This window comes from Zea mays, chromosome 1 (genome assembly GCF_902167145.1).
Source record: "Zea mays cultivar B73 chromosome 1, Zm-B73-REFERENCE-NAM-5.0, whole genome shotgun sequence".
NCBI lineage: Eukaryota > Viridiplantae > Streptophyta > Magnoliopsida > Poales > Poaceae > Zea > Zea mays.
Genome location: NC_050096.1, coordinates 127,621,855 through 127,693,943, shown reverse-complemented (window position 1 = coordinate 127,693,943; position 72,089 = coordinate 127,621,855). Strand labels below are relative to the sequence as shown.

Below are 72,089 nucleotides of genomic sequence, written 5' to 3'. Positions count from 1 at the left end.
AGGAGACCTACTCTTAGGAACAAAAAACAAAACTATTTTTGTAGGTATCTATACACTTGAATGTTTGTTCTTATGAAATTTGTCTGATTTGGATCTTTGATTGATTGTGATGAGTTGTGGAGTAATGTCCATAATTACATCTGCATATACACATAGGTATAAAAAAATATTTATAAAATAACTAGACAACCTAGATTATCCCCATTGGAATATATCTAGCTTAAGAGATTTATCTTATCCTAAAAGATCTCATTCTAACCAATTCATCTTATCTTAATAAGATTCTCTCTTATCTTAATAGATTCATCTTATCTTAAAAAGATTTTATCTCATCTTAATAGATCTAACTAATCTCAAAAGATTCTATTTCATCTTATCCTAATAAGCATACTTATCCACCCTAGTTTAACAACCATGATCTAATGCAAATTAATTAGATCTTATCTAGTCAAACTAGTCACACCAATCTAACCAAGATCATATCTAATCTAATGTGGGTTACTTAAACATGTTAGTTAATAGTGGTGAAAAAGATTAGACCCTACCCCTATAACACATATTTACCCTAAATTGGTGCCCTAGACCAACTTGGCCATACACAAACAACCTAAGTATTCTTGATAGGTTGCTTAATCTTTCTATTTCAAAACGAGATTCTAACCTATCCAACATGTTCATGATGGTCGTCCATTCCAACCCAACATCAAACCAGATTTCAACCTACCCCACATAAAGCCTGCCCTACCCACAGCTGTTTTAACCAAGACACCAAGGCAAAGAAGATCAACCTCATCAAGGAAAGGATAAGCATCAACTCAAGTCTTCGAAGATCAAGTTGAATCGCCAGCGGAATCAAGGTCCACAATTCCGGATGAAGTTTTTCCTTATTATACCCTTGCCACAACCCCTACTTGCCGTAATCGTACCTCATCTGACCTAATAGATGGCTAGACATACAATATCCATGTGTTCCAAATCGTCTACTAACCGTTATGTAAAAACTTGAACAAAACTTTGATTTCCAAAACCCAAATGAGAAACTAAAATTCTAGACCAAACTTATTGTATCCCTTTTCTTACAAATCTCGTGGACGAGATTCTTTTTAAGGGGGGGTAGGATTTGTAATACCCAACTTGTAAGAGATCATATAAAAGGAAAAAAATATATTTCCTTTATGTATATGTGTATATTGTATCTACTTATCATCACCTGGGAAAACCTCACTTAAACAAATAAACAATTAATAAAAGACACCTAAACAACCTATGCATCATATTGGATTCATTTGTCTGTGCATTTAATACCAGCAATATTAATAAAAATGTATTATTATCCAAAATTTGAAGTTGACCTAAGTTACATTTAGGAATTTGGAACATAACATAGAGAAGGAGAAGAAAGAGAAAGAATATAGAAATATATATATATAATATGTATCTTCAAAGTCAGTATTTTAATGGCACAATATAAACCTAAGTATAAAATGGTCACAAGAATGGAATTTAAATTTTAAATGAGTTTGAAATTGAAAATGAAGAAAAGAAGGTGGGAAAATAAAAAGAAAAAGGTCAACATGCTGTTTGGGCCGGTTCCTAACCAATTCGGCCCACTACCCATGCTCTCCCTGCCAGCCCATCGCCACCGCGCCCGGACTCACTGGCGCGTGGGGCCCACATGTCGGTTTCCCGGGCAACTACGTACTCACCCGTGCGCGCTCATTTGTATCACTGTCAAGCCGGGCCCGTACGTCAGCCAGGGCGCCTCACTCTTCCTTTCCCCGCATGGCTTACAGGTGGGACCTGCCTGTCATCTCTATCTCTTCCCCCTTCTTCGCTGTGTCTGTTTCGTATCCACGTCAACAACCCGAGCGCCATACGCGGCTTACTTCCTTGCTTCGCGCGAGTTAGGCCACGACCCCGACTCCGTGGGCTCGGCGGATAAAAGCCGAGCGCACGCGCTCCTTCTCCCCTATCCCCTCTGTTAGCCCGATTTCTCATCGCCACCAGAACGCCGCCGCGCGCCGTGTGAGGGGATTCGGTCCGCCGTCGTCGACCGGTCGATTTCTCAGCGATAGGACCGAAGTCTGGGGTGCGGGAGCTACGCCTGGTGCGGTGGGTCACGGCTGTAACCTTGCATTGGCGCATCGCGCGGCGAACTTCGGGGAATTCCTCGCCGTGGCCGAAGACTCACGGTCGGACCGCCTAACGCCGTGGGCAGAGCTTCTTCGCGGGTGATTCTCGGTAAGCAATCCACCAAGAGCTTCGTGCTTATGCTCGCTTCGTGTAGCTATTTCGGTAGGGACAATTCGAGCTTTGGCGCAGTAGGAATTGCTCGCCGGAGACCTTAGCGCGGCCGTGGGGGGGATTTGGTGGGTTCTCGCCGCCGGCGGGCGTTTTGTGTGAGGCACGTAGCACGCTGGCCGTTGATTCGATCAGGGAGGGCGTATATTAGACCGAAGGGTATCGTTTCGTAAAATAGAATCTCGGTCGTTGGATGGTCGACGTGTGGGCGAGATCGGGTCGTGCGCATAATTGATCGCAGCCCTTGATCACGGATCCGACGAACCAGATCACGTACCGATTCATTAAAGGCTAGATCTAATCCTAAGCGTTGAACTCAGATCCAACGGTCAGAAACCCTAGATACCCCTTCGGCCCGGTAAAACTGCAAATAAGCCCTCGGGAAGCTCAGAAACCAACCCGCCGTCCTGGGGGCATTATTCACTGAGTCTAGGATAATTTACTAGTGAGCCCCTGCTGTTTTCTGTTATTGAGGCCCAATCCAGAGAGCATTGAAAATCAGAAATTAATATCAGAAATCAATTTTTAGTGCACAAATAAATCTAGAAACTTGTTTAATTTGTAGAAAATTCAGGTGAAGTCCAAATTAATCCATTCCAATTCCTATAATTTTGTAATATTATTGATTATCATTTAGTACCACTGTTTTGACATGAAAGCCACATTAAAATTTATATCCTAATTAATCTTGTACAAAACACATAGAATCTTTGGAAATCCATAACTTAAAATCTATAACTCCGAAATTAATAATTCTTGTTCCTGTGATCTTATTTTAATATGTAGATTATTAATATATATTTTTACTTATGTTTGGTGTAATGTTAATTTTGCCTATACAATGTTTGTTTGTATTGCTACGACTAGCGTGAGGTCACGAGTCACCTGAAGATCATCCTGGTACCTGGAATCTCAAGTCTCAGGCAAGTTGTGCCCTTGATCACTTCTTTTACCCACTCATGTTCTAATTAATCATAATGATCTGCATAGGTTAATTTTGATGGGACCTAATAGGTTACCCTAGTTTGTTTATCCTGAATACCTTGTTTACCCCTGAATCACTTGGGTAGTTCTGCTACTGCTTTATATGGTTTTGGGTTAATATTTCATTATATCTATGTTCCAATTATGTTGTTATTTTATTTATGTTCATGACAAGATCATTAAATGTTAATTGGAACATAGAGCTTAACTTGAGAAACACGTGCCACCACAAGGGTTTATGGACGCCCTTGACTGATTAATTAGGAAAGCTAGTGGAGGACTACCTTACCCGAAAGGGGCAAGGGCAGTAGGGGAGTGGTCAGTGTAGGGAGGCCCTCGGGAGGATTTTGCTGCGATGGCGGTCCTGCAAGGGATTCCTGCATTGGAGCTTCCTATAAACTGTAGCGGGTTTTCTGAAGCTAGTGGAACTTTGTAAAGGCCTCGTAGTGTTACCCTGCCTCGCCTCCTCGGTAGAGGTGTATGGGAAGTCGCGATCCCTTGGCAGATGGGTAACATGACTTGTGGGTAAAGGGTACCACCTCTGCAGAGTGTAAAACTGGTATACTAGCCGAGCTCACGGTCATGAGCAGCTCAGGACTCTCTGATGATTAAATTATGGAACTTAAACTCAATTTGTCATATGCATTGCATCGCAGGTGAGGTTGTTACTTTTGTTCTACTACTTAATTGGGTTGGTATTTACTTACACTTAGTAACTGCTAATAAAATTTTGATCAACTTTAAAAGCAATGCTCAGCACTAACCATCCTCTTTGGTAAGCCTTACACTTCACGTGAGCTCCCGCCTTTGGCGAGTTCATGCACATTATTCCCCACAACTTGTTGAGCGATGAACGTATGTGAGCTCACTCTTGCTGTCTCACCCCCCACAGGTCAAGAACAGGTACCGCAGGATGAGGCGCTTGAAGGATGCTGCGATGTGTTCGTGAGAGGTCTAGGCCGTCGTCTCCCAGTCAACTTTGGGTTGCTGGACCGTTGTCTCCTTATAATGTAATTATTTATTTATTTTGTATAGAACTCCTGTTATGTAGTAAAGATGTGACATTCGATCCTGTGCCATGAATCATCATATGTGTGAGACTTGGTCCCAGCACACCCGGTGATTATGTTCGCGCCCGGGTTTTGGACCCCTAAAATCCGGGTGTGACACACGAGTCGTGATACCCATTCTGCCCGGAGATCATGACTCCCCATTGATCACTACCAAGGTGACTGTGACACCCCAGTGTCACCTAGGGTTTCTCTCAAGTGCTAACCCAAGAATTAACATTTCATGTGAACCAAATTGATCATGAAGCATCAAATTAACTTAAGAAGAAAAGGTCTACTAAGTGTATATCTAAAGAATCATGTTCCAAACAAATAAGATTTTCAAAAAGAGAAATTTTTTTGAAACCCTAACACCAACCCTAATCAAGCTATCTAGTAGAAATAAAGAAAAGGGGTAAAAGACCATGAAAAATATAAAATCATGGCTTAGGCCAATTATAAACATTGAAATATACTAAATAAGCTACAATAAAGATTATGGAAGCTTGGCCAAAATAGTTTAATAAAAACTCCAAACTAGCTTTTCAAGTTAGGGTTCAATAGGGATTTCTCAAATTCAGATTTCTGAATTTCAGCCCTTGAGCCAAAGACCGAGCGTGTTCACCTTGATCCCTAGCTCAAATCCTAATGACCCCATTGACAAAAATGTGCCTAACTAACCTCTCTACCTCATATCAGAAGATGGCATCGAGACACGTGCCTTGGACACGTCAAACCCAGGATCTTCTCTCTGTGCGCGGCAGTGAGACAAACCCGATTTCTCCCCTCTCTATCTCTTGATCCAGTCAGCAAAACCTGCAAGCCTCCACACACAAGCGACAAAGGAATGTCAGGGGAAGAGATCTCTCAACGGGATCATGGCCATAATCTCAAAGTTATGGAGCCAATCCGCGTTGAACTCGACCTCTCTCAGCGCTGCCTCATGCTCGACGCCGTGCCAGGCGCCAGAGCGTGCACTGACGTTCGCCCGCGCACGCCCCGAGCACTTGTCAGAGCCTCGCCCTCGGCCGTGCCCGCCCACGCCTATAAAGCCTTCCCGGGCGCGCCTCACCTCACCCCGTGCTCACCTTCACCGGCCAGACGCCCCTCCTTAGCTCCGACGAGCTCTCTTCCGCCCGCCATTGCCACCCGAGCCTCGACCACCGTGGCCAGCCCACCCCGGTCACTTCCAAGCCACGCCAGTCGCTCGGTTAGGTTCACCAATAGCTCGTGAAGCTTCCCAAGCTCTCGGACCTGGCAGAACTTCACCGGAGAACCAAGATCATCCTCGCCGGACTTCGGCCGCCCGCCTGCGCGCGTAGACTGAGCAACCCGGCCGGACTCCTCGCCGCCGACGAGCTCCCCCTCCTGCGCACGTGGACCGGCCGACTCCGACCATCCCCGACGGCGACCCGCACATCGCCGTGACCCTCAGGACCTCCCCTACACCCTCGGCCACCTCACCGGAGCAGTCTCGCCACCGGTAAGCCCCTCCTCCCTTTCCTCCGCCGCGGGACTGTTTAATTTGGGGGAAGGACCTCGGGTTAGGTTTAGAGGAACCCCAGGGGGTTTTCTGAACTGTCAGTGACTCATTTGAATAGTAATCCAAGGACTAGTCTGTAAGGAAATTTGAAAACACCCGCCAGGGACCCCGATGCAAAGTCGTTTCCCATTTAATCATTTTTGTTTAATCTTTTAAATGAACAGAGAACTTAGGAAATTCATAACTTGAGAAATACTTAATCAAAAATTGTCAAACCAATTTTGCTTGATTTTAAATATTATGGACTACCAATTAAAAATACTAAACCCCATGCTTTTTGTTTTAAATTTTAGAGTTTGGAATTAAATACAGAAACTAACCAAACCTTATTAAATTAAAGAAAATTAGTTATGCTTCTGCTCTGAACCTAAGAAAATTTGTAGATGTTCAAACCCCAATTAAACACTATTTAAAAATAGTAGGAACCCCAGTATTGAAAATTTAAGTAGGGATATCTATTAAAAGCCATTTTGCCCAAAATTTAGGAAAATCAGAAAGACATTAGAAAATAATGAACAGTGAGTGCAATTATTTTTCATAGCCTACTTAAGTAACAGAGAACCTAGGAAAAATAAAGGGACCACTAGTTCAGAACAGAATCAAAGTGAAATGTTTTATTTAGCATTATTCCAACTAGAAAACAATTATTGGAATTATAAAAACAAATCCAAAATTATTAATAAAAATCCAGTGAACTTGTAACCACTAGAACCCCACTACAAAAATGGTAACCACTCCAACCCATCATTTTAAGTAGGGTAAACAAATAGAATTTGATAATTAGTCATATTTCAATTAAATCGTGAGCAACCCAAAAATGGTGCAATAATGGGCAAATAAAATTTTGCTAGATCAATAATGAGATAGGCCACCAGAGAAAAATGCAAAACCCAATTGGAAGCTGCAAAATAATACCCATTGCCATACTTCATGAAAAAGGCCATTTAATCCAAATAAATTCCTACCACCCTTCCCTTAAGCAAAAAGATGCCAAACTTCAGAATGATTGCTCTTGCACAAAGAAGAAGCTAGAAAAAATCAGAAATCTGTTTTTTGATATTTTTCAAATATAGTGGTAGTAGAAAGCACCCCTTTGGCTATAAACTTGAAAAAATCATAGCAAAATAATTAATAAGTATTAATGGCTAGAAATTTGTGCAAAGTCATGTTATAACATCTAAATGCCAGAAAAAATATGTCTTAAAGAATAACTCACTATTAAAAAGGAGATGTAGTTCAAAACAACCCCTCTGCCCTAATAATTGGTAATTTTATATAGAAAGAACTATTCACTTTTCGAACTCCAACTTTTTAGACAGATAATTATACACCAGTAACAAGCCACTGTAATTTTTACAGAATTTTTGGAAACTTATTAAGACAACTTGTAGTTCAAACCCACCTTAAAAACATAAAAGAAATAAAGGGAAAGAAATGAAAGATAAACCTCGCCCCAATAAGTTCAACAAGAAATCTTGACAAATTCTTACTAAGGCTTTAAAAAGAATTAAGTGGAACACCAAGATGGACTTACCACTTAGTTTAACTGAGTGTAATCTAAAATACTAAGTATACCACCAAAAATCTTTAATAGCAAGATTAAACTCTATCTGATTTATGTGGATCTTTCACCATCAAAGTTAATTGCTAAAGCACATATCATATCATGCATGTATCTTACTCATTGCATTCATTAGATTGTAATCTCGCTGACGAAGAGTACGTGCTCATCCCCGACAAAGGAACTGTCCAAGAGGAAGACCAAGAGCAAGCTCCCGAGGCTGCCATCGAGGATCTCCCCTCAGCCCCAGCTATTGAAGGCAAGCCCCGGTTTTATGCATGACCGTATTTATATATGCTACTTTACTACACTTAATGCTTGTAGGATTGTATTGTGCACTTAAGTGTAGGAGTTGCTTGAAACCTCTAGTTGCATGAACTTAGGATTCCTTTTTGAGATGGATACTAGTATGCTAGGTCGAGTAGCTGCTTTGCTAATCAGGATCTCGGTAGAAGTCTAGTGATTTTTCTAGCACTCGCACGAGGTCAGGAATTGATTGTATTCATCTTGATAACGGGATCTATGTAGTCTATGGACTTGGATCCAGGTTGGATGCCTTGTCCATGAGACGGGAAAAAGGAATTAAGGATTAATGTGTGGATACCTGAGTCAAGCTTTTGAACGTACTAAGCACATGTCGGGAAATATGGTAACCGATAAACCTAGTACCTGAGTGAAGCCGGGCGCAGACTTTATCCCTCACGCGACCTGAGACTGGGTCTCCCATGCTTGCTATGGTGGGTACAAGTGCGGTCACTGCGCGGCGGCAGCCGGGGTCAGTGGAGCATTGTATGCCAAGGCGGTGAGGCCTGGACGCGAACGGGGAATCAATGGGGACGGGTGACATGTGTGGGGTTGGAGTACCCTGACATGTCGTGTGTTTAGGTTTACCTTGCAAGGATAAAAACTCGATTCGAATCGTCTGCTTCTCGCAGCTAATGAGACTGCTTGACCCCTTGTACTACACTGAGTAAGAAGTGGAATGAGGTTACATGAGATAATTTGTTGATTGAACTAAATGCTTGTTATCATGTATGCTTAGAAGGAACAAACTTAGCTAAGATAATGATGCTAGAATTTGAAATGCTAAAAATTGATTTTAGAAACAGCTAGTGCTTTTGGCAAACCAAACCCCTCAGCCAAACAGTTGAATAGTATAGAGGTAGAGGAGTAGTTTCCTCACACCGGGTAAGTCTAGCTGAGTATCAGTATACTCAGCCTTGCTTGTGGCATAATTTTTGCAGGCACGCTTCAGGATATGGTTGATGGTGTGACTTGGCCTACCACCCTGCCACCGGGTTGGACGGTCGAGTGGGATGCTGCTCCGGCAGGAGAGGAGCACGAGGAGTAGTGGGCTAGGCCTTGCCCATTTCCTCGCTATCGACGACATCGATTGTCCACTGCATCTTATTTATGAACTCTTACCAGCAACTTGAAAAACTTCGATCTATGTAATAATTCAGTACTTAAATTTGAGGTTTTCCTGTTTTATTGTATTCCTTCTGTGACTCACCTTCGAGTGAGATTGTGGTATTTGATCCTAGTTAAGTGGCTTTATCAGACTAGATCTGAGGGACTGACGGGTTATTCCGATTTAAGTGTGTTGCGGCCCTTGTGGCGTGACTTAGGCACTTAAGCTGGAATAATTCGGGCGGTTCCGCCATAGTGACCTGGCAGGGTCTCACTACGTAGCCTTTACAAAGACTACCCTGGTGCATAGCTGCTTGTTAGGTTTCGCCAGTCGTACAAATGCAGTACACCTCCCCAAGGTGGGTGACTAACAAAACCAAATCGAATGAACCTGTGCACCCCCCTTGGCAGAGCAAGCACTACGCCCCAGCCCCCATTGACGGCCCTCCGGCAAAGCCAACTACACCCCCAGGTTCATCTAATTATTTAGCTAAGGGCGTCCCATTCCACCCTCATGGTTGCACTGTTATCCCGGGTGGTCACTCAACGAACAGGTCCTTACGGAGAGGTACTCAGGAAAATGTCCTGAGTCCCCTAAAATATTCACATCATGTTCATTGATTAAGTTAAAGCAATAGCATAACGCTAACCATGATATCCCAAAAGGTAAACAAGGATAAGGTAAATACAGACTAGTCAATCCTTAGGTTTCCATAAAGTAATGCGGGACGATGAATTATAAAGTAAGTAGGACATAATAGGTAAGAGGACACTTGCCTTCACCAGGTTGTTGCTCAGGAAGATCTTCAGCAACACACTCAGGAACCACATGCTGTTCGTCGTCTAAATAAAGCGACCATACATTCAATACATTTGGAAAATGACAAATGAACAGCACACCAATCATGTACAAACAATGGAACACGTCTCAAAAGGAAAAGTATAAACTCAAGAGGGAGTTTAGGTTATAAGGTGAACTAATCACATTTAGTAGTTTGTTATTCTCTAAGTATTGTCTATCTCCATGATTACATAATCTGATTCTACTCCTTTTAATGGGACATAAAAGTTAAACCAGGGATAAATCCTTATACTACATATTATTAATCTCACAAGGTTAAATATCCATTTACCACTAGGGTTTCCTTTTTATTTATCTTATTAAACAAATAAATATTTACATAAATTAACCTATAGCCTAGGCATAAAATTAGAATACACAAACTGTAACACCCCATTGACCAAGACACAATGGATGTCACCAAAACACTTTCTCCCAAATGGTTATGTATAAAAAAGATGAAGATAGAAAGGAAAAATTCGGCAGCACCTCCCTTGAAAGTTGCATAACGAGGAATCCACAGTGTTTAAACATTATGCAAGAGAAAGGTAATCCACAGTGTATAATCATGATGCAAGAGAAAAATAAACATTCAGGACAAAATTAATTCAGCTAACCAAAAATACGACCACGATAAAGACTAGAACATATTAGACCACTGGCACACACTATTTCAAAATAACCAACATCCTTGACCCGAAGCCCCTGATTAAAAATCATTACTAAGCAGTGGTAAAGTTGTTTAGTGGTGTAGTGATCGTGCTACTACTTCCCTCCTTTCCCCAGGCAAGGTTCAAGTGCCTGCATCAAACAATGCAAGAGTGAGATGACATATCTCAGCAAGTAAAATAATCAAGCAACAATTGGACAACGTAAACAAACCGTGTTTTACCAACCACGGAGTTCACAACTCCCTTCTTAAATATTAAAGTGCAGCAAGTATACAAAGTACCAAATACCCAGTTCCAAAATCACAAAGAGGAGATCCACAAGATTAACATATCCATGACAAGTTCCACATTTTACCCATGGGTGCACATGACTACAAATGCAATAATGACTTCTGCCTTCATACCTCTAAAGATATGAAACTGCATCATACCCCTCCTCGGGCAACGTATGATGCTTATTGTACCGGTACGGTCGGACCATATGATAGCGACGAAACTTCAATGCAAAGAATGATGGATGCACTATGCATGACAAACCAACATAGGTCCACCCATTTAACATGTGTTAAATAGATACTTCCACTTCCTCAAAATAATAATCAACACATATAACATGCTCGAACAATGCCCTCAACACATGTAAATAATAGAACATGATTAACTTCATACGACAATTCTTATAATGAAATTCAATGATAAACACATTCAATACTTATATGAATCAAGAACAGGACACTTAATTCAACCCCTAAGTACGATCCGGAAGTCCACCACATGTTTTTTGACACACATCTTAGTGCACAAATCCACATAACAAACACTAATAAACAACGCCGCACCTACGTGCAATTCCAACCCCTCGCGAGCGACAACTCTCCCCATCACCCACCAAACTGCAGCGGCGCTGCTTGATAATTTCATAACTTTAAAATTATAACAGCAGTGATATCAAAAAAAAAACTCCAGAAGCATATATATAAAATTCCCCACAAGTTTTGTATTCAAAAGATAATTACATTCCAACATCTTGATGGCCCCCAAACAGCCGACAAAGTACACCCTGCGTTCAGTTTTTGGACAACAACCTAGCTGAGTTCAAAATGTGATATCTCCTAGAATATACCACCGAATCGAACGCATAAGTACTCTATTGAAAGATATGACAAAGCTCTAAATGATTTTCATAGTGATTGCAGCAAATTACCCCCGCAAAAATCCTAGAAACTACTAATACTACTGCTGTCCGCCCGCCACCAAAAATCAGGACAACACTTCTACCAATTCGCCTAGGTGAACGGTTAATCAAAAGTAATCGTAGAACAAATACAAAATAAACACAAGATCACCTTAGTTCTTCCTTCGCCCCTTTCTTTTTCCTCCACCAATTCTCCAATTAGAGGCTTGCACCAACTCGATGGAGATCCAAAGGAGGAGAGGTGGCTGCACCTTGGGGGAGGAGGAGAGGTGGCTGCACCTTGGGGAGGAGGAGATGGGGGGGCAGCTAGGGTTGGGTGTGATGGGGGGCGGCTGCTGCTATGGAGAAAGGAAGGAAGAAAGGGAGAGGGCGGCTACAAGGATGGAAAAGAGAGGAAGAGAGGGAGGGGGCGGCGGCCAAAGGGGTGGGAGAGTGAGAGGGGGGCTAGGGTTAGAGAGGAGAGAGGGCCTTCCGACCATCGGATGCAAATCAACGGCCCAGAAAACTCATCTCTCAACTGAGCTCCCAACCCCGGCGAAAGAATGCCGAAAAAAAGATCTACTGTTCCTCTGAGGTAAGTACCTCCTAAAACTCCAAACCCCAATGACACAGATCACGAAAGAAAAGACAAAAAGAAATTTAACTTCTTTTCAGAAATTGGGTATCACACTCTACCCCCCTTAAAAAGAATTCGACCTCGAATTCCAACGCTTCTATCGGAATGACAAAAGAAAGATCAGCGAAGACAAAAAACTCACCCATAACGAAAAGTTTGGGGTACTTCTGCCACATCAGCTCCTCAAGTTCCCAAGTAGCCTCGCGCTCAGAATGATTAGTTCACAGGACTTTAACATACTTAATTGATCTCCTTCTCATGACACGCTCCGAGGACTCTGTTGGAGGCCTTCGTCTTTCGAAGGTCCTCAAAAACATGATTTGACAATGTTTCTCGAGTGTAATATATGAACAGGTGCCTTCGGACTGGGATCAGAACCACATAGTGTGAAAAGCACGAACAATACGAAGGTTGACGCAGCGCCGAAGCTACGCGCAAGTGAGCTTCGGCATAAAGGCAAAAAAAGAAAACCGACTTGAAAGGGAAAAGGCTATTTAGACCTCGGTGGACTACCTTAAAGTCATTAGCAAATGTGAAGGGCATGGATGTAATTTTACACGGACTGTGTCCCGTGCCTATAAATAGATGAACAGTACCCCCGTACTGTTCACGCTGACTTGTACTCATTTTTGCGTCACGCTTGTACTTTCATTTTCTGTCAAGCCGAAGGTACAAATGTAATTCAATATTGTCATTATTCATTTATGATTATATAATAAGAAATGTGTATGATGATGTTATATGTTTGTTCACATTATCCCTTATGTTTTACATGCCTCATCCGCCCTTGATATGTTTATATATATGTTGAGATGATGAAGGTATGTCCTACATGACCTTCGTCCGAAGATCATTATATCCTTAGGGAAATAATGTTCCGAATGACGAAGGGCATTAACAAAAAACCTGTTTTTGTGTTGTCTTGTTCTCAAGACGAAGCATTTGAGAACAAGTCGCCAACATTGGCGCCCACCTCCGGTGAACCCTTTTTCGACCACCTTCGGCAAGCACTAACCTTCGTCATGCCGCCAAAGAAAGCTTCAGTGCCAGAGGCTGCCGCACTACAGCCACTGGACCCAAACCAGGAGACCCTTTCTCTTTGAGAGGCCCGAAGCCAGAAGAGGAAGGCCACTAGCCCAACACTCCAGGAGGAGGAGTTGGACCAAGAAATCAGAAACATGGAGATAATCCATCAGCAAGTACAAAGGAAGAAGGAGAAGATGGCCCGACTGGCTGATCTTCAAAGGCAGATCGACGAAGCCACTGAAGAAGTACGCCATCTTGCTCAAGACGAACAAGATCAAAGGCCTCAACACAGGGAGCTTCATCAAGAAGGCCTATTCAATGAGGATGGATGGTATGATGATTTTAATCATGATACCTATACATTTGATGATGCTTCTCCCTTGGCAGCAGAACTGCAGGCTATCCCATGGCCTCCATCATACAAAGCCACCTCAGCTCCCTATGTATGATGGGCATTCGAATCCGAAGCAGTTTTTGATGAGTTATGAAGCAACCATATCTTCATATGGAGGCAATGCAGCTGTCATGGCCAAATCTTTTGTCATGGCAGTTCGGAATGTGGCCCAAACATGGTATTCTTCTCTTTGGCTAGGGACTATTACTTCGTGGCAGAAGCTCAAGGATATGCTACTTACAAGCTTTCAAGGCTTTCAGACGAAGCCGGTCATAGCTCAGGCCCTATTTCAATGCACGCAAGACCATGAGGAGTATCTTCAGGCATACGTCCGAAGGTTCTTGCGTCTCAGAGCATAGGCGCCTATAGTGCCTAATGAAATTGTCATTAAGGCCATGGTCAAGGGGCTTCGTCCAGGACCTACTACCCAATATTTCGCCAGAAAGCCTCCACAGACTCTGGAGAAGCTGCTTCAAAATATGGATGAGTACATCAGGGCTGACAATGACTTCCGTCAAAGAAGGGAGGAAGCTTATAGGTTCTCTGAGATGACCAGGGGCTTCATAGGAAGAATCCACCTGAGGCATGTCAGGTCAATTCACAACTCCACTCAGAATGATGATAGATGAAATCAGCTGCAGAGGCCGCAGTATTCTTCACAATCTTTGGGGCAGCAACAAAGCTCTTTTCGGCCGCCAGCTCCAAGAGGCAGAGGCGCCAGGGGCTTCAGAGGAAGATATGGGGACCAATCCAGGAAGATTTACTGTCTATTTTGTGGTGAAGACAAGGGCCATACTACAAGAATGTGCCAAATGACCATCCAAAAGCAGAAGGAGATCGCAGAAGCCGAAGCCCGGCAAAGTCAACCGAAGCAGGTCCTACACACTGCTTTGTGTCACTCACCCTACATAGCAGAATATGTGGGTAATCATCCTGCAGCTTCTGTTGCTTTGGCTAGTCAGCCACAGGCTTCTTGGCCACAGCTTCCACCTCCGCCGCCACTACAACCTGCCTATTCACGAGGTCAGCAGCTAGAAGGGAGCGATCAGACTCATCAGCAGCGAGATCTCAGGGAGGAATCTGAAGCTCGCACATTCAACAGTACTGTGCCAGAGTCAAAACACATCTATTGAGAGATATCCTACCTCTGAAGCATTTTTACATTCATTGACATTTTCTTTTCAATAAGGAACAATCAATGTAAATCTAGTCTTCTTGTCATTTTTAATTTCTTGTAATAGCTTCGTTCTTGTCATAGTGAAATATATCTTTCCCACAGATTTACGAAGCTCAAAAACTGCCAAAGCTCAAAAGTCATTCCTAAGGGAATGCAGAGCTAAAAATTGCATTGCAAGTTTAACCGAAGCTACAAAAGTCGTTCCTAAGGAGCGCAGCGTAAGTTTGCCCAAGCTACAAACAGTCATTCCCAAGGGAGCGTAGTGTAAGTTTTCTGCTCAAAAGTCGTTCCAAAGGGAATGCAGAACCAAATACCGCCGAAATATAAGGCGAAGCGGGAAAAGTCAACGTGAATACCGCCGAAATAGAAGGCGAAGAAGTTCAAAAGACGTTCCTAAGGGGATGCAAAACTTACACCGAAAAATAAGCGGTGAAGCCGAAAAATAAATGGCAAAGAGATTTTTGATGGTTCCTAAGGGGACGCAAATATTGTGTTTCAGCGTGGGTATGTGTCTTCGACATTAGCATCATTCTTTGCATCATATCATCGCATCATATCGCATAGCATCACATCATACATCATATCATATCAATGACATCAATTGGAAACGAGGCCGATCTTTAGAGAATGCTTTACAAAAAATGGAAAGATGCCAAGGCACAAAGTAAGCTGAGAATTACAGCTTCATCAGTTCTGATGTGGAAAGAGGAATCTATTGTTTACGAAGTATTGATGATTTTACAAAATGTGGATGATTCTTACGAGGCAGAAAAACTCTTCTTTACGAAGCATGAAAAGAAGGGAAGGTGTTTTTTTGCTGAAGGCTCAAAAATGGTATGTACATAAAGTTTCATGCATCGCAAAGAACTGAATTACAAACAATTCATATATTACATTGAAATCTATAAGCACCAAATATTACAAACATAGTTCAGCAAATGTTACATTAATATTCTAGAAATGTTTTTACAATAGCTACTCTTCTTCCTTCAGAACTTTTTCTGGAGCTTCGGTTAGAAGTTTGGTAACAACTTCATCTACAATAGCTTCGGCCATATTAATAATTTCTATTGCTTTCTTTGTCTCTGGGTCGGCCAGTGGGTCGAATGGCTCTGGGGGAGGAGATAGTTCCGCTGCGGTAGAAGACATAAATTAGTTCGAAGTCACAAAAATAAACAACAAAGCTAAAAGCCATTAATACCTATCCGTCTTTCGAGTTCCGCAGCTTTTTTAGCTTCTTTTGTTGCTTCTCGAGCGTCATGAATATCTTTTTTGCTCTTCTTCATTATTTCATGAGCCATCCCTCGGCCGCCATTTTCCCAGATATCAGTGAAAAATTTTCTGCCTATTAAACTCGCTTCGGCCGAGGGATCCTTCGTATCGCCAACAGAGAAGGCATCTTCGGCCTGGACCAAGGTTTTAACGTGTTCGCAACCCGCCTTCTCCAAAACGGCTGCAATCCCTCTCACACCAAAAAATGCATAGACGTCCCCACGGTCACTCAAAATCTCCTCAAAAGCTTCGTCTTCACCATTGATCCACTCGATGACGCCCTCAGGGTCGCCTCGTATGAAGTTGCCTTCGCTTGAATACGTGCCCACCTTGGCGAAGCTAGTCTTCATTTTCTTCACACATTCCACAGATTTTTCAAAACATCTTTCTTTGGATGCACGAAGCTCTACAACCATTTTTTCTAGATAATTTTTCCAATATTCACTGGCATCTCGATCAGCTTCAGCGACAGCACACTTTACTTTGGCTTCGGCCAGTTGTTTTCGAAGGTCTTCAATCTCATTCTTTTGAATTTCAGATTGAGCCTTGAAGTTAGCTTCATCCCCCTTTACTTGATAACCTCTGTTCGAAGGTTGTTGAGAGCAATAGTGCAGCTCTCGTCTTGAGCATTCTTTTGTGCCCTTAAGGCGTTGCTAAGTATTAAGCCCTACAAGAAAGAATGAATGGATTAACATGAGAATAAAAGACTTCATTACAGAATCCATAAACTTCAAAATTCACAACTTTTTGTACCTTCAGACTGTTGTATGCAAGGCTATCCGCAAGATCGTCCTTCGTCATGGCACAAAGGCCAGCTTCGAGCTTCGGAAAACCCATACTTCTGGCCATCTCCCGGCAGACAGATAATTATTTGTTGTCCGGGAGACAATACAAGAAATCATCTTCATTTGTACCATTAAACACTAAGGCCCCCTTCGGGTACTTCAGTTCTCGGGCATAGTGTTTAGCTTCAAAAATTTCTTCCTCAGATAATCTTTTTATCGAAGCATGTCGAATGACATAATCAAGGTCTTCGGAAGGTGCTTTGGGAGTAAGGGATTCGACTTCTTTGGCCACACTTCTCTCAAAAGCTATATTAGTATTTGGAGGTACTTCTTCAGCCCCTTGCTCGGTTGTGGCAAGCTTCGTCTCAACAGGCACTGTGGGCTCAGCCTCGGTTCCAGCCTCAATTGTTGCAGCTTTACCTTTTATCTGCTTAGTATCAGCTTCAGTCTGCGCTTTGGCAGTTTCGGCAACCTTCTTTATGGAAGAGGGGCATTTGGAATCTGTTGTTTCCAAAATATCTAATACATTTACCATCCTTTTCCTTTTAGGGGTTATTGCAGAACTTTTTTCTGCCTTCAGCACTGTTGCTTCTGCTGAAGGACTTAGAATCTCGGGCATCTTTGTTGCTTCTTCAGTTTTTGATCTTTCAGCCTTATCTTCGTCAACCTTCGTTTCAATTAGCTCAGTCGAAGGCGCCTTCGGCATTACAGCCGGCTCTTCAATCTTCTGCGTGGGAGGAGTAGGTTCTTTCGCTTCACTAGCTGAAGAAGTTTCCCCGCCAAACTCAGGAACTATGGCCAGTTCAATATAGCGTGGTCGGTGGGTAAGGACCTTCAACTTTTTACTCTTCGGCGCAGGCTCGCTTGGAGCAGCCGAAGCAACAACCTTTCCAGAAGTTGCACCCTTTCTTTTCTGCCCCCGTGGCGGGTAGCGATAGTCAGGGTACACAAATCCAATAGCATCAAAAACCCTATTTAATATTTTCTTTTTTCGGCTCCCGAAGGCCGCAGATAGTGCATTATCTTCGGACTTGGAATATGCTCCAAGTAACTCATCGCTAGTATTTTCAATACACTAAAGCCAGTCATCATCTGGTTCGACAAACTTGTCCCCAAACCTGAAGGTGTATTTCAATCGAACCAGACCGCCTTCGCTAGGGTTAGTGATGGTTTCTTTCGGCATTTCCTAGCTGTCTATAAGTGGCCATATCCTGTAGGCTATATGTTCTTGAAGTAAGTCCCTTGTCCCAATAAAAGAGCAAACTGTGCTGAAGGCCCTTCGGCATGCTTCGGCTGCCTCATCAATTTCTACCTTCGGCTTTCGGAGGCCGAAGCGGGACCAGATGGGGCGCATGCTGATCTCTTTAATGTCTTCTCTCGCCTTCAAATCATTTTTCACATAAAATCACTCTTCCATCCAGGCCCCAGGCCATCTCTTCCGAAAAGTTGGCATTGGGTAGCTTGCACCAGAGCGAGCAACGAAGCTATATCAACTGAAATTGTTATGATATTGTTCTTTACCCCAGGCCTTCGTCTCATACGAAAGTTCATGCATACTGTAAAAACATCTTGCACTTGGCTCTAGACCTTGACTTCTCACAGCCCAGACGAAGATCCCCATTCTAATAACTGCTTCGGGAGTGATCTGGTGAAGGAAAATCTGGTATGTCTTTAAAACTTCAACCACAAATCTGCTCAACGGGAACCGAAGTCCAGCTTTGAAGAAGCTTCGGAAGATCACAACTTCGTTTTCTTCGGGAGTAGGAACGGCTCTGTCTACGTCAGCCCTCACAATAGACATATCTCGAAAATACCTTCCTCTCATATTATCAAGATGACTCTGTTTGATAGTTGATTTCCCGAAGACAACATGACTTGGTCGCCAGGGCCGATCTTCATAGTCTTCGCGTCCACTCTCCACATCATAGTTGTCGCTATCATCAGTATCTTCAGACAAGCCTTCTAGTATCTATTTAGTAATTTTCTCTGTATTTGTTTTTGCTATTGACTCAACAAATCCAGCAGTCTTCTCCTCAAGGAACTTCTCCTCTTCGGTTAGCTTCGTCTCAGCAACTGTCTTCTTGACTTGAGACATCTTCTCTTCGGAAATGACAAAAACGTGTCCTTCACACCGAAGATCAAAAGCTTGAGAGCTATCAAGCGCTAGTAAGCACAAGTTATAAAATTGAGAAAATAAGGCAAATGGCACAAACACTGTTTCAAGTGCAGTCGGTGTGAGTTCCTATTTATACGCCCAGTGTGCTCCAAGTTGGAGGGCCCCGTCTGTCATTGACTGTTGCTATTCTAGCAAAGGGAAGGTGTTTTTTTGGACCTTCGGCTTAGGGCCTTCGTCCATGTCGCAATCTGAATTCGTCATTCTAACAAATTAATATTGCGAGGGGCTACTGTTGGGGGCCTTCGTCTTCCGAAGGTCCTCAAAAACATGATTTAACAATGTTTCTCGAGTGTAATATATGAACTGGTGCCTTCGGACTCGGATCAGAACCACGCAGTGTGAAAAGCATGAACAATACGAAGGTTGACGCAGCGCTGAAGCTACGCGCAAGGGAGCTTCGGCATAACAACAAAAAAAGAAAACCGACTTAAAAGGAAAAAGGCTATTTAGACCTCGATGGACTACCTTAAAGTCATTAGCAAATGAGAAGGGCATGGATGTAATTTTACACGGGCTGTGTCCCGTGCCTATAAATAGATGAACAGTACCCCCATACTGTTCACGCTGACTTGTACTCATTTTTGCGTCACGCTTGTACTTTCATTTTCTGTCAAGCCTAAGGTACAAATGTAATTCAATATTGTCATTATTCATTTATGATTATATAATAAGAAATGTGTAGGATGATGTTATATGTTTGTTCACATTATCCCTTATGTTTTACATGCCTCATCCGCCCTTGATATGTTTATATATATGTTGAGATGATGAAGGTATGTCCTTCATGACCTTCGTCCGAAGATCATTATATCCTTAGGGAAATAATGTTCCGAAGGACGAAGGGCATTAACAAATAACCTATTTTTGTGTTGCCTTGTTCTCAATTTATAGCATTTGAGAACAAGTCGCCAACAGACTCTAAGATACACACCAGGCGACGCTCTAGAGTTAGATCTTGCTGCACAACAATCGTTTCCAACTCGATTTGATGGTCCAGATCCCGCAAAAACTTCCTCAACATAGAGACATGGAACATCGGGTGCACCCCAGCCATGGATTCCGGCAATTGCAAGCGATAAGTCAAGCTACCAACCCGGGCCAAGATAGAGAACGGTATAATATATCTTGGGCTAAGCTTCCCGGAGACACCAAACCAAACGACTCCTCTAGTAGGTGATACCATGAGAAGGACTTGATCACCCACTGCAAACTCTAAGTCCCGCCTCCTCACATCAGCATAACTCTTCTAACGGCTATGAGCGGCCAAAATATTCTAACGAATCTCCCAAACTTTCTCAGATGTCTGCTGAACCCAATCAGGACTGACCAAAGATCTCTCTCCCAAAGTCTCCTAGCACAAAGGGGAGATACACCACCTACCATACAAGGCCTCATACGGTGCCATCTTGAAGCTAGTCTGATAGCTGTTGTTATAAGCGAACTCAGCCAAGGCGAGATAATCCTTCCAGCTACCTTTCCAAGATAGAACACAAGCACGCAACATGTCTTCCAAGGTTTGGATAGTTCACTCCGACTGGCCATCAGTCTGAGGGTGAAAAGCAACACTAAGAGAAATCTTGGTACCCAAAGCGCTGTGAAGACTCTCCCATAATTTGGATACAAATTTGGAGTCTCGATCTGAAACAATGGACTTAGGCACCCCATGAAGCCTGATTACTTCTTTCATATATAAGGGAACCAACTCTGAAGCTGAATTTGTGGTCTTCATGGGAATAAAGTGCACAGACTTAGTTAAGCGATCCACTACAACCCATATAGCATCCCTGCCTTGAGGGGAACGAGGTAAGCCAACCACGAAATCCATGGTGATATGCTCCCACTTCCACTCTCGAATTTCCAACGGCTTCAATAAACCTACATGTCTCTTATGTTCGGCCTTCACGCGCTGACACACCTCACAGGTTTCCACATACTTAGAAACGTCAACCTTCATTCTCTTCCACCAGAAGTTTTGCTTCAAATCCTTGTACATTTTGGTTTCGCCAGGGTGGACGGTGTAAGGCATTTTATGAGCTTCTCTCAAGATATCCATCTTCACCTCTGATTTCTGTGGCACACAAAGGCGGCCCCTGAAACGAACCAAATCATTCTCATCAATGGTGAACTCACGGGGTTTACCATCGCCGACCCTCTTTCAAGCTTCCTGCAACAAACGATCCTGCGGCTGAGCCACGCGCACTCTCTCCAGAAGGGAGGATTGAATGAGCATCCGAGTCTCCTCTCTAGTGGTGCTGACATAGCACAATGCAACCCCCATACGTTCCAGATCTGCAATCAAAGGCATGGCCACTTTTGGAACATCGGTCCTGCTAAGGGCATCAACCACCACATTTGCCTTCCCCGGGTCATATTGAATGGATAGATCATAGTCCTTTATCAACTCAAGCCACCGACATTACCTCAAATTCAGCTCTTTTTGAGTGAAAATATACTTGAGACTCATGATCGGCGTAAATGTCGCAAGATTTGCCATAGATATAATGCCTCCATGATTTTAGGGCAAAGACAACCGCGGCCAATTCAAGGTCATGAGTAGGATAATTCCCCTCATGCTTCTTCAACTGCCTCGAGCCATAAGCAATCACTCTGTCTTCCTGCATCAACACACAACCAAGGCCAATACGAGAAGCATCTGTATAAACTGTGAAACGCTTACCACTCTCAAGCAAGGCTAAGATAGGAGCATTCACCAACTTGTTCTTCAATGCCTGATAACTGACCTCGCAATCATTGGACCAGATGAAAAGAACACCCTTCTCTAAGAGTCTAGTCAATGGCTTAGTAATGCTCGAAAATTTTGGTATGGAACACCGATAATATCTGGCAAGCCCCAAGAAACTTCGGATTTCTGATACACTAGAGGGTCTCTTCCACTTCACCACAGCAGCGACATTCTTGGGGTCAACTGCAATGCCATGCTGATTAATCACATGACCCAGGAAAGCAACGTCAGACAGCCAAAAAGCACACTTCTTCAATTTGCCATAGAATTGATTCTTCCTAAGAGCACCCAGAACGAGACGGAGATGCCGCTCATGCGCTTCCTCCATTTTCGAGTAAATCAGAATATCATCTAGAACACAACCACAAAGTCATCCAAGAACTCATGCAACATCCTATTCATTGCTTCCATAAAAGCAACAGGGGCATTAGTTAAGCCAAAAGACATGACGATAAACTCAAAATGCCCATACCTGGTGCTAAAAGATGTCTTCTCAATATCCTCCGCGCGAATCCTCAACTGATGATAACCAAAGTTCAAATCAATTTTAGAGAACACTTGGGCACCCCTCAACTGTTCAAAGAGAACATCAATACGAGGTAGCGGATATTTATTCTTGATTGTCACTTGATTTAAAGCACGATAATCCACACATAGCCTCTTGCTTTTATCCTTCTTCTCAACAAACAATACCGGGAAAGCCCATGGTGATCTACTAGGCCTAATGAAACCCTTAGCCAGCAGATGATCCAATTGCCGCTTCACACTACTAGAAATATGCTTATTTAAGACGTACATTTTAAGACACATACAGGTGCATTTTATAGAAGCATCTTTTATCATATGGTGATGAATAAGGTAAGACAGTTTGTTGGAGATCCGTCTTTAATAAAGAAGTGTTTTGAGACGGTTACATCGTAAGAAATGTCTTATGTTGATTTAAGACGAATTGTTATTGAAAACCATCTTAAATAAATATACCTTTTGATTCATTATGATTTTAAGAATTGTCTTAGATTTTGGTTAGTATATTAGACACTTCTACATATGAAACCATCTCAAATAAAGATATTATTAGAGTCGTCTAGGGTATAAGAACTGACTTAGATGTTAGTGGGTATACTAGACACTTCTAAATACGAACCATCTTAGTATGATATTTCTGATAAGTCGTATTGTGAAAAAACATAGTGAATAGTGAATTCGACTTAGTTTGATGATATATATGATATAAATGTAAAACTTATGTTTAACACCCCAGGTGTTTATCGTCAGCTCGACCACGAGTGCGGACTTTAACACGTGATAGCGGTGAATTAAATGGACACTAAATTTTGGTCATATTCGTCTATCACGATTTTGATATCGTGTCTATCTCCATTTGTTTAAATTGTCCTAATTTATTTTGCAAAAATTTAGACTTTATTAATCTTCCGAAACATCAGATCCAATATCGTTTGAGTTGAGCCATCGATGTCTTGCCCAAACTCTAATCTTTGAAATCGAATCTGGTTCCTTAAAATTCGTTCGAAATTCTTTCACGCTTGCGTTGCCCATGTCTATCTGTGGTCAGACATCATGACGCGTGTGGCGGGTGCAAATCCGTGTCTGGACAGCACGCAGCCTCTCGCCCACGTGAACATTGCGTGACGTCGATTCAGAAAGGATCACAATTTCGATGCCACATTGATCTCTCGTATTTATTTCGCGAAATGTCAAATTTTGTGTCTGATTAAAATTTATCGATTAAGCGGATAAGAATTTGGAACCTCGACCCACTCTTGTAATTTTTGACCCAAGTAAAGTTTATTAGAAGCTCGGCGACAAGTGTGTTGATGCGAGATTAAACTAGACCGAGAAAATTGGAGTCGAGAGCGTGCATTCGCAATTAATCAGTTTCCCATTCATTAAGTTTAAGAAATTAAATATGTTCCTTAGCAGATACATTTTTGTCCAATTTCAAACTTAAGCAAACGTTGTCTAAATACAATCACCCATATAATTTTGGTCTGACTAAATTAGACCACGTCTAAATCCTAATACCAGAACTCGGATTTCTGAAATTTGCTGTTGCCAATATAAATGAGATTCAGATAAATTCAATTAGGTTTCGATTAAATCAAACCCTGTCACAAGTACCGTCGACCCATATCGTTGTGATCTGATCCACTTATACCTTGTTCAAACCCTAATTTTAAAGCTCGGGTTTGTATTCTTTTGTTGAAGAAAATGGGAGAAAGATCTAATTTCTCTTTTACTAATCATCAGCCCTATCTCCAGCCGCTTGGGGCTTCTAGCCTTTTCTGTAGCCGGCATTGTCCTTTCAAGAATGGATCGCATGACTCCTTAAGGGCCTTATCCTGGTGTAAATCGCTCAACAGGAGATTCTACAACCATCCTTATCCTTTCAGCCGCCATGGAGCCCAGTTTTCCTCCCCCACATGTGAGATCCCTTCACTAGCATCTCTCTTCCTCAAGCGCCATCCCTGGCTTCTCCCATGTCGAGCGTCTCTAATGCCCAAACCTCCATGGCCGACGTCGCCCTGCTCAGGTCCAACCAGCTCCCCTTCCTGTTGTTGTGTCCAGCCGATGCCCCTCCCTCCATCTTCCTCTCTGCAGCAACCCTACCATGGTTGTGCCCCTTCTTCCATGGTGAGCTCGCCCCAGCCCCAATGTTGGATGTGTCGTCGCCCTCACATCCAGCTCCTCCATCCCCCTGGTTCCCGCCCAGCTCCGACCAGGTTTGCCATGTCCGACCGTTCTACTCGCCGCGCCCTCCCCATGCTAGCACGCGAGCGCCCCCTCCCGTCCCTGCTCCTCTCCATCGACGCCAGGCCGATGTCGAGCTCCTAGCCCCTCCCGATGGCGTGGTCAAGCATCTAGGTACCGTTCCTTTTCGGACCTCCTCTGCTCGGTCCCTAGCTCCACGCCGATGTTTGCTCAGGTCACGTCCGTGTCGTGTTTTGCTCTGCTTGTTTCCCATCCGGCATCCGTGCTTAATTATTAATTGTGTATATGTGTGCATTTTTAGTGAAGAATTGAAATCCCCATGTTTGAGCAAGGAAGTAATTAAAGGATTGAGGTCATGTGATGCTCGCCAGGTATTCGGTGGGACGCCTGAGCCATGGGATTGATGTCGTTCTTGTGTATTCGGAATTGATTGAGGTTGATGTGCTCTGGGATAACATCATGATCCGTAGCAGTGCTTGCGTGCTAGTCCATTGAGTTATACAGGGAAGGATTCTTTCCTCTCTTTTCTTTGTAGATATTGTGGTGGTATTAAGTATTTGTAGTGCTTATATTAGATGATCGTTGAAGTGCCTCGCCATAAAGTGTTTTTAGTTGTCCCATTATTTATAATGATATGACCAAGTCTAGGTTTTATAGGTTCGATGTTATGATTGTGGTGAACTAAAATTGCGTAGGATGAGTTCAGAATTTTTATCGGCTATCTGACGGGTACTATCAGTGTTGTTGTGTTGATTGTGTTTATATGTGAAGTTTAGGTCTAAAATTATGAGTTTATTTGAAATGATTTTGTGCACGATTATGAGGTGGACTAGTACATATATGTGATTAAGTGGGTGATTTTGTGCACGATTATCAATTCTGTGGCATGCATGCTATTAAGTGCTAACTTTTTATCATGGGTATCTAATTGTTACTCTTGCAGGTGAGGTCATACATGCCATCTAGGGTGAAACAAATTTTGCCTTCCTTTTGCAAAGACATGTTCCGTATACTAGATTCTTTGAACTTTAATAGTCTTATTGAAGATGGATCTACCATGAAGCTCAAGATTGCAAAGAGATGTCTCATTATATTTTGCGCACTTGTTACACGTCACCGGAAACATACAGATAAGTATGTACTATCCTCTACAACTCTTCTTTCTAGCATATTTTCCATTCTACCTTTGCAGCTATGCTCTAACATTTTCTTCAAAACTTATGCTTCGATGTTTTCAGCCAGATGCCACATATTGTCAGCTGTGCAATCAAAATATCAAAAAACATCCATTTAAGTGTAAGTTCTACATCTCAGAATTTAATCATTTGTGGCAAAGATGGAGATTAGCATTCTGAGTCAATGCTGGCATTCTAGATTAATAAATGCTGGGATAATTGTTTTTAGTTCTCATCGGATTAGATCCTAATATAGACAAATGATTGCAGAAACTCGACTCTCTCCCCAATCGGATTGTTTCATTGGCATTTGATGTGATTTCTCGAGTTTTGGAAACAGGACAGGTAAGTGTCTGCGCCAAATAGTTCAGATGATAATTCTCGGATATGTTCAAAAAATTGATGTCCATCTGCTCCTTATTTGAAGGGATGGCGACTAGTTTCACCATATTTTTTCTTCACTTCTTGATTCAGCAATTTTTCCAGTATTAGCATTGAATGAGAAGGTTAGCTCCCTATCTTTTGGCCATAAATAATGCATGCCAAATATGTACTTCTTTTGTCCTAACTTTTGTCTATAATAGGATATAGAAGAATGGGAGGAGGATACTGATGAGTATATGCAAAAGAATCTTCCTTCTGAACTTGTAAGGACAGGGTTCAGCATTTCTAGTTTTGTTTCTTGTGTTCGTTCTGTTGCTGATATATTTATTGGCAGGATGACATTTCTGGATGGACTGAGGATTTGTTCACTGCCAGAAAAAGTGCAATCAATTTACTTGGTGTTATAGCGCTATCAAAGGTTGTGATTCCTTTTTTATTATAGTTTGTTGAACACACATAGTACTGACTTCAGGCTGAGCAAAACATTTTAAGGGATTGTTTTGCTATATTGTATTCCATGACTTTGTCATTCTATATCAAGTGATTTCAATGGCTGCATGCAGTCTTTCATATTTGAACACACTTGCTATTTTTCACAGAACCATGTAGTTTGTTGAATTAACTCAAAAATTGAGATGTTGCTGTCATTTGCTTACACTTTTTTTTGGTTTAAGGGTCCACCAGTTGCATCTGCAGCATCAAAGCGTAAGAAAGGTGATAAAAATAAAGGGAAATCTGAAATGAGCTCAATTGGGGAGTTATTGGTCATCCCATTCCTGTCAAAGTTTCCTATACCTTCTCATGGTGAGGATGCATCATCAGTAGCAGTGCAGAAGTAAGAAAGGCTTAAAGACGATTAGACATACCACTATGTTTATTTACTATACTATTATCTTGATGTACTAAATGATTTCATTTCAGTTATTTCGGTGTTTTGATGGCATATGGAGGCCTCCAAGATGTAAGATTTTCAAATTTTACCCTTCTAGTGTGTCTTATTTTATGAATTGGTTTTATAAGAAAATGCTGATTCATTTCAATATCCATCTTGCAGTTTCTGTCTGAAAAGAAAGATTTGACAATTACATTGATCAGGAACCGGATTCTCCCATTATATTCTTTGGATCCTTGCAGCCCATATTTGATTTCAACGGCTAATTGGGTTATTGGTCAGCTTGCGATATGCCTACCAGAGGTTACATGTTTTTCTTGTTTTTAAATTCCATCATCTCATAGGACATGCTGGATCAAAGTAGAGGCTTAATGTAATATGTATATCCCTCTACATTATACATTTCACTTTATTTCTTGTTTGCTTACCTGTAGGACATGAGTTCTAGTATTTATCAGTCCTTAATGAAGTCGTTGACCATGGAGTATGTGGAGGACATAACTTGTTATCCGGTTTGTGCCTCTGCTTCTGTTGCTATTGCAGAACTCATCGAGGTAATACTAAGTCAATGCAGTATTTTGCATTGTAGTCTACTTGCACCTGGAAATATGAACTGATATATTTTGTCTCTGTTTTTTTTCAGAATAGTTATGTTCCACCTAACTGGCTCATTCTTCTGCAAGTGGTTCTGAAAAGAATAAGTACTGGAGATGAAAATGAGTCTGCTCTTCTGTTCAAGCTTCTGGGCACAATAGTTGAGGGTGGACAGGAAAAAGTTCTGTCTCATATTCCTGAAATTGTATCCAACATTGCCAGTACTGTAATGGAGCTCCGGCTCCCTGTCCCAGATCCTTGGCCTCAGGTAGTAGTGCATCTTTCTTCTGTGTGGTCAATATTTTGGTACTTTGTCATGATGACCGGCGGGAGGAACACCGGTTGTGTAGGAGTGATCAAGAACAGGGAGAAGCACAAGGGCAGCTTCGAGACCATCCACGTGCTGCTTAGAGCTTTTTGCTATGTCTAGTTTTCTCCTATTTGTTGTACAGGAAAACATAGAATGGAATTCAAATTTGGTGGCGGCAAAATGTGGAGACTTGAATTCATATAAAGTTAGGCTTAACATTAGTGCAAACAGTTGTATTTTAGTTTAGATTTAGAGTACACTTATATATGTGTTGTTTGACAATGCTTATTTATGATATATTGAATGGTACTTATTTATATTATATTAATTATAATGTTGTTCAATATATGTGTATGTATATTTCTCTTTTAAATTATTATAACGTGACATCTGAAAAAATAATTATAAATTGAAGAATGTACTGCCGTGTAAGTCATTTCGTTTAACTTAATAAGACGGTCACTAAAATGTCTAATATCAGTCTCCTAAATAAGACGGTTTCTAAAACGTCCATTATTAGTCACCTAAATAAGATGGTTTTCCTATTGCAATCGTCTATTATTGTATGATATTCGAGACGGTTTGATAAATACTTTGTGACTTATAGTGTTTGTATTCTCTACGGTTCTTTAGAAGCAGTGTCTTAAACAAAAACCTAATTCAAGACGGTTTATCGGACAAAATGACTTAAACAAATACCTTTTTTAGACGGTTATAAATTAAAAATTGTCTTATATAATATCTTTTAAGACAGTTTATAACCATCTTAAATGTGGGACATCTTTTACGACTCCGTCAAATTTGGACACTTCATAAGCGTCTTAAGAACTGAAAATTAACCGTCTCATATAACATGTTTTGTAGTAGTGTCAATTCAACCTGCTCCTTTGTAGCCATCTGATATGGGGCCTTATAAATAGGCTGCGTACCCGGAATTAGCTTGATTTCAAAAGATGCATCGTGCTCCAGTGGAATGCTTGGAAGCTCCGCTGGAAACACGTCGGCATAATTACACACCACATGGATGTCCTGCATCCGCAAGGCAGCCTCACTCTCCACCACCATGGAGAAAAAGATTCCCGACTTCCTTGACCGACGACCCGGAAGTAATTTGGACAACAAGGAGAGAGTGAACTTTGGAGAACTTCCCAAGAATACTACCTCCCTACCCGACGTGCCTGCAATAATACTGTCTTCCAAAAATAGGATATAATTGCGTGATACTAAGTTAACCAATCCATACCGAAGATAACATCAAATGACCCCAGGGAAATCACCACGAGATTAGATGAAAAGATCTCATCAGCAAGAAAATGACAGAACAACCCAGGCAGACTGAACAGCTACTAATGGAGCCATTGGCAGAACTAACCACAATTGGATGACTCATCGTCTGCACCGAAAGACCAGCACGTGACACAAAATTCTCCGAAACAAATGAATAACTAGCAATAGAGTCAAAAAGAGCATGGGCAACAAACGAATCAACTAGGACTGTACCTGTCACCACGTCTCCCTCCTCTCTACCATCCACAGAGGGTAGCACATATGCTCCAGAAACACCCGCAGAAGAGGAAGCTCCTGGAGTGAAAGTAACAGAAGAATCCCATGGAGTCGCAGGATGAGGCAGACGCGGAGCTCCAAACTGGGATGGTACAGGAGCGGTCGGTGCAGGAGTAGGCGTGGCCAGATACTGAGGGAAACCTGGCATAGACACGAACTGAGGAGTCCTGGGCATATAGAACTACTACTGAGGGGGTGGTACAGAAAATTGCTGCTCAGCGCTTGACATCATGTTGACAGTGCCCTGCGATGAGGAAGAAGTCACTGGCTCCCATTTGAGTTTCCCATTGGGATTCCTCCTACACACCACATCCTTGTGATCCTGGCTACAGATAGAGCACCTGCCACTCCACTGACACTTGGCACGGCGGTGCGCTTCACCACAACGGAAACACACCAACCCCAGCCCGGGCTTAGGAACAACCCGATACCTTTGAGTACTCCCTTCTGAAGTACCTGATTCAGAGGGTTTGCCATGATAGGGGTGGTGGCGCTGGTGTTGTGACTTTCCCCTCTTATGGGCTGGAACCCCAGTGTTGCCCCTCCTCACGTCCTGGCCACGAGGCTGATCAACACCCGAAGACTTCTGAGATTCCATTATGTACTGATGCTGCATCTCCATGCCCAATGCCTGCTTCACTGTAGTACGAAAATCCACCAGCTGAAAGGCACCCAGAGCATGCCTGATAGAGGGTTTCAGGCCCTGACAGAACTGGCTCGCCTTCTCCAATTCATTATAAGCCACATGAGGAACAAAGCGAACCATCCTGTTAAAGCCCATTTCATATTATGTGACTGACTTCTTCTCCTGCTTGAAAGACTGCAAATCAATCTTCATTTTCTCCAGGAAGGTGACCGGGTAGAACCTCCTTTCAAACTTCCTGATAAAAACGTCCTAGGTCAGGACTCCTAGTGAAGAGGAGTAAGCTGCCTGCACGCCTCTCCACCAAATTTGAGCCTCCCCTTCAACAGCTGCGTGCCAAAACGAACACGATCCTCATACACAATTTCGAAAACATCCATCTTATCCTCCACATAAGTCAGCCAATCCACCGCCTCAACCGGAGTACCACTGCCATCAAAGGCGTCCAGCTTCATGCCCATCCACTGCATCAGAGAGAGACCACTGACGGGAAGGGGCACCTCAGCCCCACCACCTAGAGCAGCACCCATAGGGACAGCACCCCAGGGAACTCCTCCACCACCGGCACCCTGAGCAGCACCAGCCAGAGCAACAGGAATGGCTTGCCTCAGAAAGGCCAACTCCTGCTGCATGGCCTGCATCGCGGCTAACATTGCCGCCGGACTCATAGAATCCCCACTAGGATCTTGCGGGCTGCCACAAGCCCTACGAGGCTTCATAACTGCAGCCATAGGAGTAAGTAAATAAACAAATAAAATTGGCATAACACCACTTCCAATAATATCAAACTAGCATTGACAATTCATAATATAACAATAGTAAAGCAAGCAACCCATCCTATATGTGCAGTGTGTCAATTTATCATCATTTCTTCGCTAGGACCTACAGCCTATCGCTTTGATACCAACTGTAATACCCCATTGACCCAGACACAATGGATGTCACCAAAACACTTTCCCCCAAATGGTTATGTATAAAAAAGATGAAGACAGAAAGGAAAAATTCGGCAGCACCTCCCTTGAAAGTTGCATAACGAGGAATCCACAGTGTTTAAACATGATGCAAGAGAAAGGTAATCCACAGTGTATAATCATGATGCAAGAGAAAAATAAACATTCAGGACAAAAGTAATTCAGCTAACCAAAAATTTGACCACCATAAAGACTAGAACATATTAGACCACTGGCACACACTACTTCAAAATAACCAACATCCTTGACCCGAAGCCCCTGATTAAAAATCATTACTAAGTAGTGTGGTGACACCTCAGGTGTTACCAAGGCACTGGCTTCATATAGGCACTGATGACTTGTTATCATGTGGTTAAGTGGAGGAGAAGAAGCACCTAAAACCTTGGAAACATGGGTTAGCTAAGAAATGTTAATGACAAAAGCTTCACCCAAACATTTTGAACCCTAAAGGCACTAGACTTCCAAGCAAGGGATCAGTGGATAAGTTGATCAAATTTGCCAAACCTTGATTCTAATCCTTAACCAAAGTTCAAGTAACATTATAAACTACAAAATGCAGAAGGGAAACATTACAAAAAGACCCCTTAAAGACCCCAAATCCACCCCTTAAGTAGAGAGCACACTAGAGCTCTCTAATCTTTACTAACTCAAAATTTAACCCTAATCTAAAGATCAGATGTGTTCACTTAGTAAATGGTGCCAAAACCACTTGGTCTGAATACCAAAAAGGTGCCAAACCACCTAAGGCACCCACTGGAAAAGTTTGAAACCGAGCCAAATTCGTTTGACATGTTTTGGCATCTCTTTTGTCGCGGAGTGGACTGGGAGACAAGCTAGATTTGGCGTCCGCAAATCTCCCTACCTAGGGCATATCTGCCATTGGAACTCACATACAAGAGACGACCCTAGGTGCCAGGAGGAGGCCTGCACTGGATTTTTGCCAAGATTCGCACGTTTGCGACCTCGGCAAGCTTTTGAACATGGGCAGAAGAACACCTCCACGTGTTCGACGCGCCCTGGACACACCAGAGCACGCCCAGCGCCCGACCCCGCACGCCCCGTGCCGCGCCAAGCCACGCCCGTGTCCCCTGCCCGCGCCCGCGCCCGTGCCTATAAAGCCAGCCGAGGCTTCAACCGTACGCCCCCGCGCGCTCTCGACCTCACCAGAGCACGAGATCACCAGAGTTTGCCCTGCACACGGCATGCCAGTGGCCGCCCGATCCCCCACCACCATAGACCAGCCAGCAGAGCCATTCCCAGCCCCATCCAACCCTCGAAATAGACTCTACGTGCCTCGGTGAAGCTCCCAGAGTGAGGAATCGAGCTCTGCCTCGCCGGAGACGCCGGATCAAGGTCATCGGACTTCACCCGACCGCCGGTGAACGTAGACCGAGCTCCACGGTGAGTTATTCTTCAATTCCTTGCACGGGTCGACTCTTTAGCATCCCGTGAAGCTCCCCGTGCCCTTAGATTGACCTGTATCGCCGTGGATAGGCTGGAGCACCCGCCACCGACGAGCTCGCCCGCCTGCGCACGAGGACCGGCTGATTCCGACCATCACCGTCGTCGAGTCGTACCTCGTTGTGACCGCAAGGACCTCCCGAAGCCAACCCCACCCTTCGCCCGACCTCCCTCGCCGCCGGTAAGTCGCGCCGCGCTTTTTCCTTTCGCGGGTACTGTTCAAAAGGGGGAGGGACCTCGGGGAAGAAGGAAGAGAAGTCGGGGGGGGGGGGATTTTGAACTGTCAGAGACTCAGATGAATAGTTGCGCAGGGGTATAAGTTAAAGAACTGGTTTAGGAAAAGCCCAGGGTCCTCGGTGTAAACTGGTTTTCAAGAAAACCTTTTTAACATTTCTAATTTAAATACAAACAGAGCTTATAAAATTCATAACTTCAGTTTTATTCAACCAAATTTAGTCAAATCAATTTTGCCAGATTCTAAATAAAGTAAACTACTTAGGAAAAATACAAAACCCCCTAAGTGTTGCAGAAGAATTCAGAGTTTTGAATTAAATAGTGTTCTAGCCAAAAGCTAAATATTAGAGGGAAAAATAGTTACACTATTAGACTGAGATTAAGAAAAATCAGAGAAGTACTTAATCACTCCCTAATCTGTTTAAAAATAGTAAACCCCTCAGTACACGAAATTAAGGTAGGTTTTACCATTTAAAATCATTTTAGCTCAAAGTTAAAGAAAATAGAAAAGGGAGTTTAAAATAAAAATCAGGGAGCAACCACATTTTTGTTAGCTCACATATTTAATATAGTTCACTGGAAAATTTTATTAGACCCTTGTTTAGTACAAAAGAGATGATGTACCTTTTATTTTATGCAAACAATGAGAACTTAGGAAAATCTTAGAAAAATAATCCTGAGAAGAAAACACCCCAAATCTTGGGATAACTAATATTTTGCTGTTATAAACATAGGAAAAATATGAGTTCTGTTGTTTGATATTTTTCAAATAACAAGTTAGTTATAAGTACCTTTTTGGCATTAAACTTTAGAAAATCACAACTAAATATCCAGTAGGTCTTTTTCTGTGATTTTTAACACAGAGGCCTAATATCTCCTAGGAATCTGGACAAAAATAAAAATTGGTACAAAAACCTCACTTAAATCATAGCTATAGAGTAAAAAGCCCTTTTACACTTTGTTGGGGACTTGTTCTCAAGTGCTAAGAGTTAAGAACAAGGCAACATAAAAAGGGTTAAGTGTTAAAATCCTTCGTCCTTCGAAGCATTATGTTCCTTCGGGAAATAATGAGTCTCGGACGAAGGTCATGAGAGACATACCTTCGTAAACATAACAAGTAATGACGAAGGACTCACATAACGCATGAAATATGATACAAGCATCACCATAGAATCATTTCTATTTTATTAGCATGGAAAAACAGAAATGATTCCAAATTACAAATGTACCTTCGGTCCTGAGAGAAGGTGAAAAGTACGAGCGTGATGCCAAAAACAAATGCCAAGTCAGCGTGAACAGTACGGGAGTACTGTTCATCTATTTATAGACGCGGGACGCAGCCCACGTGAAATTACATCCATGTCCATTACATTTGTTAACGGCTTATGGAAATCTGTCGAGGCCCCCGAAGTCTTTTCATCTTTAAGTCGGTTCCCCCTTCTGCCATCGCGCCGAAGCTTCCCTGCGCACAGCTTCGGCTACACTCGACCTTCGTCTGGTTCAGGCTTCGTCCTGACCGTGCTCCATATTCATAATTCTGGATCCGAAAATACCTGTTCACATAATCCACTCGGAAAACATTGTCAAATCATGTTTTTGAGGACCTTCGGAGGACGAAGGCCCCCAACAGTAGCCCCTCGCAATATTAATTTGTAAATAATAAATTCAGATTGCGATATGGACGAAGGCCTTGAGCCGAAGGTCCGAAAAAACACCTTCCCTTTGCTAGAATAGCATCATTCAATGACAAGTGGGGTCTTTCAACTTTCAACGCATCAAGCGTATAAATATGGCCATGCCGCAAACTTATTTCGCACGCCTTCTGGCCAACCACTCCTGCTCGTTCATTTTTTAGCTCTTGTGCACTGTGATCTGCTAAGTTTTTAGCTTTGAAGCTTCGGCTTTTAAAAACAGTTTTTTAGCGCTTCCGAAGATGTCTGAAGCTGCTAAGAAGGCTGCTGCTGAGATGAAGCTGAGTCTTGATGAAGAGAAGAACCTAGGGTTTCTTATAGCGATGTCGAAGTCCAACACAGAAAAGATTACCAAGGAAATTCTGGAGGGGCTGTCTGAAGATACTGGTGACAGTGAAAGTTATGATATGGACAGCGGTGGCGAAGACTCCGAAGATCGCCCCTGGCGACCAAGCCATTCAGTTTATGGTAAATCAACTATCAAAGAGAATCATCTTGTTAATATGAGAGGAAGGTATTTCCGGGATCTGTCCATTGTGAGGGCGGACGAAGGGGAAAAAACTTGTCCACACCCTGAAGAAAATGAAGTTGTGGTGTACCGAAGCTTTTTGAAAGCTGGACTACGATTCCCCTTGAGCAGCTTCGTCGTGGAAGTGTTGAAAATCTTCGAAGTCTATCTTCATCAACTTACTCCAGAGGCTATTATAAGGTTAAATATCTTCGTGTGGGCCACAAGAAGCCAAGGTCTGAAACCTGACGCAAGAAGCTTCTGTAATGTTCATGAATTATTATATGAAACAAAACCTTGGGGCAAAGAACAGTACCATAACAACTTTGGCTGCTACAGCTTCGTCTCTCGGTCCGGGGCAAGCTGTCCCGTACCAACCTTTCGGAAGAGATGGCCCGGGGATTGGATGACAGAATGGTTTTATGTAAAGAATGACTTATCAGCACGAGAAGACATCAAGGGTATAATTATGCGTCCTATTTGGCAAAGCTTCGGCCTTCGGAGGCCGAAGGTTGAAATGAACGAAGTCGCCGAAGAGTGCCAAAGAGCCTTCGGCGTTGTCTGCTCTTTTATAGGAACAAGGGACTTAGTACAAGAGCATATTGCCTTCAGGGTGTGGCCGCTTGCGGAGAAATGGGAGATGCCACAAGAAACCATCAAAGAGGCCGACGAAGGAGAACTTGTCAGGTTTAAGTACACTTTTAAATTTGGAGATAAATTTATTGAGCCAGATGATGAGTGGTTGAAAAGCATTAACAATTTAAGTGATGAGCTGCTTGGGACCTACTCGAAGGCCGAAGATAATGCAATGTCAGCAGCCTTCGGAGGCCGAAAAAAGAAAAGACTGAACCGGGTATTTGATGCCATCGGGTTTGTCTACCCTGACTATTGCTACCCCGTTCGAAGGCAGAAGAGAAAAAATACAACCTCTACGAAAGAAGAAACTGCAGCTGCTCCTAGCGAGCCAGAACCAAAAAGGAAGAAGATAAAGGCTCTTACGCATCGGCCACGTTATATTGAACCAGCTTCGGTGCCTGAGTTTACCGGAGAAGTATCTTCGGCCGCTGAAGCTGAACAGCCAACCTTGCTGCCAGAAATTGCAGTGACGGCCGAAGCACCATTCACAGAAAAAATGGAAGAAGTGAAAAAACCGACTAAGGAAAAAGCATCAGAAGTTTTGAGTCCTGCAGCAAGTGCCGAAACAGCAAAAAACCAAAAGGGTCCAACAATGACCCCAAAAAGGAAAAGAATGGTAAACGTACTAGACATCTTGGAGACAATCAAGTCTTCAAGCACAACTCCAAAAAAGAGTGTTGAAGTTGCTGAAGCTTCTACTGAAGCTTCGACGCAACAAGCTGAAGCTGAAGCTGGGCCTTCAGAGCCCTTCAAGGAGCAAACTTTGGAAGCCGAAGCTATAAAAATATCAGATCCAATTTTAGTTGAAGAAACTGATACTGCCATCCCCGAAGTGCCTGCCAGCATGTGTAATTACATCATACGACATGCTTCGGGGAAAAAGCTATCTGAGGAAGAAACTCATGAAGCCAACCATTATGCAAAGGAGCTGAAATATCCGAAGGGGGCAGTAATATTCAATGGAACAAATGAAGATGACTTCTTATACTGCCTGCCTGATAACAAAGAGCTATCCGTCTGCCGAGAGATGGCGAGAAGCATAGGCTTTCCGAAGCTTGAAGCTGGGTTAAGTGCCATGACGAAAGAGGATCTCGCAGACAGCCTCGCGTACAACAGCCTGAAGGTATGGGGATTAAACGCTTGAAAAACCCCCTTACTTTTTACGCAACTCATTCCTTTTTTCTTATATGAATTGTTCTTCGTGTAGGGCCTGATCCTAAGCAACGCACTAAGAGCCCAAAAGAGCGCCGAAGATGAAAGCTATGAAATTGCGTTTAATAATTTACGCTCCGAAGTTATCAGACTGAGAAACGAAGCTTTGGAAAAAGATAAAATTCTGCTTACACTGGTAGATAAAGTGAAAAAAGACGAAGCTGCTTCAAAGGCCCAGGCCGAAGCTCAAAAACGCGAGATTAAAGATCTTCAGAAACAGCTGGCTAGAGCTAAAGAGGAGCGCGCGCTTGAGGAAACGAAACGAGAACTTAGTGATTTTATGGTCAGCAAATTGGAATCAAAAGTTAAGGAGCTTCGCACATCTCAGGGGAAATGCTATGTCAAATCTGTAGAATGTGTGAATAAAATTAAATCCAGCTTCGCCAGCGTAGGCGCCTTTTCCAGCGAAGAGAGTTTCTCTCGAGGCAATCCCGAAGGTCCGCTGGAATGGATTAGCCACGAAGCAGAGGCCTTCGAAGAGATTCTGAACAGTCGTGGCGACATATGCGCTTTTTCGGGCGCCAGAGGAATTGCTTCTGTCTTAGAGAAGAAAGGTTGCGGGCATGTAAAATTTTTAGCTCAATCCGAAGCTACCTTATCTTCCGAAGACGTCAAGGACCCCTCGGCCGAAGCAAGCGTGGTTGGTGGCAAATTTTTTACTGATATCTGGAACGACGGCGGCCGAGGAATGGCGCAAGAGATCATCCAAAGGAGCGAAAAAGGCATTCATGACGCCAGAAAAGTGGCAGAAGCTGCCGAAAGGAGTAGGGAGCCCGAAAGACAGTTAGGTACCAACTAGTCGTTCTTGTTGCGTTGTAATTTTCATTTTAAACTTTGCTCGCGATTTGTAAAAGTACTGAAGAAGTGTTCTCTTCGCTCAGAAACTGTTGGACGATCTGCCGTCCCCCACACAAAAGGGGATGAAGAAATTAATCAAATGGCCGAAACTATCATGGACAAGGTTGTTGACCAACTTCTGAATGAAGCCGCCGAAGCAGTATTGAGGGAAGATTAGGTGCTACTTGGAAAAAACATTTAAAGTGTAATCTATGCAACACTTTGTACATTTGAATGTAATATACAAGTCTCTTTTCATTATTGAATTCTTTACGATGCATGAAACTTTAAATACATACCACTTTTGAGCCTTCGGCGAAAAAACACCTTCCCTTCTTTTCATGCGTCGTGAAGAAGATAGCCTTCGTCAAAATTATTCTGATGAATGACATCGATGCCTCGTGAAAACATTTTCTGAAGCTATTTTCCGAAGCTATGCAACTTTGATATTGATCTGATAAAGTTCGCCCATGTTTCGTGAAAATATTCCCCGAAACTGTATTCCAAAGCTATACAATTTCAATGTCACTTTTTCAAAGCATCCCTTCGAAGGTTGAGAGTGTCCCCTTCTCTTGCCAAATGCGATATGATGTATGATGCTTATGCTATGCAAAATGATGTGATGATGTTATGTTATGCATGTGACATTTGTTCCGAAGATACACATAAAATATATTCGTAAGCTCTGCATTCCCTTAGGAACGTCTTTGGAGCTTCTTCGTCTTTTACTTAGACGGCATCAGCGTTGACTTTTCGCTGTAAGCCTCCCTTAGGAGCTTCTTCGTCTTTTACTTAGACGGTATCAGCGTTGACTTTTCGCTGTAAGCCTCCCTTAGGAGCTTCTTCGTCTTTTACTTAGACGGTATCAGCGTTGATTTTTCGCTGTAGGCTCTGCATTCCTTTAGGAACGACTTCTGAGCAGAAAACTTACGCTGCGCTCCCTTTGGAACGACTTTTTGTGACTTTATAAACTTACTCTGCGTTCCTTAGAACGACTTTTTGTTACTCCGAAGGATTTTTAGTCCGAAGGTCCTTCTTGGTAACGGAAGAAATTTTAGGCTTCGGCAACTTAGGCCTGTGAATCAAATAAATTTTTCTCGTGGAAACAACGAAATTATTACATGGAAACTATCAATGTTTTTTGCTTCACAGAAAATAAAACTGAATAGAAAAGACTGCTATCAAAGGTAGGATATGTCAGTAAATGTGCTTCGACTCTGGCACAGTGCTGTTGACTGTGCGAGCTTCGGACTGTTCTCTGAAGTCCCTCTGCTGTGGAGCGTATTGACTCCCTTCTAGCTGTTGACCTTGCTGCAATGGAGGTGGAGGCGGAAGCTGCTGCCAGGAAGCTTGAGGTTGACTTGCCGAAGCTACAGAAGCCGCAGGGTGGTTGTCTATGTATTGTGGGACATAAGGCGGATGAAACGAAGCAGTATGCATAACCTGCTTCGACTGAACTTGTTGAGATGCAGCTTCGGCTAGTTCCTTTTGCTTCTGGATTGTAACATGGCACGTCCTAGTGGTGTGGCCCTTGCCCTCTCCACAGAATAGGCAAAACAGTCTCCTTGGCTGATCTCCGAATCTTCCGCCGAAACCCCTGGCGCCTCTGCCTCTTGGAGCTGGTGGCCGAAAGGAAGTTTGTTGTTGCCCCGAAGCCTGTGAGGAGCACTGCGGCCTGTTTTGCTGACTCCCCTTATCATCATTCTGAGTGCTGTGAATGGAACGGACATGCCTCGGGTAGTATCTTCCTCCGAAGCCCCTGGTCATCTCAGAAAATCTGAAGGCCTCCTCCCTTCTTTGGCGAAAGTCATTGTCAGCACGAATGTACTCATCCATCTTTTGGAGCAATTTCTCCAAGGTCTGAGGAGGCTTCCGAGCAAAGTATTGAGCTGCAGGTCCAGGACGAAGCCCCTTGATCATGGCTTCGATAACGATTTCATTGGGCACCGTTGGTGCCTGCGCCCTCAATCGTAAGAACCTTCGGACATACGCCTGAAGGTATTCTTCGTGATCCTGAATACACTGGAAGAGAGCTTGAGCTGTAACCGGCTTCGTTTGAAATCCTTGAAAGCTGGTCAGTAACATATCCTTCAGCTTCTGCCATGAAGTGATTGTTCCTGGCCGAAGGGAGGAATACCAGGTCTGAGCAACATTCCTGACGGCCATGACGAAAGACTTCGCCATGATTGCAGCGTTGCCCCCGTACGAAGACACTGTTGCTTCGTAGCTCATCAAGAATTGCTTCGGGTCGGAGTGGCCGTCAAACATGGGGAGCTGGGGTGGCTTATAGGATGGAGGCCAAGGTGTAGCCTGCAGCTCAGCAGACAGAGGAGAAGCATCATCAAAAACAAAATTTCCCTGATGGAAATTATCATACCAGTCGTCTTCGTTGACGAAGCCCTCCTGATGAAGGTCTTTCTGATGAGGCCTTCTGTTCTGCTCATCGTGAGTGAGATGGCGAACTTCCTCAGAAGCTTCGTCAATTTGCCTTTGCAACTCAGCTAGGCGGGCCATCTTCTCCTTCTTCCTCTGCACTTGTTGATGTAGCATCTCCATCTCTCTGATTTCTTGGTCTAGCTCTTCTTCCTCAAGCGTCGGGCTGATGGCTTTTCTCTTCTGGCTTCGGGCCTCCCGAAGAGAGACGGTCTCCTGGTTGTGGTCCAGCGGTTGTAGTGCTGCAGCCCCAGCCGCTGAAGCTTTCTTCGGCGCCATAGCGAAGGTCTATAGCTTCCGAAGGTGTTCTCAAGTGCTAAGAGTTAAGAACAAGGCAACATAAAAAGGGTTAAGTGTTAAAATCCTTCGTCCTTCGAAGCATTATGTTCCTTCGGGAAATAATGAGTCTCGGACGAAGGTCATGAGAGACATACCTTCGTAAACATAACAAGTAATGACGAAGGACTCACATAACGCATGAAATATGATACAAGCATCACCATAGAATCATTTCTATTTTATTAGCATGGAAAAACAGAAATGATTCCAAATTACAAATGTACCTTCGGTCCTGAGAGAAGGTGAAAAGTACGAGCGTGATGCCAAAAACAAATGCCAAGTCAGCGTGAACAGTACGGGAGTACTGTTCATCTATTTATAGACGCGGGACGCAGCCCACGTGAAATTACATCCATGTCCATTACATTTGTTAACGGCTTATGGAAATCTGTCGAGGCCCCCGAAGTCTTTTCATCTTTAAGTCGGTTCCCCCTTCTGCCATCGCGCCGAAGCTTCCCTGCGCACAGCTTCGGCTACACTCGACCTTCGTCTGGTTCAGGCTTCGTCCTGACCGTGCTCCATATTCATAATTCTGGATCCGAAAATACCTGTTCACATAATCCACTCGGAAAACATTGTCAAATCATGTTTTTGAGGACCTTCGGAGGACGAAGGCCCCCAACACACTTGTTTTTGTTAATTTTACACAAGTAGTATCTAAATTAATCCCCACCTCAAATTTTTATGAGAACCCACGAATGTAAATATTTACCCACTGTAATTTCTATAACATTTTTGGAAAATGTTAACTAACCCTGATAGTTCAAAAATGCTTAATAAGAAGCAATAGAAAGAAAAAGGGAAACTTTGGGAGAAATAGATGAAAATACAAACCCTTAAGTATATCCAAAAAGAAACCCTAGAGAAACACTAAACTTAATACTGTTTTACTATGCATAACTTTTCCAAATATTAATATCATTTTTATGCATATATCTTGTTCATTGCATTCGATAGACTGTAATCTCGCTGACGGGGAGTACGTCCTCGTGCCGGAGCAAGGAGTTGCTCAGGAGGTAGCCCAGGACCCAACACCAGAGCCTGCCATCGAGGATCTACCTGCCCCAGCCTTGGAAGGCAAGCCCCGGTTTTATGCATAACTAGTTCTATATATTATTTTACTGCACTTAATGATTGTAGGCTTGTATTGTGCACTTAAGTATAGGAGTTGCCTGAAACCCTAGTTGTATTAACTCAGGATTTCCTTTTGAGATGGATACTAGTATGCTAGGTCGAGTAGCTGCTTTACTAATTAGGGATCTCGGTAGAAGTCGAGTGATTTTTCTAGCACTCGTGCGAGGTCAGGAATTGGTTGTATCCATTTTCATATCGTAATGATGTTGGTCTGTGGACAACAATCCATGGGGATTGGTTGTCTACGAGACGGAAATCGGAATAAGGATTAAAGTGTGGTACCGTGTGTCAAGCGTTTGAACGTACTAAGCACAGGCCGAGAAATATGGTAAATCGGTAAGCCTAGTACCTGAGTGAACCTGCCCGCAGATTGCCCTCCTCACGCGACCTGAGACATGGTCTCCCATTCCGGTTATGGTGGGTACAAGTGCGATCACTGCACGACGGCAGTCGCGGTCAGTGAGGCATTGTACGCCAAGGCGGTGAGCCCCTCTCTGCTGATGGGGAATCGATGGGGACGGTTGATGTGTGTGGGGACGGAGTGCCTCGCCACGTCGTGTGTTTAGGTTTACCTTGCAAGGTTTAAAAACTCGATTCGAATCGTCTGCTTCTCGCAGCTAATGAGACTGCTTGATCCATGCTGCTACATTGAGTAAAAAGTGAAAATGTGATGACTTGGCAAAAGTTGTTGATTGCTAAATGTTTGATACCATGTATGCTTAGATAGGAACACATTTAGTCTTAAGAGAGTCACACTAAAACTTGAAAAAGCTAAAACTTGATTTTAGACTCAGCTAGTGCTTTTGGCAAACCAAACCCCTCAGCCAAACAGCTGCATGTCTAGAGGTAGAGGAGTAGACTTCTCACACCGGGTAAGTCTAGCTGAGTATTAGTATACTCAGCCTTGCTTGTGGCATAATTTTACTGTTCTCTGGAGGACATGGTTGCTGGAGTGACTTGGCCGTCCAGCTTGCCACCGGGTTGGACAGTCGAGTGGGACCCTACCTCGGCTGAGGAGGAGCATGAGGAGTGATGGGACAGGCTTCCCCATCCTTCCATTTATGTATCGTTAGTTTTATTCCGCTGCATTCCGAACAATGACCACTTCTTTTGCTAAAACTCCGATGATGTTGTAATAAATTTAATACATCCTTATGTATGGTTTTATGCTTTATTGTATTTGCTCTGTGCCTCACCATTGAGTGAGTACGTGGTACTTGATCCTGTTAGTGGCCTCGTCGGACTAGATCCGAGGAACTACCGTTTATTCCTATTTAAGTGTGGTCTAGCCTTTTAGGTGGGACTTAGACACTTGAGTTGGAATAATTCGGGCGGTTCCGTCACAGCTGGTATTGGAGCTCGTACCACCACAGAGGAATCAATAAACTATAAATACCATCCTTTTCAAAAGTAAAACTTGTTAGAAACAAATGTTGGATAGATCATCAGGACGATAAGGATAGACCTAGGACGTGAAGCCTTAGGATAATAGAGGGTTAGCTAGGTGGCTATTTGAGTAAGCCCTACAGGCTACTATAAAGGATGGGAGTTTTTCCCTATTCCCTCTAAGTTGAAATGAGGTTGTTTAGGACGAGCATGCATGCATCCTTTATTTAAACTACTTGATAATTAGGTAAAAACTTTAATACATGATAATGACAGATTAAGTACATTCAGTGACCTTATCGTAACCTTCGATAGGCCAAGCTTTGATTCCCTTTTATTTTATAATTCTTTTTCTTTTTCACTTATGCTTAACCGTACATAGATGACTTCTCACGGATCCTCGGAAGGAGGGAACACACATTCCCACATGGACAGACTTGCACGAGAGGGTTTTCCCCATATCTTGTGGGAGGTGCTTCAGGGAGCAGGTTACACGACACCTCCCCAGTACACGGTGCAGCTGTTCGAGAAGCACCGGGTGCCCCGCTATAGGGTGAGGATGACCCTGGAGCCTCATCCCTTACAGCCAGGCTGGCGTTTGTTGGACTCCGAGTCTTTCGGATACCGGGCTGAGGATACTATCGAGGCCATTGCTCTCCACGGGCTGACCAGCTTCTGTGGCTTTCACCCCTTGGAGCTGTCTACTCATCCCATTGGCTTGTTCTTCACGGAGAAGGAGGACGACCCAATGTGGAAGGACCGAGTGGAGCATGCCAAGGATATATGGGCTCTTTACCGAGGGCAGACTGCTCACTTGATGGTGCGATGCATGGATGCCCTGTATCGTCTGCAAGTGATTCGAGGAGAGGCAATGTCTCAGCTAATGGCATTGTTGGAGGCTACCAAGATCACCCTAGACAATAGAGAGGAACTGGTGGTAGACCTATCCACTGAGATGGTGGAAAAGGACCTGCAGGTGGAACATATGTCCAATGAGATCCAGGAGCTTGAGGAGCTAGTGGGAACCAGGGAGAACACCATTGAGGTTCTTGAGGATCAGCTAATCAACACCCAACAGCAACTTGCGAAAGCCAACCAACATTTGGATATGCACCACCAGGAGATCCAGGACATGGAGGCCAACGAGGATGTCGACATCGAGGGAGGAGAGGAGCCGGAGCCTGCATCCAGCTTGGACACTGCTGGCTTAGGGAGACCACCTTCCCCCGAGTCGAGCGTTGCCTCATTTGCTCACTAGGTTGCAGGGATAGAGTTAGAAGTGTGTGGCGGTAGAACTCCTCGAAGCTAGCTTAGCTTTTGCACCCTTGGGGTACTAGGCTAGACAGAGTTGAGTCTTTTGCTCACTGATGTAATTGTAACAAACTCTTTTGGAGTTATGGATGATGAATGATGTCAGCTTTAATTTATGAAGAAAAGTTTTATGCCATGTAGAATCTTTTATGAATTATGCAAGAAAATATTGGTTTTACCCCTTTCCAAGCTTTCACCACGTATGAACCCTAACATCAGAATTATGATATTGAGAGCATCCTAAATTTTTCAGATGGCAGGAAGAGCGCGTCGTGGACAGAATGAACACATTCCTCCACCACCGCCACCACCTCCTACCATACAAGAGTTGATGGCTCAGCAAAATGAGATTCTGCAATAGTTGGCTCAGCGTCAGCCGCCGCCTCAGCATTATGGTGGTGGTGACCACCATCAGCGTCCCCTAGCAGCAGCCACTTATCAGGAGTTCCTTAGCACCTAGCCGTCGTTGTTCACTCGGGCAGAGGATCCGCTTGATGCTGATGTATGGCTCAGGGTAGTGGAATCCAAATTCCCACTACTAAATGGAGTTTGTTCAGATGTGGCTAAGGTCAGGTTCGCCACCCAGCAGCTTCGCGGACCCGCGCGGACATGGTGGGACTACTTCCTTGCTATGCAGCCAGTTGACCATGTGGTGGAATGGAGAGAGTTCAAGGCAGCCTTAAGAGGGCATCACATACCGGCAGGCATTATTGTGACACCCCAGTGTCACTCAGGGTTTTTCTCAAATGCCAAACCAAGAACCATCATTTTATGTGAACCAAAGTAAGCATGAACAACAAAACAATTTAAGTGAGAAAGAATTCACCAAGTATATATACTTAAAAGTGTCATGATCAAAACAATTGAGACTTTTTGAAAGATAAGAATGTGCAACCCTAATTCAAAACCCTAAGTAAGCCCCATGAACAAAATTTAAGAAAGTATGAAAAAGGGGATGAAAAATTTAAAATTTTGAGTTGAGCCAATTGTATAAGTTAAAGTATATTTATTAAGCAACAAAAAAGATTGAGAAGGCTTAGCCAAAATAACTCAAATAAATCCCCAAAACAGCCCTTGATCAATGAACCCTTAGAGAAATTCAGATTTCTGAATTTCTGAATTTCAGACCTCTTCTCAAAGATCATCTGTGTTCTCTGTTTTTCAAAACTCAAAGCCAGAAGATCCAAATATCAAAGTCGTGCCAAATTACCTTGAACACATTCTGGGAAAGTTTGAACTCAAACCAATTTCGTTTGGCACGGTTTTGGCGCAGCTTAACCTCGGGACCAGGCATTCTGACACTGGCACCTTGGTGACGCTACAACTCCCTGTCCCTAGCCTAAAACCGCACATCGTCCATACACAAAAGACAAAGCTTGGTCTGGTGAACAAATCCCTTGCAGTGATCTTGCCCAAATTCGCGAAGATTTGCTCCCAATCGGCGCTTGAACAGGGGCAGAGGCAACGGGAACACGTGTTCGACCGCGGCTGACACCCCTGGTTCACGCCCGTTCGCGCACCGCGTCTCCCAGTGCACGCCCGCGCGCACTCGCCGGTCCACGACCGCCCGTGCACCGCGCCGTGCCTATAAAGCCTTCCCAGGCGCGCCCCACTTCGCCCCGCACTCACCCTCACCGGCCAGCCACTTTCCCTTAGCTCCGGCGAGCTCAATTCCGCCCGCCATTGCCGCCAGAGCTTCGGCCACCGTGGCCAGCCCACTCCAGCCATCCTCTGGGCAAGCCAGTGCTTCGGCTAGCTCCGCCAGTAGCCCGTGAAGCTCGCCAAGCCCTCGGACCCGACCGGACTTCACCGGAGGCCCGAGATCAACCTCACCGGACTTCGGTCTTCCGCCGCCGCGCGTGGACCGAGCTATCCAGTGAGTCTCCGCCCAATTCCTTTCGCTCATAACTTCTCTGGCATCCCGTGGACCTCCCTGACCTATTTGATTGAACTATCTCGCCGTGACCAGGCCGGTCTCCTCGCCGCCGACGAGCATCCCCGCCTGCGCGCGTGGACCGACCGACTCCGGCCATCTCCGACGGCGTTCCACACACCGTTGTGATCCCCGCGACCTCCCCTTCGTCCTCGACCACTTCACCGGAACAGTCTCGCCGCCGGTAAGCCCCTCCGCCCTTTTCTCCGCCGCGGCTACTGTTTAAGGTAGAAGAAGGACCTCGGGTTAGGATTTGTAGAACCCGAGGGGTTTTCTGTAATGTCAGCGACTCATGTGAATAGTAACCTAAGGACTGATTCGCGAAGAAAACTTAGAAAATCGCCAGGGACCCCAGTGCAAAGTGGATTTCCATTTAATCAATTCTGTTATTCTTTTTAAAATGACCAGAGAACTTAGAAAATCCCTAACTTGATGAAATCTTAATAAAAAGTTGTCAAACCAATTTTGCTAGCTCTGGAATATTATGATCTATCATTTAAAAATAGTGAACCCCATGCTTTCTGTTCTAAATTTTAGAGTTTAAAATTAAAAACAGAAACCCACTAAACCTTGTTTAATTAAGGAAAATTAGTTTTTCTTTTGTGCTGAGCTTAAGAAAATTTGTAGATGTTTATACCTTATTTAGACACTGTTTAAAAATAGTAGGAACACCAGCATTGAAAAATATGATGTAGTTATTCATTTAAAGTTATTTTGTCCAAAACTTAGAGAAAATCAGAAAGGCCTTAGAAATTAATGAACAGTGATTAATAATATTTTTCCTAGTTTACTTATGCAACAAAGAACCTAAGAAAAATACAGAGACCATTAAATTGGACCAGTTTTAAATTAAGATGATTTGTTTAGCCTTATATAGACTGAAAACCAATTATTAAATAGGCAAAACTATAACCAAAATGAGTAATAAAAATCTAGTGGACTTACAACCACCAGAGTCCCACTACAAAAATATAGAGCACCCCAGCCCAACTTTTTAAGTAGGGAAAATAAATACAGAGTGATAATAAGGCATTTTTCCAATAAATCATAAACAACCCCTTTTAATGTGATAATGGGCAACCAAAAATTTGCTAAGTCCATGATGAGATAAACCACCAGAGAAAAATGCAAACCCATGAAAAAGAAGTAAACCCATACCTTTTGCTAGTAATTTATGAGAAAGGCCATTTAATTCAAATAATGCAAACCACCCCTTCCTTTAAGCAAAAAGAGGCCAAACTTCAGAATGATTGCTCTTGCACAAAATACTAACTATGAAAAATAAGAACTTTGTTGTTTGATGTTTTTCAAATGTAGTGGTAGTAGAAAGCACCCATTTGGCTAGAAACTTAAGAAAACCATAGGAAAATAATTAAAAGGTATTAATGACTAGAAATTTGTATCAAGTCATGTTATAACACCTAAAAGCCAGCAAAAATGAGTTTTAGAGAATTACCCACTGTCAAATAGTAGTTGTAGTTCAAAGCACCCCTTCTGCCCTAGAGTTTGGTAATTTTGTCCAGAGAAAACCATTCACTTCCTGATCCCCAAATTTTGAGACAGAGCAACACACACCAGTAGCAAGCCACTGTAATTTTTGCAGAATTTTTAGAATTTTATAAAAGCAACTTGTAGTTCAAACCCACTCCAAAACATTAAAAGAATAAAAGAAAAGGAAAGAAGGAATAAACCTCATCCCAATAAGTCTAACTTAAGAACTTATCTTTTATCACTAAGACTTAAGAAGAATTCAGTGGAACCCAAAAATAAACCTACCACTTACCTTAGCTAAGTTGAACCCAATTTATCAAGTATACCACCCAAGGGTCTTACATAAGCAAGTTAACCTTGTTTAACTCAAGAAGATCATACACCTTTAAAGTTGTAATTTCGAAAAAGCACATATCATATCATGCATATATCTTACGCATTGCATTCATTAGATTGTAATCTTGCCGACGGAGAGTACGTGCTCATCCCCGAGCAAGGACCTGTCCAAGAGGAGGACCAGGAGCAGGCTTCAGAAGCTGCTATTGAAGATCTCCCCGCAGCCCCAGCAATTGAAGGCAAGCCCCGGTTTTATGCATAACCATGTTATTATATGCTACTTTACTACACTTAATGCTTGTAGGATTGCAATGTGCACTTAAGTGTAGGAGTTGCTTGAAACCTCTAGTTGCATGAACTTAGGATTCCTTTCTGAGATGAATACTAGTATGCTAGGTCGAGTAGTTGCTTGCTAATCAGGATCTCGGTAGAAGTCGAGTGATTTTTCTAGCACTCGCGCGAGGTCAGGAATTGATTGTATTCATCTTGATAACGGGAATTATGTTGGTCTATGGACTTGGATCTAGGGAGGATGCCTTGTCCATGAGACGGGAAAAACGAATTAAGGATTAATGTGTGGATACCTGAGTCAAGCTTTTGAACGTACTAAGCACATGCCGGGAAAAATGGTAACCGGTAAACCTAGTACCTGAGTGAAGCCGGGCGCGGACTTTATCCCTCATGCGACCTGAGACTGGGTCTCCCATGCTAGCTATGGTGGGTCACTGCACGGCGGCAGCCGGGGTCAGTGGAGCATTGTATGCCAAGGCGGTGAGGCCTGGACGTGAACGGGGAATCGATGGGGACGGTTGTCATGTGTGGGGTCAGAGTACCCTGACATGCCGTGTGTTTAGGTTTACCTTGCAAGGTTAAAACTCGATTCGAATCGTCTGCTTCTCGCAGCTAATGAGACTGCTTGATTCCTTGTACTGCATCGAGTAAGAAGTGAAATGTGGTTCTATGAGATAATTTGTTGATTGAACTAATTGATTGTTACCATGAATGCTTAGAAGGAGCAAATCTAGCTAAGCTAATGATGGAAGAATTTGAAAAGCTAAAAATTGATTTTAGAAACAGCTAGTGCTTTTGGCAAACCAAACCCCTTAGCCAAACAGCTGCATAGTCTAGAGGTAGAGGAGTAGACTCCTCACACCGGTTAAGTCTAGCTGAGTATTAATATACTCAGCCTTGCTTGTGGCACCATTTTTGCAGGTACCATGCAGGAATTGGTTGATGGTGTGACTTGGCCTACCACCCTGCCACCGGGTTGGACGGTCGAGTGGGATGTGGCTCCGGCAGGAGAGGAGCATGAGGAGTAGTGGGCTAGGCCTTGCCCATTTCCTCCTTACCGACGACATCGATTATCCGCTGCACTTTAATTTATGAACTTTATTTGCTACTCAAAAACTCCGATTTATGTAATAACTCAGTACTTAATTTGAGGTTTCCTGTTTTATTGTATTTCTTCTGTGACTCACCTTCGAGTGGGATTGTGGAATTTGATCCTGGTTAAGTGGCTCTATTAGACTAGATCTGAGGGACTGACGGGTTATTCCGATTTAAGTGTGTTACGGCCCCTGAGGCGTGACTTAGGCACTTAAGCTGGAATAATTCGGGCGGTTCTGCCACAGCTGGTATCGGAGCAAATTCCACCACAGAGAAGGACAATAAACCATGAATACCAATTTTCAAAATCTAAAAACTTGCCTAGAAACTACTACGGATCGTCAGGACTAGACCGCTAGACCTAGGACGAAAGGCCTTAGGCATAGAGGGGAATATAGGTGGCTACTTAATTAGGCCCTGTGGGCCAATACTTATATTTTAAGGATGCCCTAAAAAGGCACCCTATCTTTCTTTTGAGAGGCAACGTTTCTTCTAGCATGCATGCATTATAAAACACAAAGAGGAATTAAAATTTGAGCTAACCCCCTTTTCTTTAAAACCATCCGGGCTCTCTTTTTCTTTTTCCTTCCACCATAATCTTTATCTTTGGTTCCCTTCCGCAGATGAATTCACCCACCCCCGCCAGTGGAGGAGACTCTCGTTTCAGTTCTGACTTCCTTTCTCGCGATGGCTTTCCTTCCATCTTGTGGGAAGTGCTTAACTCCGCCAGTTACCCTACGCCCCCTTTGTACACGGTGCAGTTGTATGAGGAGCATCGGGTACCTCGTTGTTGGGTCTGGCTGACTTTGGAGGCTCATCCCCTTCAGCCGGGTTGGCGTTCTCTTGACTCTGAGACGATTAGACTCAGGACGGACGACACCGTTGAGGCAGCAGCCATGAAGACTCTGACAACTTTCTGTGGCTACCATCCCCTGGAGATGGTGATGCACCCCTTGGGACTCTTCCCTGCTGAGAAGAAGGATGATCCCATGTGGTGTAACCGCGTGAGCCATGTGAAGGATGTGTGGGCAATGTATCCTGACTTGGTTGGGAGGGTCACTGTTCAGTGCATGAGTGCGCTGTACCGCCTTCAGGCCCTTCAGAGCGATGCTATGGCACTTCTTGCTAACACCGCTCAAACTGCCAAGCTCACTCTCGACAGTCGGGAAGATTTTGTGGTCGACCTATCCACAGAGTTGGTGGAGAAGGATCTGCAGGTGGAGAGGCTGAGCCAGCGTATCGCCACCCTGGAGCAGCAAGTGGAGATCCGAGACAACACTATTGATGTCTTGGAGAACCAGCTTCACGATGTGCAGAGGGAACTCGAGGAAGCCAATGACCACTTGGACATGCACCACCTGGAGATGGAGGCCAATGAAGCAGGAAGCGAGGGAGAAGAGGCTCCCGAGGAGCTAGGACCAGCCCCTGGTGCCAATGGGACTACCTCCGCGATGCCTCCTTCACCCGTATCCAGTGTCGCTTCCACCGCTCAGGGTTAAGCAGTCGCTTCGACACTTTTAGGCGGATAGAAACCTATGCGAGCTTAGTAGTATCACATTTTGGACTAGGCTTATGGGTACTTTCCCCTGATTGATGTAACCCTGTAAACTCTTGATATCTGTGGGATCTTTGTCACCGTGTTATCTTCATTTCGAACCCAATATTATGATTATGGCTTTTTTTCCTTCCATATGAGATGATATCTTGTCGTTCGGAATGTGAGTTGGGATAGCAATGGCGACAATCTCTATTTTCAGATGGCAGCTAGGCAGCGTCGCGGGCAGAACGAGCAAGCTCCCCCGCCACCTCCCCCAGCTCCCACAGTGCAGGAGCTGATGGCCCAGCAGAATGAGATTCTGCGACAGCTCTTGCAGCGCCAGCCCCACCAACAGCATCATGGTGGAGGCCAGCATCAGCGACCTCCGGCTATGGCAACATACCAGGAGTTTCTGAGCACGCAGCCGCCCTTGTTCACCAAGGCAGAGGATCCGTTGGACGCCGACGTATGGCTTCACGTCGTCGAGTCCAAGTTTCCCCTCCTCATAGGAGACTGCCCTGATGAGGCCAAGGCTCGCTTCGCCGCACAGCAGCTTCGCGGCCCTGCTCGGACATGGTGGGACCACTTCCGTGCTATGCTCCCTGCTGATCGTGAGGTATCTTGGGAGGAATTCAAGACTTCCTTCAGAGGACACCACATTCCAGCTGGCATTCTTGATCGGAAGTTGAATGAATTTCTGGCCCTCAGTCAAGGAACCCGCACGGTACTGCAGTATGCGCAAGCCTTCAACGACTTATGCCAGTATGCAGGGTATCATGCTGATTCTGATGAGAAGAAGAGGGATCGCTTCCGCAGGGGTCTCAATACCAAGCTACGGGAACGACTCAACACTGTCCGGGCTGTTAGCTTCAATGAGTTGGTCAATATGGCCATCTCCCAGGAGGATTGCATTGTTGCTCACCGGGCAGAGAAGAAGAGAAAGGCACCGATGGCAGCACCATCCGCTCAGGCTCAGAGGTTCCGGATTGTTTCTCACAATCAGAGCAGGGGTTTTCAGCAGCAGGCAGGCAGATGGGTGATCAGGCCACCTCAGCAGCAGCAGCAGCCGGCACCCAACCGCTACCCAGCTCCCACCCCAAGAAACAATCAGCCTCAGCAGCAGCAGCAGTTCCGCCAGGGCAATGGGAACAAGTGTTTCACTTGTGGCAATGTGGGCCACTATGCCAAGAATTGTCCCAGGAACCAGCAGAGGCAGATGCCAGCACCAAATCAAGATAAGGGAAGAAAGCAGAAGGTGCAAGTCAGGCAAGGGAAGCTCAACTTCACTGCTCTAGAGGAAGTACCAGAAGGAGCTCCTATCATGACCGGTACCTTTTCAGTTTATAATCAACCTGCTTTAATTCTGTTTGATTCTGGTGCATCTCATAGTTTCATTAGCCAAAAGTTCAGTGCTAAATGCAAAATGCCATTCTCTCACTCAAAAGGGTCATTCATGATAGTCACACCTGGGGGTAAAATTGCAACTAATCAATTAAACCAAAGTGTGCCTATTCAACTGGGAAGCCACATTATCAAAACCACTCTTCTTGTGTCGGGATTAGAAAATGTGGACATTATTCTAGGGGCAAATTGGATGACCTTGCACCAAGTTGTGCTTGATGTAGCCAGTCGTAACGTGGAAGTTAATTCTCCTTTCTGCGGGAATTTCACTTTGATTCTGCCTAGTCAGGGTTCTTCTCAGTCATGTACTTTCTCTATGACGGAGTTACCCCTGAAGAAGATCCCAGTGGTCTGTGAGTATGCAGATGTCTTTCCTGATGAATTGCCAGGAATGCCACCGGACCGGGATATTGAATTCGCCATCGAGTTGCAACCGGAAACGGCCCCAATTTCTAAGAGGCCCTACCGAATGCCACCCGCTGAGTTGGCAGAGTTGAAGAAGCAGTTGCAAGAGTTGCTGGATAAGGGTTTTATTCGCCCAAGCACTTCGCCTTGGGGATGTCCAGCACTGTTTGTGAAGAAGAAGGATGAAAGCTTGAGGTTGTGTATAGATTACCGCCCTCTTAATGCGGTAACTATCAAGAACAAGTATCCTTTGCCTCGTATTGATGTTCTTTTTGACCAGTTGGTCGGAGCCAAGGTGTTTTCCAAGATAGACCTTCGCTCTGGCTACCATCAGATCAAAATACGAGCAAGTGATATTCCGAAGACGGCATTCTCAACCAGATATGGGCTATATGAATTCTTGGTGATGTCATTCGGGCTGACAAATGCACCAGCATATTTCATGTATCTGATGAATTCTGTTTTTATGCCGGAATTGGACAAGTTCGTGGTGGTTTTCATCGATGATATTTTGGTGTACTCCAAGAACGAAGAAGAACATGCCGGGCATTTGCATGTAGTGCTTCAACGTCTGCGAGAGCACCACCTTTATGCCAAGTTATCCAAGTGTGATTTTTGGCTAAAGGAAATCAAATTCTTGGGTCACACTATCTCTCAGGCTGGAATAGCTGTTGATCCTGATAAAGTGCAAGAAGTGATGAACTGGAGGCCACCAACAACTGTTCGCCAGATTCGGAGTTTTCTGGGATTAGCTGGTTATTACCGAAGATTTATTCCGGACTTCTCTCGAATTGCGAAGCCTATTACTGAGTTGCTGAAGAAAGAAGTCAAGTTTGTGTGGAGTCAGAAGTGCGAAGATGCCTTCCATGCATTAAGGCAGCATCTGACCACAGCACGAGTATTGGCACAACCCGACAGCAGCAAGCCTTTTGATGTATATTGTGATGCCTCTGGCACCGGGCTAGGTTGTGTCTTGATGCAAGACAACCGAGTCATTGCTTATGCCTCAAGAGCACTCAGGCCTCATGAGCAAAACTATCCCACTCATGACCTTGAGTTAGCAGCAGTGGTTCATGCATTAAAGATGTGGAGGCACTATCTAATGGGAACCCACTGCAACATCTTCACTGATCATAAGAGCCTTAAGTACATTTTTACTCAGGCTGATCTCAACATGAGGCAGAGAAGATGGCTAGAGCTGATCAAGGATTATGACCTGGAGGTACATTATCACCCAGGGAAAGCTAATGTGGTAGCAGATGCCTTGAGTCGGAAATTGCAATGCAACTGTATTCTGATGGATTCTCGCATTAACACCTTGTGTGATGAGTTGAGCAAGATGCAAATTGAAGTGATTCCTTCTGGTTCTTTGTCTCAAATTGTTGTTGAGCCGGCCTTGCAAGACCAGATTATCATGGCCCAACTCAGTGACAAGGGAGTGCAGATTATCAAGAAGAATCTCCATCAGAAGGTTGAGAAGTATAATTGTTTCCGCCAGGATGAGAAAGGTGTATTATGGTTCAAAAGCAGATTGGTAATTCCTAAGGACCAGGATCTCAAGAGGAAAATTTTGGATGAGGCTCATCTATCCAAATTCTCTATGCATCTGGGAAGCACCAAGATGTACCATAATTTGAAGCCCTTGTATTGGTGGACCAGAATGAAGAGGGAGATAGCCCAGTATGTATCAGAGTGTGACACCTGTCAGAGGATAAAGGCAAGCCACTTGAAGTCCGCTGGAGCCTTGCAACCACTGTCCGTACCTTCGTGGAAGTGGGACGACATCAGCATGGATTTCATTGTGGGTCTGCCCAACACCTCTCGTCATCATGATTCCATTTGGGTTATTGTGGACCGATTGACGAAAGTGGCACATTTTCTTCCTGTGCACACCACTGATAAGGCTCAGAAATATGCAGAATTGTATATCGACCGGATCGTGTGTTTGCATGGATTACCTCGGACCATTGTTTCTGACCGAGGAGCCCAATTTGTTGCCAAATTTTGGGAACAATTGCAAGAGTCTTTGGGAACCAAGCTAATCAGGAGTTCAGCTTACCACCCACAGACTGATGGTCAGACGGAAAGGGTAAACCAGATTCTGGAGGATATGCTGAGAGCTTGTGCGATCGATTGTGGCAAGAACTGGGATAAGCACCTCTCCTTGGCAGAGTTTGCTTATAACAATAGTTATCAATCCAGCCTAAAGATGGCACCTTTTGAAGCTCTCTATGGAAGAAGGTGCAGGACACCACTCAATTGGTCTCAACCTGGTGAAAGAGAAGTTTTTGGACCTGATTTAGTGACTGAAGCCGAAAGGAAGGTCAAGCTAATCAGGAAGAATCTAGAAGCTGCTTAGGCCAGGCAGAAGAGCTATCATGATAGAAGAAGGAAACCTCTCCAGTTCGAGGTGGGAAGTTTCGTATACCTCAAGGTATCACCCACCAAGGGAGTGCAGAGGTTTGGGATCAAAGGCAAGCTAGCCCCTCGTTACATTGGACCTTATGAGATCATCGAAGCATGTGGACCCGTGGCATACAAGCTGAAGTTACCTTCAAAGATGTCTGCCATTCACAGTGTATTCCATGTATCTCAGCTGAAGAAGTGTGTTCGATTGCCGACTGAGATCATAGCAGAGCCAGAATTGGAGATAGAGCCAGATCTCTCGTACCAAGAGTACCCCTCCAAGATTCTGGATTGCAAAGAAAGATCAACTCGGGCTAAATCGATCAAGATGTTCAAGGTCCAGTGGAGTAATCACTCAGAGGAGGAAGCTACTTGGGAAACCGAGGAATTCTAAAGATCCAACTTCCACGATTGCCTACCTAAGGAAGCTGGTACGTAATCACCCCCAACCCCTCCTCCTGCCTTTCGAATCTAATTTCCAAAAATATGATCTTAATTCAGAACGAAGTAACTATAAAGTAAAACTTAAAAGGACTTCCTTCTGAAGTTGCAAAGAGAATGACATTCGAAGAGCAGCCTTGCCCTAATAATAACAATAATCACCCTTTTTCCTATAAGTCTCACCCTTCGCTTCACCCCGGGAGGACTCTGGCCCGAATCTCGGGACGAGATTCCTTTAAGGGGGGAAGGCTGTGACACCCCAGTGTCACTCAGGGTTTTTCTCAAATGCCAAACCAAGAACCATCATTTTATGTGAACCAAAGTAAGCATGAACAACAAAACAATTTAAGTGAGAAAGAATTCACCAAGTATATATACTTAAAAGTGTCATGATCAAAACAATTGAGACTTTTTGAAAGATAAGAATGTGCAACCCTAATTCAAAACCCTAAGTAAGCCCCATGAACAAAATTTAAGAAAGTATGAAAAAGGTGATGAAAAATTTAAAATTTTGAGTTGAGCCAATTGTATAAGTTAAAGTATATTTATTAAGCAACAAGAAAGATTGAGAAGGCTTAGCCAAAATAACTCAAATAAATCCCCAAAACAGCCCTTGATCAATGAACCCTTAGAGAAATTCAGATTTCTGAATTTCTGAATTTCAGACCTCTTCTCAAAGATCATCTGTGTTCTCTGTTTTTCAAAACTCAAAGCCAGAAGATCCAAATATCAAAGTCGTGCCAAATTACCTTGAACACATTCTGGGAAAGTTTGAACTCAAACCAATTTCGTTTGGCACGGTTTTGGCGCAGCTTAACCTCGGGACCAGGCATTCTGACACTGGCACCTTGGTGACGCTACAACTCCCTGTCCCTAGCCTAAAACCGCACGTCGTCCATACACAAAAGACAAAGCTTGGTCTGGTGAACAAATCCCTTGCAGTGATCTTGCCCAAATTCGCGAAGATTTGCTCCCAATCGGCGCTTGAACAGGGGCAGAGGCAACGGGAACACGTGTTCGACCGCGGCTGACACCCCTGGTTCACGCCCGTTCGCGCACCGCGTCTCCCAGTGCACGCCCGCGCGCACTCGCCGGTCCACGACCGCCCGTGCACCGCGCCGTGCCTATAAAGCCTTCCCAGGCGCGCCCCACTTCGCCCCGCACTCACCCTCACCGGCCAGCCACTTTCCCTTAGCTCCGGCGAGCTCAATTCCGCCCGCCATTGCCGCCAGAGCTTCGGCCACCGTGGCCAGCCCACTCCAGCCATCCTCTGGGCAAGCCAGTGCTTCGGCTAGCTCCGCCAGTAGCCCGTGAAGCTCGCCAAGCCCTCGGACCCTACCGGACTTTACCGGAGGCCCGAGATCAACCTCACCGGACTTCGGTCTTCCGCCGCCGCGCGTGGACCGAGCTATCCAGTGAGTCTCCGCCCAATTCCTTTCGCTCATAACTTCTCTGGCATCCCGTGGACCTCCCTGACCTATTTGATTGAACTATCTCGTCGTGACCAGGCCGGTCTCCTCGCCGCCGACGAGCATCCCCGCCTGCGCGCGTGGACCGACCGACTCCGGCCATCTCCGACGGCGTTCCGCACACCGTTGTGATCCCCGCGACCTCCCCTTCGTCCTCGACCACTTCACCGGAACAGTCTCGCCGCCGGTAAGCCCCTCCGCCCTTTTCTCCGCCGCGGCTACTGTTTAAGGTAGAAGAAGGACCTCGGGTTAGGATTTGTAGAACCCGAGGGGTTTTCTGTAATGTCAGCGACTCATGTGAATAGTAACCAAAGGACTGATTCACGAAGAAAACTTAGAAAATCGCCAGGGACCCCAGTGCAAAGTGGATTTCCATTTAATCAATTCTGTTATTCTTTTTAAAATGACCAGAGAACTTAGAAAATCCCTAACTTGATGAAATCTTAACAAAAAGTTGTCAAACCAATTTTGCTAGCTCTGGAATATTATGATCTATCATTTAAAAATAGTGAACCCCATGCTTTCTGTTCTAAATTTTAGAGTTTAAAATTAAAAACAGAAACCCACTAAACCTTGTTTAATTAAGGAAAATTAGTTTTTCTTTTGTGCTGAGCTTAAGAAAATTTGTAGATGTTTATACCTTATTTAGACACTGTTTAAAATTAGTAGGAACACCAGCATTGAAAAATATGATGTAGTTATTCATTTAAAGTTATTTTGTCCAAAACTTAGAGAAAATCAGAAAGGCCTTAGAAATTAATGAACAGTGATTAATAATATTTTTCCTAGTTTACTTATGCAACAAAGAACCTAAGAAAAATACAGAGACCATTAAATTGGACCAGTTTTAAATTAAGATGATTTGTTTAGCCTTATATAGACTGAAAACCAATTATTAAATAGGCAAAACTATAACCAAAATGAGTAATAAAAATCTAGTGGACTTACAACCACCAGAGCCCCACTACAAAAATACAGAGCACCCCAGCCCAACTTTTTAAGTAGGGAAAATAAATACAGAGTGATAATAAGGCATTTTTCCAATAAATCATAAACAACCCCTTTTAATGTGATAATGGGCAACCAAAAATTTGCTAAGTCCATGATGAGATAAACCACCAGAGAAAAATGCAAACCCATGAAAAAGAAGTAAACCCATACCTTTTGCTAGTAATTTATGAGAAAGGCCATTTAATTCAAATAATGCAAACCACCCCTTCCTTTAAGCAAAAAGAGGCCAAACTTCAGAATGATTGCTCTTGCACAAAATACTAACTATGAAAAATAAGAACTTTGTTGTTTGATGTTTTTCAAATGTAGTGGTAGTAGAAAGCACCCATTTGGCTAGAAACTTAAGAAAACCATAGGAAAATAATTAAAAGGTATTAATGACTAGAAATTTGTATCAAGTCATGTTATAACACCTAAAAGCCAGCAAAAATGAGTTTTAGAGAATTACCTACTGTCAAATAGTAGTTGTAGTTCAAAGCACCCCTTCTGCCCTAGAGTTTGGTAATTTTGTCCAGAGAAAACCATTCACTTCCTGATCCCCAAATTTTGATACAGAGCCACACACACCAGTAGCAAGCCACTGTAATTTTTGCAGAATTTTTGAATTTTATAAAAGCAACTTGTAGTTCAAACCCACTCCAAAACATTAAAAGAATAAAAGAAAAGGAAAGAAGGAATAAACCTCATCCCAATAAGTCTAACTTAAGAACTTATCTTTTATCACTAAGACTTAAGAAGAATTCAGTGGAACCCAAAAATAAACCTACCACTTACCTTAGCTAAGTTGAACCCAATTTATCAAGTATACCACCCAAGGGTCTTACATAAGCAAGTTAACCTTGTTTAACTCAAGAAGATCATACACCTTTAAAGTTGTAATTTCTAAAAAGCACATATCATATCATGCATATATCTTACGCATTGCATTCATTAGATTGTAATCTTGCCGACGGAGAGTACGTGCTCATCCCCGAGCAAGGACCTGTCCAAGAGGAGGACCAGGAGCAGGCTTCAGAAGCTGCTATTGAAGATCTCCCCGCAGCCCCAGCAATTGAAGGCAAGCCCCGGTTTTATGCATAACCATGTTATTATATGCTACTTTACTACACTTAATGCTTGTAGGATTGCAATGTGCACTTAAGTGTAGGAGTTGCTTGAAACCTCTAGTTGCATGAACTTAGGATTCCTTTCTGAGATGAATACTAGTATGCTAGGTCGAGTAGTTGCTTGCTAATCAGGATCTCGGTAGAAGTTGAGTGATTTTTCTAGCACTCGCGCGAGGTCAGGAATTGATTGTATTCATCTTGATAACGGGAATTATGTTGGTCTATGGACTTGGATCTAGGGAGGATGCCTTGTCCATGAGACGGGAAAAACGAATTAAGGATTAATGTGTGGATACCTGAGTCAAGCTTTTGAACGTACTAAGCACATGCCGGGAAAAATGGTAACCGGTAAACCTAGTACCTGAGTGAAGCCGGGCGCGGACTTTATCCCTCATGCGACCTGAGACTGGGTCTCCCATGCTAGCTATGGTGGGTACAAGTGCGGTCACTGCACGGCGGCAGCCGGGGTCAGTGGAGCATTGTATGCCAAGGCGGTGAGGCCTGGACGTGAACGGGGAATCGATGGGGACGGTTGTCATGTGTGGGGTCAGAGTACCCTGACATGCCGTGTGTTTAGGTTTACCTTGCAAGGTTAAAACTCGATTCGAATCGTCTGCTTCTCGCAGCTAATGAGACTGCTTGATTCCTTGTACTGCATCGAGTAAGAAGTGAAATGTGGTTCTATGAGATAATTTGTTGATTGAACTAATTGATTGTTACCATGAATGCTTAGAAGGAGCAAATCTAGCTAAGCTAATGATGGAAGAATTTGAAAAGCTAAAAATTGATTTTAGAAACAGCTAGTGCTTTTGGCAAACCAAACCCCTTAGCCAAACAGCTGCATAGTCTAGAGGTAGAGGAGTAGACTCCTCACACCGGTTAAGTCTAGCTGAGTATTAGTATACTCAGCCTTGCTTGTGGCACCATTTTTGCAGGTACCATGCAGGAATTGGTTGATGGTGTGACTTGGCCTACCACCCTGCCACCGGGTTGGACGGTCGAGTGGGATGTGGCTCCGGCAGGAGAGGAGCATGAGGAGTAGTGGGCTAGGCCTTGCCCATTTCCTCCTTACCGACGACATCGATTATCCGCTGCACTTTAATTTATGAACTTTATTTGCTACTCAAAAACTCTGATTTATGTAATAACTCAGTACTTAATTTGAGGTTTCCTGTTTTATTGTATTTCTTCTGTGACTCACCTTCGAGTGAGATTGTGGAATTTGATCCTGGTTAAGTGGCTCTATCAGACTAGATCTGAGGGACTGACGGGTTATTCCGATTTAAGTGTGTTACGGCCCCTGAGGCGTGACTTAGGCACTTAAGCTGGAATAATTCAGGCGGTTCTGCCACAGCTGGTATCGGAGCAAATTCCACCACAGAGAAGGACAATAAACCATGAATACCAATTTTCAAAATCTAAAAACTTGCCTAGAAACTACTACGGATCGTCAGGACTAGACCGCTAGACCTAGGACGAAAGGCCTTAGGCATAGAGGGGAATATAGGTGGCTACTTAATTAGGCCCTGTGGGCCAATACTTATATTTTAAGGATGCCCTAAAAAGGCACCCTATCTTTCTTTTGAGAGGCAACTTTTCTTCCAGCATGCATGCATTATAAAACACAAAGAGGAATTAAAATTTGAGCTAACCCCCTTTTCTTTAAAACCACCCGGGCTCTCTTTTTCTTTTTCCTTCCACCATAATCTTTATCTTTGGTTCCCTTCCGCAGATGAATTCACCCACCCCCGCCAGTGGAGGAGACTCTCGTTTCAGTTCTGACTTCCTTTCTCGCGATGGCTTTCCTTCCATCTTGTGGGAAGTGCTTAACTCCGCCGGTTACCCTACGCCCCCTTTGTACACGGTGCAGTTGTATGAGGAGCATCGGGTACCTCGTTGTTGGGTCTGGCTGACTTTGGAGGCTCATCCCCTTCAGCCGGGTTGGCGTTCTCTTGACTCTGAGACGATTAGACTCAGGACGGACGACACCATTGAGGTAGCAGCCATGAAGACTCTGACAACTTTCTGTGGCTACATCCCCTGGAGATGGTGATGCACCCCTTGGGACTCTTCCCTGCTGAGAAGAAGGATGATCCCATGTGGTGTAACCGCGTGAGCCATGTGAAGGATGTGTGGGCAATGTATCCTGACTTGGTTGGGAGGGTCACTGTTCAGTGCATGAGTGCGCTGTACCGCCTTCAGGCCCTTCAGAGCGATGCTATGGCACTTCTTGCTAACACCGCTCAAACTGCCAAGCTCACTCTCGACAGTCGGGAAGATTTTGTGGTCGACCTATCCACAGAGTTGGTGGAGAAGGATCTGCAGGTGGAGAGGCTGAGCCAGCGTATCGCCACCCTAGAGCAGCAAGTGGAGATCCGAGACAACACTATTGATGCCTTGGAGAACCAGCTTCACGATGTGCAGAGGGAACTCGAGGAAGCCAATGACCACTTGGACATGCACCACCTGGAGATGGAGGCCAATGAAGCAGGAAGCGAGGGAGAAGAGGCTCCCGAGGAGCTAGGACCAGCCCCTGGTGCCAATGGGACTACCTCCGCGATGCCTCCTTCACCCGTATCCAGTGTCGCTTCCACCGCTCAGGGTTAAGCAGTCGCTTCGACACTTTTAGGCGGATAGAAACCTATGCGAGCTTAGTAGTATCACATTTTGGACTAGGCTTATGGGTACTTTCCCCTGATTGATGTAACCCTGTAAACTCTTGATATCTGTGGGATCTTTGTCACCGTGTTATCTTCATTTCGAACCCAATATTATGATTATGGCTTTTTTTCCTTCCATATGAGATGATATCTTGTCGTTCGGAATGTGAGTTGGGATAACAATGGCGACAATCTCTATTTTCAGATGGCAGCTAGGCAGCGTCGTGGGCAGAACGAGCAAGCTCCCCCGCCACCTCCCCCAGCTCCCACAGTGCAGGAGCTGATGGCCCAGCAGAATGAGATTCTGCGACAGCTCTTGCAGCGCCAGCCCCACCAACAGCATCATGGTGGAGGCCAGCATCAGCGACCTCCAGCTATGGCAACATACCAGGAGTTTCTGAGCACGCAGCCGCCCTTGTTCACCAAGGCAGAGGATCCGTTGGACGCCGACGTATGGCTTCACGTCGTCGAGTCCAAGTTTCCCCTCCTCACAGGAGACTGCCCTGATGAGGCCAAGGCTCGCTTCGCCGCACAGCAGCTTCGCGGCCCTGCTCGGACATGGTGGGACCACTTCCGTGCTATGCTCCCTGCTGATCGTGAGGTATCTTGGGAGGAATTCAAGACTGCCTTCAGAGGACACCACATTCCAGCTGGCATTCTTGATCGGAAGTTGAATGAATTTCTGGCCCTCAGTCAAGGAACCCGCACGGTACTGCAGTATGCGCAAGCCTTCAACGACTTATGCCAGTATGCAGGGTATCATGCTGATTCTGATGAGAAGAAGAGGGATCGCTTCCGCAGGGGTCTCAATACCAAGCTACGGGAACGACTCAACACTGTCCGGGCTGATAGCTTCAATGAGTTGGTCAATATGGCCATCTCCCAGGAGGATTGCATTGTTGCTCACCGGGCAGAGAAGAAGAGAAAGGCACCGATGGCAGCACCATCCGCTCAGGCTCAGAGGTTCCGGATTGTTTCTCACAATCAGAGCAGGGGTTTTCAGCAGCAGGCAGGCAGATGGGTGATCAGGCCACCTCAGCAGCAGCAACAGCCGGCACCCAACCGCTACCCAGCTCCCACCCCAAGAAACAATCAGCCTTAGCAGCAGCAGCAGCAGTCCGCCAGGGCAATGGGAACAAGTGTTTCACTTGTGGCAATGTGGGCCACTATGCCAAGAATTGTCCCAGGAACCAGCAGAGGCAGATGCCACCACCAAATCAAGATAAGGGAAGAAAGCAGAAGGTGCAAGTCAGGCAAGGGAAGCTCAACTTCACTGCTCTAGAGGAAGTACCAGAAGGAGCTCCTATCATGACCGGTACCTTTTCAGTTTATAATCAACCTGCTTTAATTCTGTTTGATTCTGGTGCATCTCATAGTTTCATTAGCCAAAAGTTCAGTGCTAAATGCAAACTGCCATTCTCTCACTCAAAAGGGTCATTCATGATAGTCACACCTGGGGGTAAAATTGCAACTAATCAATTAAACCAAAGTGTGCCTATTCAACTGGGAAGCCACATTATCAAAACCACTCTTCTTGTGTCGGGATTAGAAAATGTGGACATTATTCTAGGGGCAAATTGGATGACCTTGCACCAAGTTGTGCTTGATGTAGCCAGTCGTAACGTGGAAGTTAATTCTCCTTTCTGCGGGAATTTCACTTTGATTCTTCCTAGTCAGGGTTCTTCTCAGTCATGTACTTTCTCTATGACGGAGTTACCCCTGAAGAAGATCCCAGTGGTCTGTGAGTATGCAGATGTCTTTCCTAATGAATTGCCAGGAATGCCACCGGACCGGGATATTGAATTCGCCATCGAGTTGCAACCGGAAACGGCCCCAATTTCTAAGAGGCCCTACCGAATGCCACCCGCTGAGTTGGCAGAGTTGAAGAAGCAGTTGCAAGAGTTGCTGGATAAGGGTTTTATTCGCCCAAGCACTTCGCCTTGGGGATGTCCAGCACTGTTTGTGAAGAAGAAGGATGAAAGCTTGAGGCTGTGTATAGATTACCGCCCTCTTAATGCGGTAACTATCAAGAACAAGTATCCTTTGCCTCGTATTGATGTTCTTTTTGACCAGTTGGTCGGAGCCAAGGTGTTTTCCAAGATAGACCTTCGCTCTGGCTACCATCAGATCAAAATACGAGCAAGTGATATTCCGAAGACGGCATTCTCAACCAGATATGGGCTATATGAATTCTTGGTGATGTCATTCGGGCTGACAAATGCACCAGCATATTTCATGTATCTGATGAATTCTGTTTTTATGCCGGAATTGGACAAGTTCGTGGTGGTTTTCATCGATGATATTTTGGTGTACTCCAAGAACGAAGAAGAACATGCCGGGCATTTGCATGTAGTGCTTCAACGTCTGCGAGAGCACCACCTTTATGCCAAGTTATCCAAGTGTGATTTTTGGCTAAAGGAAATCAAATTCTTGGGTCACACTATCTCTCAGGCTGGAATAGCTGTTGATCCTGATAAAGTGCAAGAAGTGATGAACTGGAGGCCACCAACAACTGTTCGCCAGATTCGGAGTTTTCTGGGATTAGCTGGTTATTACCGAAGATTTATTCCGGACTTCTCTCGAATTGCGAAGCCTATTACTGAGTTGCTGAAGAAAGAAGTCAAGTTTGTGTGGAGTCAGAAGTGCGAAGATGCCTTCCATGCATTAAGGTAGCATCTGACCACAGCACCAGTATTGGCACAACCCGACAGCAGCAAGCCTTTTGATGTATATTGTGATGCCTCTGGCACCGGGCTAGGTTGTGTCTTGATGCAAGACAACCGAGTCATTGCTTATGCCTCAAGAGCACTCAGGCCTCATGAGCAAAACTATCCCACTCATGACCTTGAGTTAGCAGCAGTGGTTCATGCATTGAAGATGTGGAGGCACTATCTAATGGGAACCCACTACAACATCTTCACTGATCATAAGAGCCTTAAGTACATTTTTACTCAGGCTGATCTCAACATGAGGCAGAGAAGATGGCTAGAGCTGATCAAGGATTATGACCTGGAGGTACATTATCACCCAGGGAAAGCTAATGTGGTAGCAGATGCCTTGAGTCGGAAATTGCAATGCAACTGTATTCTGATGGATTCTCGCATTAACACCTTGTGTGATGAGTTGAGCAAGATGCAAATTGAAGTGATTCCTTCTGGTTCTTTGTCTCAAATTGTTGTTGAGCCGGCCTTGCAAGACCAGATTATCATGGCCCAACTCAGTGACAAGGGAGTGCAGATTATCAAGAAGAATCTCCATCAGAAGGTTGAGAAGTATAATTGTTTCCGCCAGGATGAGAAAGGTGTATTATGGTTCAAAAGCAGATTGGTAATTCCTAAGGACCAGGATCTCAAGAGGAAAATTTTGGATGAGGCTCATCTATCCAAATTCTCTATGCATCTGGGAAGCACCAAGATGTACCATGATTTGAATCCATTGTATTGGTGGACCAGAATGAAGAGGGAGATAGCCCAGTATGTATCAGAGTGTGACACCTGTCAGAGGATAAAGGCAAGCCACTTGAAGTCCGCTGGAGCCTTGCAACCACTGTCCGTACCTTCGTGGAAGTGGGACGACATCAGCATGGATTTCATTGTGGGTCTGCCCAACACCTCTCGTCATCATGATTCCATTTGGGTTATTGTGGACCGATTGACGAAAGTGGCACATTTTCTTCCTGTGCACACCACTGATAAGGCTCAGAAATATGCAGAATTGTATATCGACCGGATCGTGTGTTTGCATGGATTACCTCGGACCATTGTTTCTGACCGAGGAGCCCAATTTGTTGCCAGATTTTGGGAACAATTGCAAGAGTCTTTGGGAACCAAGCTAATCAGGAGTTCAGCTTACCACCCACAGACTGATGGTCAGACGGAAAGGGTAAACCAGATTCTGGAGGATATGCTGAGAGTTTGTGCGATCGATTGTGGCAAGAACTGGGATAAGCACCTCTCCTTGGCAGAGTTTGCTTATAACAATAGTTATCAATCCAGCCTAAAGATGGCACCTTTTGAAGCTCTCTATGGAAGAAGGTGCAGGACACCACTCAATTGGTCTCAACCTGGTGAAAGAGAAGTTTTTGGACCTGATTTAGTGACTGAAGCCAAAAGGAAGGTCAAGCTAATCAGGAAGAATCTAGAAGCTGCTTAGGCCAGGCAGAAGAGCTATCATGATAGAAGAAGGAAACCTCTCCAGTTCGAGGTGGGAAGTTTCGTATACCTCAAGGTATCACCCACCAAGGGAGTGCAGAGGTTTGGGATCAAAGGCAAGCTAGCCCCTCGTTACATTGGACCTTATGAGATCATCGAAGCATGTGGACCCGTGGCATACAAGCTGAAGTTACCTTCAAAGATGTCTGCCATTCACAGTGTATTCCATGTATCTCAGCTGAAGAAGTGTGTTCGATTGCCGACTGAGATCATAGCAGAGCCAGAATTGGAGATAGAGCCAGATCTCTCGTACCAAGAGTACCCCTCCAAGATTCTGGATTGCAAAGAAAGATCAACTCGGGCTAAATCGATCAAGATGTTCAAGGTCCAGTGGAGTAATCACTCAGAGGAGGAAGCTACTTGGGAAACCGAGGAATTCTAAAGATCCAACTTCCCCGATTGCCTACCTAAGGAAGCTGGTACGTAATCACCCCCAACCCCTCCTCCTGCCTTTCGAATCTAATTTCCAAAAATATGATCTTAATTCAGAACGAAGTAACTATAAAGTAAAACTTAAAAGGACTTCCTTCTGAAGTTGCAAAGAGAATGACATTCGAAGAGCAGCCTTGCCCTAATAATAACAATAATCACCCTTTTTCCTATAAGTCTCACCCTTCGCTTCACCCCGGGAGGACTCTGGCCCGAATCTCGGGACGAGATTCCTTTAAGGGGGGAAGACTGTGACACCCCAGTGTCACTCAGGGTTTTTCTCAAATGCCAATCCAAGAACCATCATTTTATGTGAACCAAAGTAAGCATGAACAACAAAACAATTTAAGTGAGAAAGAATTCACCAAGTATATATACTTAAAAGTGTCATGATCAAAACAATTGAGACTTTTTGAAAGATAAGAATGTGCAACCCTAATTCAAAACCCTAAGTAAGCCCCATGAACAAAATTTAAGAAAGTATGAAAAAGGTGATGAAAAATTTAAAATTTTGAGTTGAGCCAATTGTATAAGTTAAAGTATATTTATTAAGCAACAAGAAAGATTGAGAAGGCTTAGCCAAAATAACTCAAATAAATCCCCAAAACAGCCCTTGATCAATGAACCCTTAGAGAAATTCAGATTTCTGAATTTCTGAATTTCAGACCTCTTCTCAAAGATCATCTGTGTTCTCTGTTTTTCAAAACTCAAAGCCAGAAGATCCAAATATCAAAGTCGTGCCAAATTACCTTGAACACATTCTGGGAAAGTTTGAACTCAAACCAATTTCGTTTGGCACGGTTTTGGCGCAGCTTAACCTCGGGACCAGGCATTCTGACACTGGCACCTTGGTGACGCTACAACTCCCTGTCCCTAGCCTAAAACCGCACGTCGTCCATACACAAAAGACAAAGCTTGGTCTGGTGAACAAATCCCTTGCAGTGATCTTGCCCAAATTCGCGAAGATTTGCTCCCAATCGGCGCTTGAACAGGGGCAGAGGCAATGGGAACACGTGTTCGACCGCGGCTGACACCCCTGGTTCACGCCCGTTCGCGCACCGCGTCTCCCAGTGCACGCCCGCGCGCACTCGCTGGTCCACGACCGCCCGTGCACCGCGCCGTGCCTATAAAGCCTTCCCAGGCGCGCCCCACTTCGCCCCGCACTCACCCTCACCGGCCAGCCACTTTCCCTTAGCTCCGGCGAGCTCAATTCCGCCCGCCATTGCCGCCAGAGCTTCGGCCACCGTGGCCAGCCCACTCCAGCCATCCTCTGGGCAAGCCAGTGCTTCGGCTAGCTCCGCCAGTAGCCCATGAAGCTCGCCAAGCCCTCGGACCCGACCGGACTTCACCGGAGGCCCGAGATCAACCTCACCGGACTTCGGTCTTCCGCCACCGCGCGTGGACCGAGCTATCCAGTGAGTCTCCGCCCAATTCCTTTCGCTCATAACTTCTCTGGCATCCCGTGGACCTCCCTGACCTATTTGATTGAACTATCTCGTCGTGACCAGGCCGGTCTCCTCGCCGCCGACGAGCATCCCCGCCTGCGCGCGTGGACCGACCGACTCCGGCCATCTCCGACGGCGTTCCGCACACCGTTGTGATCCCCGCGACCTCCCCTTCGTCCTCGACCACTTCACCGGAACAGTCTCGCCGCCGGTAAGCCCCTCGGCCCTTTTCTCCGCCGCGGCTACTGTTTAAGGTAGAAGAAGGACCTCGGGTTAGGATTTGTAGAACCCGAGGGGTTTTTTGTAATGTCAGCGACTCATGTGAATAGTAACCTAAGGACTGATTCACGAAGAAAACTTAGAAAATCGCCAGGGACCCCAGTGCAAAGTGGATTTCCATTTAATCAATTCTGTTATTCTTTTTAAAATGACCAGAGAACTTAGAAAATCCCTAACTTGATGAAATCTTAATAAAAAGTTGTCAAACCAATTTTGCTAGCTCTGGAATATTATGATCTATCATTTAAAAATAGTGAACCCCATGCTTTCTGTTCTAAATTTTAGAGTTTAAAATTAAAAACAGAAACCCACTAAACCTTGTTTAATTAAGGAAAATTAGTTTTTCTTTTGTGCTGAGCTTAAGAAAATTTTTAGATGTTTATACCTTATTTAGACACTGTTTAAAAATAGTAGGAACACCAGCATTGAAAAATATGATGTAGTTATTCATTTAAAGTTATTTTGTCCAAAACTTAGAGAAAATCAGAAAGGCCTTAGAAATTAATGAACAGTGATTAATAATATTTTTCCTAGTTTACTTATGCAACAAAGAACCTAAGAAAAATACAGAGACCATTAAATTGGACCAGTTTTAAATTAAGATGATTTGTTTAGCCTTATATAGACTGAAAACCAATTATTAAATAGGCAAAACTATAACCAAAACGAGTAATAAAAATCTAGTGGACTTACAACCACCAGAGCCCCACTACAAAAATACAGAGCACCCCAGCCCAACTTTTTAAGTAGGGAAAATAAATACAGAGTGATAATAAGGCATTTTTCCAATAAATCATAAACAACCCCTTTTAATGTGATAATGGGCAACCAAAAATTTGCTAAGTCCATGATGAGATAAACCACCAGAGAAAAATGCAAACCCATGAAAAAGAAGTAAACCCATACCTTTTGCTAGTAATTTATGAGAAAGGCCATTTAATTCAAATAATGCAAACCACCCCTTCCTTTAAGCAAAAAGAGGCCAAACTTCAGAATGATTGCTCTTGCACAAAATACTAACTATGAAAAATAAGAACTTTGTTGTTTGATGTTTTTCAAATGTAGTGGTAGTAGAAAGCACCCATTTGGCTAGAAACTTAAGAAAACCATAGGAAAATAATTAAAAGGTATTAATGACTAGACATTTGTATCAAGTCATGTTATAACACCTAAAAGCCAGCAAAAATGAGTTTTAGAGAATTACCCACTGTCAAATAGTAGTTGTAGTTCAAAGCACCCCTTCTGCCCTAGAGTTTGGTAATTTTGTCCAGAGAAAACCATTCACTTCCTGATCCCCAAATTTTGAGACAGAGCAACACACACCAGTAGCAAGCCACTGTAATTTTTGCAGAATTTTTAGAATTTTATAAAAGCAACTTGTAGTTCAAACCCACTCCAAAACATTAAAAGAATAAAAGAAAAGGAAAGAAGGAATAAACCTCATCCCAATAAGTCTAACTTAAGAACTTATCTTTTATCACTAAGACTTAAGAAGAATTCAGTGGAACCCAAAAATAAACCTACCACTTACCTTAGCTAAGTTGAACCCAATTTATCAAGTATACCACCCAAGGGTCTTACATAAGCAAGTTAACCTTGTTTAACTCAAGAAGATCATACACCTTTAAAGTTGTAATTTCTAAAAAGCACATATCATATCATGCATATATCTTACGCATTGCATTCATTAGATTGTAATCTTGCCGACGGAGAGTACGTGCTCATCCCCGAGCAAGGACCTGTCCAAGAGGAGGACCAGGAGCAGGCTTCAGAAGCTGCTATTGAAGATCTCCCTGCAGCCCCAGCAATTGAAGGCAAGCCCCGGTTTTATGCATAACCATGTTATTATATGCTACTTTACTACACTTAATGCTTGTAGGATTGCAATGTGCACTTAAGTGTAGGAGTTGCTTGAAACCTCTAGTTGCATGAACTTAGGATTCCTTTCTGAGATGAATACTAGTATGCTAGGTCGAGTAGTTGCTTGCTAATCAGGATCTCGGTAGAAGTCGAGTGATTTTTCTAGCACTCGCGCGAGGTCAGGAATTGATTGTATTCATCTTGATAACGGGAATTATGTTGGTCTATGGACTTGGATCTAGGGAGGATGCCTTGTCCATGAGACGGGAAAAACGAATTAAGGATTAATGTGTGGATACCTGAGTCAAGCTTTTGAACGTACTAAGCACATGCCGGGAAAAATGGTAACCGGTAAACCTAGTACCTGAGTGAAGCCGGGCGCGGACTTTATCCCTCATGCGACCTGAGACTGGGTCTCCCATGCTAGCTATGGTGGGTACAAGTGCGGTCACTGCACGGCGGCAGCCGGGGTCAGTGGAGCATTGTATGCCAAGGCGGTGAGGCCTGGACGTGAACGGGGAATCGATGGGGACGGTTGTTATGTGTGGGGTCAGAGTACCCTGACATGCCGTGTGTTTAGGTTTACCTTGCAAGGTTAAAACTCGATTCGAATCGTCTGCTTCTCGCAGCTAATGAGACTGCTTGATTCCTTGTACTGCATCGAGTAAGAAGTGAAATGTGGTTCTATGAGATAATTTGTTGATTGAAATAATTGATTGTTACCATGAATGCTTAGAAGGAGCAAATCTAGCTAAGCTAATGATGGAAGAATTTGAAAAGCTAAAAATTGATTTTAGAAACAGCTAGTGCTTTTGGCAAACCAAACCCCTCAGCCAAACAGCTGCATAGTCTAGAGGTAGAGGAGTAGACTCCTCACACCGGTTAAGTCTAGCTGAGTATTAGTATACTCAGCCTTGCTTGTGGCACCATTTTTGCAGGTACCATGCAGGAATTGGTTGATGGTGTGACTTGGCCTACCACCCTGCCACCGGGTTGGACGGTCGAGTGGGATGTGGCTCCGGCAGGAGAGGAGCATGAGTAGTGGGCTAGGCCTTGCCCATTTCCTCCTTACCGACGACATCGATTATCCGCTGCACTTTAATTTATGAACTTTATTTGCTACTCAAAAACTCCGATTTATGTAATAACTCAGTACTTAATTTGAGGTTTCCTGTTTTATTGTATTTCTTCTGTGACTCACCTTCGAGTGGGATTGTGGAATTTGATCCTGGTTAAGTGGCTCTATCAGACTAGATCTGAGGGACTGACGGGTTATTCCGATTTAAGTGTGTTACGGCCCCTGAGGCGTGACTTAGGCACTTAAGCTGGAATAATTCGGGCGGTTCTGCCACAATTATGGACCGCAATCTTAATGAGTTTCTGGCACTTACTCAGGGAAATCGCACGGTGTTGCAGTACGCTTAGGTCTTCAATGACCTGTGCCAGTATGCCGGATATCATGCAGACACTGATGAGAAGAAGATGGATAGGTTCAGGAGGGGGCTCAGCACTAAGCTCCGCGACTGTCTCAACACCGTCAGGGCCAACAGTTACAATGAGTTAGTCAACATGGCCATTTCCTAGGAGGACTGCACCACAGCCCGTCAGGTAGAAAAGAAGAGAAAGACCCTAGTGGCAGGACCTTCAGCTCAGCCTCAGTGCTTTAGGATTGTATCTGACACTCAGAATAGGGGACCTCAGTAGCAGCAGGGACGTTGGGTGATCCGACCACAGCAGCAGCAGTAGGCACCCAATCGCTCTCAGCCCCTAGTTTAGAAGAACAACAATCAGCCACAGCAGCAGCAGTACCGTCAGGCCAATGACAACAGGTGTTTCACTTGTGGTAACACTGGACACTATGCCAAGAATTGCCCCAGGAATCAGCAGAGACAGGGACAAAATTCCAATCAGAATCAAGGCAAGAGGCAGAAGGTGCAAGTGAGAAAAGGCAGGCTGAACATCGCCACCATGGCTGACATTCATGAGGGAGCACCCGTCATGACTGGTATCTTTTCTGTTTTGAATAATCCTGCAATCATTCTTTTTGATTCTGGTGCATCACATAGTTTTATCAGTACAAAATTTAGTGCTAAAT

General features: G+C 44.1%; 1 long non-coding RNA gene and 1 pseudogene across 1 annotated transcript; one reads left to right on the top strand and one right to left on the bottom strand.

Annotated features, from left to right (window-relative positions):
* Positions 1-10,195: 10,195 nt before the first annotated feature.
* LOC111590601 (uncharacterized) lies at positions 10,196-11,973 on the bottom strand. Its single transcript, XR_002749737.2, has 2 exons — positions 11,707-11,973; positions 10,196-10,490 (listed from the first exon to the last, which is right to left on the bottom strand). It is a non-coding gene; the product is annotated as an uncharacterized lncRNA (long non-coding RNA).
* Positions 11,974-25,391: 13,418 nt separating this feature from the next.
* On the top strand, positions 25,392-27,949 carry LOC103638506 (uncharacterized; annotated as a pseudogene).
* The last annotated feature ends 44,140 nt before the right edge of the window (positions 27,950-72,089 follow it).